Consider the following 72,089-nt stretch of genomic DNA (forward strand, 5'->3'; position numbering starts at 1 on the left):
AGTGACTGGGTGAGTGTTTAATGCCCTGTGATGGACTGGTGCCCTGTCCAGGGTATGTTAATGTCTAGTGATTCTGGGTAGGCTCTGGACCCACTGTGACCCTGAACTGAATAAGCGGTTACAGATAATGAATGAATGAATTAATATATTAAAAGGGTAACTGTGGAAACTCCCTGCTTGACATGGGCGCCTATGTAATGCATTGGACTGAAACCTATGTGCATGTGTGAATAAGCACTTCAGTTTATAGTCAGCTGCCGACGCAACTAGAGCTGCTCCCATTGTGTGAATGTAAAGATAAATGTCAGTTGTGATGCTGCATGTGTTTATGACGATGTGAGTACAGTGCTGATTGTTCATAATTAATAACGACTTTGGAGATAAATCAGGCCAGTTGTCTGTAGGGTTGTCAAGTTTGGAAGAAGTTCTGTTAAATTCCATATCATTCCATTACTTTTTTAGTCTTAACTCCTCCTTAATGCCACGTAAAAATGTGTGTAAAAAGTTTGGGATGTGCTTCTATTGATAAACAGTATGTGTCAAAATGTTTTTAGGAGGCTTGGCATGACATATTATATAAACAGGGAATGCAACTTGTTTAACTGGAATCAACAAACACTGTTTGGAAATTCTTGATTGAAACACTGCAGTTGGAAGAACAGATTTTTATAATGAAAGATAAAGATGATGTCTTCCAAAGTACATGGGAGCCATGAGATTATATATTGTCATGCTGACACAACATGAAAATGACTTACTTCAACAATGCCAAAAGAGTTCATGAAGACACCTCCAAAGACGTCCAAAGTAGACACTCTCTCAGGTGGAATACGGTGCTTGAATGTACAGAACTCGTGTCCATTCACAATAACCTGAAGAATAAAAATCCAAAGGTATCCATAATCTATAACATTTGACTTACATTCATGATCTACTTATTTCATATCTTCTAATACTGTACCGCATAATCCTCAGGTTTAATGACCATGAACATATCAAAGGCTCCTCCTTTGACAAATGGCACATCCCAAGTCTCTTCTTTACTTTCCCACTGTCCATTTCTGCAGCTGTTGCGGGTAACTAAGGGATTTGGCGCAACCCAGGGGCTGAAGTGAAATGCAATATCATCCTCCTGCCTTAGCAGTTTTTAGATTTCTTGTAAATCTGTAAATTGAAAAAAAAAAAATGAATATATATATATAAAAAATACAGGTGCTGGTCATAAAATAAGAATAGCATGATTGATTTATAGTTGATTTATTCAGTAATTCAATTCAAAAAGTGAAACTTGTAAATTATACTCATTCATTACACACAAACAGTTATATTTCAAGTGTTTATTTCTTAACTGTTTATTTCTTTATTAACTTGATGATTATAATAGCAACTAATGAAAACCCCAAATTTAGTATCTTAGAAAATTAGAATATTGTGAAAAGGTTCAATATTGAAGACACCTGGTGCCACACTCTAATAAGCTTATTAAATCAGCGTTTCTAAAACCCAGCGTTTCTAAAAATCCTCTTTTTGTTTTGGTCTTAAGTAATATTCTAATTTTCTGAGATACTGAATTTGGAGTTTTCATTAGTTGTCAGTTACAATCATCAAATTTAAAGAAATAAACATTTGAAACATATCAGTCTGTGTAATGAATGAGCATAATATACAAGTTTCACTTTTTGAATGGAATTACTAAAATAAATCAACTTTTTCATGATATTATAATTTTATGACTAGCACCTGTATATATATATATATATATATATATATAATGGCAAGCCAAACAGGAAATATATAATGAACTTTGATATATATAGAATGAACACTGATATATATAGAATGAACACTGATATATATAGAATGAACGCTGATATATATAGAATGAAAGTTGATATATATAGAATGAACGCTGATATATATAGAATGAACACTGATATATATAGAATGAACGCTGATATATATAGAATGAAAGCTGATATATATATAGAACGAAAGTTGATATATATATATAGAATGAAAACTGATGTATATAGAATGAATAGAAATAATTTAATGTAGAAATAATTAATATAAAAATATTTAATGAACTTTGATATATATAGAAAGAACGCTGATATATATAGAATGAACTTTGATATATATATAGAATAAAAGATGATATATATAGAATGAACTTTGAGATATATATAGAATGAACGCTGATAAATATAGAATGAACTTTGATATATATAGAATGAACGCTGATATATATATAGAATGAACTTTGATATATATAATGAATGCTGTATATATAGAATTAACTTTGAGATATATAGAATGAACGCTGATATATATAGAATGAACACTGATAAATATAGAATGAACGCTGATATATATATAGAATGAAAGCTGATATATATAGAATGAACGCTGATATATATATAGAGAGAATGAATGCTGATACAGTGTGGAGAAGCCCCAAAGAAGCATACCACCCAGACTGTTGCATGCCCAGAGTGAAGCCTGGGGTTGGATCAGTGATGGTTTGGGCTGCCATATCATGGCATTCCCTTGGCCCAATACTTGTGCTAGATGGTGCGTCACTGCCAAGGACTTCCGAACCATTCTGGAGGACCATGTGCATCCAAGGGTTCAAACATCGTATTCTGAAGACGGTGCCGTGTATCAGGACGACAATGCACCAATACACACAGCAAGACTGGTGAAAGATTGGTTTGATGAACATGAAAGTGAAGTTGAACATCTCCCATGGCCTGCACAGTCACCAGATCTATATATTATTGAGCCACTTTGGGGTGTTTTGGAGGAGCGAGTCAGGAAACGTTTTCCTCCACCAGCATCACGTAGAGACCTGGCCACTATCCTGCAAGAAGAATGGCTTAAAATCCCTCTGACCACTGTGCAGGACTTGTATATGTCATTCCCAAGACGAACTGATGCTGTATTGGCCACAAAAGGAGGCCCTACACCATACTAATAAATTATTGTTGTCTGAAACCAGGTGTTTTAGTTTCATTGTCCAACCCCTGTATGTCAGCTTTCATTCTATATATATCAGCTTTCATTCTATATATATCAGCGTTCATTCTATATATATCAAAGTTCATTCTACATATATCAAAGTTCATTATATATATATATATATATCAGCAGTCATTCTATCAGCGGTCATTCAATCAGCGGCGATTGCTCCAAGACTGCAAGGGAAGCTCAGCTTCCCCTAAAATGTAAAAAAATAAGTGATCAAATATATACTGTTGTGTGTACGTATCATTGAATAAATATGCACTACAAGGCGCTCAACTTATGTTCAGAATCAGCTTCTTATCACTGGTAAAGACGCGGCTTTCCCCTCAATCATTCCCGTAGCTTCAGTGTTTTAAACAGTGAGGACGCTGAGCGTCCACAGAGTTCAATAGCGAAGCAGCGAAGTGCAGCGAAACGAGACGAGTCATTGGATAAATGCTGGGCTTTGTCCCATCCATCGGACGCACAGCGTCTCTGGGGGTCTATGGGGCAGTGGGCTGGCCTCGGCTGGCCCGGTTGCTCAGCTTCTGCATGATGATTGGATGATATGTCTGAGGCTGAATCCCTTTTTGATTGAAATGAGCGAAATGAGCGAATCAGCGATCCTTTGGTGTAAAGATGCATGGGAGCACAGGCGGACACACTTCACATGGGCAAAGGCCGTTTAAGCAGCCTAGCTCTGCTGGCCATTGAGAGGACACTAGTCAAGTCCCTGGAAAAGACGCTTTGTTGGTACGACAGGGTCACAGATCATTTTCTTAAAAAGGAACGGAGGGTAGAATTTACTTATAAATAAACTGACACATTTTATGATGCAGGCCGAAATTGAGCTTCCCCTCCTTGAAAGACCAGCATCCGCCACTGCATTCTATATATATCAAAGTTCATTCTATATATATCAGCTTTCATTCTATATATATCAGGGTTCATTCTATATATATCAAAGTTCATTCTATATATATCAGTGTTCATTCTATATATATCAGCGTTCAAAGTTCATTCTATATATATATCAGCGTTCATTCTATATATATCAGTGTTCATTAAATATTTCCTGTTTGGCTTGCCATACTTAAATAAAAATAAATAAATAAAAAAAAAATCAACGCAACATTTTGCGACAGTCTTTTTGAGTTGTTTCGACTTCTGGTAAAATTACATTGATCCAACATAGTATTTTGAGTACAGTGAGATACTTTGACAGACATAGTTAAAACTCAATAAATGTCACCATCAACAGACATTCAACAGTATGTTTACTTTTATTCCATACTGTGATCACATCTCACATCTTTCACATATTTGAAACAGTAAAACAATACAAGAGAACATTCATAAAAACAGTAATAGAAACTTAACTCCTCTCTCCTCAATTTCCCTCTCCCTGTGTTTAACTTGTTACACCTTAAGCTCTCAAAGTGAGTAAATTAACTAAATTACAAAAGCACCTGAGGGTTATAAAAGTGTTCTTAGCGGTTGTACCACTGTCTCTTACAGATTTAAGGAAAGCTAACTGGATAATTCTGCCTATATCCACCAAACACAGACCATCAACACAACAGAAAAACAGGCAAACCCAAACACACCAATAAAATAAACCACTTATTTGGGTCATGAAACTGGTTATAACCCTCACCCTGGTAGCTTTTTTGTGCCTTATCCATAATAAGACGTGCCTGGAGCAAACTGAAGCAGCCCTCTCCGGTAAAATTCATCTTGTCCGAGTGGACGGGAGAAAGCAAATGAATGAGAAAATGGCGTTGTCCAATACAAATAACTGAGTTGCCAGAAATAGATTTTTGCTTTTTGGTATTTAATGGAATATCCTGAGTTTGGGTTAGTCAGGGAATTGTCTTGAAACAACACTTATATTATTTATGTTACCAAAACTCAATAAAACACCTAATGAAAAAAAAAAAACTCTACAAAAATCTTTCAATTAAACTTTTTATCTTAAAGCAGTGCATATATTTAAGTATTGGCTAAAGGCCACCAGAATGACATTTTAGAACAGTCAATTGACACCCCATGAAAAAGTCATTTTGAACATTTTTAAACATATGGCCATCTGAGCTTCATTTGAACTGTACTGTACTGTACTGATGAAGCTTGGGTAACTATATAGAAAACAAACAAACAAACATGGAATAATATATAATAATATATAGAATAAACTTAAATATAATGAAAAAAAAATTATATATATATATATATATATATATATATATATATATACACACACACACACTATCTCATAAAAGTAAATATTTTATTATAAAAAGTAGTCCGTCTACAGTTTGTATAACAGTGTGAATTTACTGTGGTCTCGATATACCTCAACACACAGCCATTAATGTCTAAACCTCTGGCAACAAAAGTGAGTACAAGTTATACAAGCTGTAGACTGACTAATTTACATTGTATAAAAGTGTCATATCTTCAGTGTTGTCCCATTAAAAGATATAATAACATATTTACAATAAAGTGAGGGGTGTACTCACTTTTGTGAGATACTGTATATAATATGGAATGAACTGATATACGTGTTCTGTTAGTTCAGAGGTTTTGAGGAAATTTAAGGAGGGGATCATGTAAGTCCATTAAAAACGAAAAAAAAATACAGTCACTATGTATTGTAATCCTTATGATGCACAAGATTAAATAGCTCAGCTGGTCAAGTTCAGTAGAGTAAAGTAGCTTCAAAAAGGGGTCAACTTCATGTTAATGTTGTCTACCTAAAGGTGAGGGGAAAAAAGGAAAAAAATATCCAGCTTTACTTTCTTTTTATTATGCTATTCATGTAAATCAATGTAACCAACTATATATTTGTGCAGAATCAAAAAAGAAACTTAAGTTAACCATATGAATTATTAAAGGCACAGTCAAAAAGCCACACAGCATATCCATTTTCAGGACAAAACCTTGTATACAGAAATTATAAGAAGAGAAGAAACACTTAATTATTTGAATGGGTGTTAATTGGGCATTATTTTTCCACTTTCTATTGGTCCATTCATCTTAAATTTTCCCACACACAAAGAATTGGCATTTTTAAATGATGAAACTGCACTTGAAATTGTTCAAAATGAAGTGAAAATAAACAAGGTTTTGTCTCAACATCCTCGTGTTTTCTAATGGTAGGATTCCACTTGCACTTTTTCTCACTGGTTCCATACTTCTCCATATGTTTCTCCTCACCACACAGACATTTATCTTATTTAAGTAATGTAATCAATCTTATGGGCACAAACCAGAAGTAGGGGCTTTTACTTATTTATTTTTTATTTTTTATATAAACTCCGCATTGATTCTGGGCTGAATGTTTGCATGCACACAACAAACATTCATTCATTCATTCATTATCTGTAACCGCTTATCCAATTCAGGGTCGCCTGAATCCAGAGCCTACCTGGAATAATTGGGCGCATAATAAAGGGGCACCAGTCCTTCACAGGGCAACACAGACACACACACATTCATACCTACGGACACTTTTGAGTCACCAATCCACCTACCAACATGTGTTTTTGGACTGTGGGAGGAAACCGGAGCACCCGGAGGAAACCCACGCGGACACGGGGAGAACACACCAACTCCTCACAGACAGTCACCCGGAGCTGGAATCGAACCCACAACCTCCAGGTCCCTGGAGCTGTGTGACTGCGACACTACCTGCTGCACCACCGTGCATCCACAAAACAAACAGGAAATGGCAAAATCGAAATACAGAGTTTAACTGCAACTTGTGAGGGAAGGCCTACACTTTCTTCTTCAGATTTCAATATTTGCAAAGTTCCACTTACAGCAGCACAGAAGAAAGAGGTAAAAGTTTTACTTTGCGTGAAAAAAATGCAATCTACCCCATCACTGTGGATGGGAAGTGGACTAAAAGTAATCACATCCAGTTAGAGATGTAAGCCTTAATATGAAGTACCCTAAATTCTTACTAATCTTTTTCAATACTTACTGCCTGCCTTGAGGAGATTAATATTTGGATGAAACACAATTTTCTTCAGTTGAATGGTACAAAAACTGAAGTGATGTTGATTGGCACCCAACATCAGATCCAGTCATCCCCCATAACCAGTATTATACTGTCGGGTCACACTACTCCTCTGACCTCAACAGTTACTAATCTTGGCATAATATTGGTTCCCAAGCTCGCTTTTGAAGCTCATATCATACATCTCTGTAAAATCACTTTTTATCACCTCAGAAACATCCCTCACCACTTCAGAAGCTGAGAAGTTGGTTCACGCTTTTGTTGCCTCCAGGCTGGAATACTGTAATGCACTTCTTATTGGGATTCTGAACAAGAATCTTCAGTGACTACAGCATGTTCAAACAGTGCTGCACGGACCCTGTTCAGAGTACGGAAACACAAACACCCATCCTCTGTGCACTTCGCTGGCTTCCTGTCTCTGCTACGATTGAATATAAGATTTCTCTCCTAACCTATCAGTGCATTTATGGAAATGCCCAACCCTATCCTAAGGAACTCATAACACCACAAACATCATCACAATCCTTTCATTCTGTGAACTCGAATCACCTCTCCCATCCGTGAAATAAACTCAGCACCACTGTTGAGGTGCACACCAGGTAGTGATGTCAAATGGTTGAAATGGTAGTGGAGCTTCGCTCTGGAGCATAAAGTATTATGGCAAGCCGTTTTAACATTAAATCTTGCGACTGGATTTACATTACAGATACCTGCAAATCATTTATGACTAGACACAATTCAAAATTAAGATATCTCTAATTATCTTTTGACTAGGCGAAATAATTTGAGATATCTCTATTACATTTTGACTAGTGTCAATAATGTCAAATTTACTATTGAGTTCAATGGAAGGTCCAATTCAAGATCTCTGAAATTAATTATTGACTTACATTTCAGATACATATACAATTACATTATGACTAGTCAAAAAGTAAATTAGAGATATCTTGCACATTTGTACATTTGTACAATTGTACTAGATATGTTGAATGAAATTAATGACTAGTCAAAACTATGGCAAGCCATTTTAGCGTTCTGCCATTTTAGAATTCAATTTGCACATGTGGAAATTCAATTGTTACTAGTAAAAAAGCTATTTTTACTAGTAAGAATTTACATCTTACTAGTAAGATTTCTGTGGCCAATAGTGAAAATTTTATTTAATATATCAGGAATTTTATATTTACTAGTAAAAATTAAATTATTGATATCAGAAATAAAACTTTCAACTTTTCTCATTCATTTTATTGGGGGAAACGTTTTTACTAGTAAAAAATCAATTATTGATATCCAAAATTATTTTTCACTAGTGGCAATTTAATTCTTGACATTAAATATTTAATTTTTTACTAGTGAAAATGTAATTCTTAATATCACAAAATAAATCTTTACTAGTAAGAATTCAATTTCCACTAGTAAAAATTCAATTTATACTAGTAAAAATTTTATTTGTACTAGCATTAGTTAATTTTGTATTAGTAAGAATTAAATTTTTACAAGCAAAAATGCCAACTATAATTTTTACTAGTGAAAATTATTTGTTTACTAGTAATAATTTAAATTCCACAGGTAAAATCTATATTATTAAATGTGAAATGTATGGCAAGACGTTTTAGATTTTAATAATTTTGTCTTGATATCAAGAATTCAATTTGCATATGTGAAAATTCAGTTGTTAATAGTAAAAATGCTAAAACGGCTTGCAATACAAAACTAAGTTAGAGATATCCGAAATTGTATTTTTGACTTGTCAGAATTCCTTTTAAGATATCTTCAAATAAATTACAGATATCTTGCATTTATTCACCTTTTGTATTTCTGATATCTTACATGATAATTCTGACTAGTCAGAATGTGATTGTAGATATCTTCATTTATTATCCGTACTAGTCAAAAAGTAACTGACTTACAGAGCACATTTTCGCACCATGTAAAATTTTGGGTGTTGGTCTGCATATTACAGTGGATTTTGGTTTTACATTTACAATAAAGTTACTTACAACTATTGATAGTCATGGGTTGCTTTTTTAAGCTTGATTTTTAGGCTTGCTTCTTCTATAGAGATAATGTCCAAGAAAATAAGCCAAATGTACATGGTATGTTCATATGTTGCCATCTATTGGCGACAGAATGCAATTAAATGCAATGCATTTAATGTGGAACAGAAAATTTCCCCCAATCCCTGACATGTAAATAAACATTTGAACATTTCTCATTGATGGAGCATCTGCTAGTGTTTCAGAAAATAAGCCCAAAATCAGTTAAAATGAAAACACCTGGCAACCAAGGCAACACATGGGGTGACTCAATGACTAGAATTCAGATATCTGAATGTTTTTTGACTATTTGGTTTCGAATTTGAGATATTTTTAATACTAATTTAGCTGAAGACACCACACACTGATAGTGCTGAAATATGTTTACATCGTAATAACATCAGCCAATGCTCCTTCAATGATAAATGTTCATAAATTTATTTATATGTCAGGGATTGGGGGAAATACAGAAAAAATCTACAATGCTGAAGTTGGCTTCTTATACAGAGTTGCTGTTCTACCTTAAATGGTGCATTAATTACATTCTGTCGCCAATAGAAGGCAACATGTGAAAATGACTTCAATACCGTGCAAATATTACATGTTTGGCTTATTTTCCATGGGCATTAATTCTATGAAGCAAGCCCAAAATGCAACTACATTTTAGGAACAATCTCAAAAAAGCAACCCACGGCTACAAATATTTGTAAGTGATGTTACTGAAAATGTGAAACCAAAATCCCCTATTATATGCATTTTATGCATAGTATTCCTTTAACCCATGTTAATCTTTTAACTTATAATGGGTTTAAATGTGTTAAAAGCTTAACATAAAATTGACTACTTTCCGTTTGAGTCACACATTCATTGGTTCAGCAGTAGAGGGCATATATGATCAGTAGTAAATGAAACATTTACAAACTCACGTTAACCATTTCCTATTTTTTAGTTTTCAGTCTTTGGGAAAGCTGTAAAGACTGATATCAGTCTTTCCAGTGCCCTTCAATAAAAAAGCCTTTGCATGTCTGAAAAAAAGGCTGAGCCCATATTTCGAATAAACGTGTTGTTTTTCAACTAAATTAGATATTTTGTGTGTTTTTAATGACATGTCTTAATTTAGGGTAATTCTATCATATTAAGGCTGATAGGTTTTACAAGCCGGGGTGCCTTTTACCATACTGAGGGCTGCAAAAATATGAATACATACACACAAGCTGATCAGTGATAACAAAATTACATAACAGGTATAAACTTGACATCACAGTTACTTACTTCAACAATGCTGCACATGTTCATGAAAACATCTCCATTTATGTAAAGATATGACACTTTCTCCAATGGTATACGGTGCTTGTACGTACAGAACACGTGTCCATTCACAATTACCTTGAGAAATAAAACCAAAATATTTTGTGTAATTTTACATTTTACTTGCATATCAAAGTCATTTTCATGTGTTCTAATACTTTACCCTATATCCATCGTTTTCAGGGACAATAAACAAATCAAAGGCTCCTCCTTTGACAAATGGCGCTTCATAAACCTCTTCTGGACCCCACGATCTATTTATTAAGCTGTTGCAGACTACACTGTGGTTCCAAAACCGAGGATTAAAGTGGAATGCAAAATTATCATATTCAGCTGGCCCACATTTCAGATTTATGGCAAATCTGTAAATGTAAAGAAAAAAATATGTTTAAAAAAGCATTTGTATAGGTTTTAAATGCTGAATTGGGAAAAAAAAAACTTCTGCAGTGCATTACATATTGTTTTCATTGGTCACCATCATGAGCTCATACCTATCACAGACTGAAGGAACAACACCTTGGAAGTACAAAGCCTGTCTAACCGATAGTCCTCCAGTGATTGGACCATTATAGGTTTTGCTCTGTGTTGATCATAAGCACAATATGTAGAAGTAAAAAATAGATGTCAAAATAATATTAACAAGCAATATTAATTGTCTAATTTAAGACAATTTTATATAAAAAACTTGTTTATATTAATACAAGGAACCTTAATCCGCTTTTGGAATGGTGCTACTCACAGGGCTGCAGACTGGTTTTAACTCTTGTGACGGGATGTTTGAATCTTTATGACGTGACATTCCTGAGTGAAGTTCCTTACCGAAAGTGGATGTTTTCCATTGCTGAGAAGAAAACAAATATGCATCATTTTAATGAAATCATATACATCTGAGCTATAGCAGGGATCACATTGAGACCACATTCCACATTCTGGACCAGACCTGAAACCTTGAAGTCATATTAAAAAAGCCAGCAATTTCACTTCAAGACCTAATGTGTTTATTGAAATTTGTTACACAAGGCTAGCACTGGCTAAGGTTATATTTTTATACATAAATACATAAATATACATACACACACACACACACTATATTGCCTTAAGTATTCACTCACCCATCAAAATAATTTAATTCAGGTGTTCCAATCACTTCCATGGCCACAGGCCATACCAATACTAGAGAAGTATCTCTTTACTTCGTCATTTAAAATGGTAAAATTACCCATATAATTAGTACCGGTACCTTAAGGAGGAGTGATTTAGAATAAGAGCGGTATTTCCAATGAGTGCCACATTGGGGTAGTGTGCACCCGCAGCGCTTTGCTAGTTTTAGACATTACAGATATCTGCAATTCATTTATGTCTAGACCAGGGGTCGGCAACCTTTACCACACAAAGAGCCATTTGGACCCGTTTCACACAGTAAAAAAAACACTGGGAGCCACAAAACCCTTTTGAAATTTTACATGAAATAACACTGCATATAACAGGTTTTTTTTGCCTTTGTGCTATGTATAAACAAACTATACTGTGTTACATTTATGAAATTAATCAACGACTGCAGAAAAATGAAATAACATTTCTGCATGCAACAAAACAATTTTAACTCTTTTAAAAAAAAAGACGTTGTGTTGACGGTTAAGTAAAATACTCAACGTCCATTTGAGTCCCTGTAGTAATGGGGAAAAAAGGCCGAACTTAAATTATCCACTGGCAGCAAACAAAAATGCTGTCCTCTCTCTGCGTGCCGTCATCCTTTTACTGGCGCCGTGCAGTCAGCTGTCAAAAAGTTCAAGAAACCGCACACTGGCGGGTGTCGCACGTTGGAAATTGTGACGTGTATTAAGAGCGACAAAATATTTTAAATATTAAAATATTTTAGATGTTACAAGATCTCCATAATCTTCATAGAATTACATTTTGAAAATGAACGACCTAAAATAAAATAAAATTTAATTAAATACTCAGTAATTATTTTCAAAAGCTGAGCTGCTTCAGAGGGTTCAAAGAGCCGCATGAGGCTCTGGAGCCGCGGGTTGCCGACCCCTGGACTAGACACTTCTAAACTAAGATATCTCTAATCATATTTTGACTAGGTGAAAAAACTATTTGAGATATCTTAAATGAAATTTTGACTAGTGTACATGACGTCAAATTTACTATTGAGTTCAATGGAAGCTCCATTTCAGTCTGAAATTAATTATTGACTATCTTAAACTTACATTTCAGATATCTACAATAAAATTATGACTAGTCAAAAAGCTTGATACAAAAATTTTTTGATATCAAAAATTCTATTTTTACATGTGATATTTTAATTTTTAATTCAAATTTTTACCAGTAAAAATGTTTCCGCCATTAAAATGAATGTGGAAAATCTTGAATTATTACTAGCAAGAAATACATTTTTTGTATCAGATATCAAAAATTAAAATTTCACTAGTAATAATTTCATTTTTGATATCAGATATTTTGATATTTGATATTTTATATTTACTAGTGAAAGTTTAATTTCTGATATCAAGAATAAAATTTTTACTAGTAAATATTAAATTGAAATCTTGACAATTGAAATCTTACTAGTAAGATTTAAATCCTTACTAGTAAACATAGCTGATTACTAGTAACAATTAAATTTTCACATGTAAATTGAATTCTCGTTATCAAGAAAAAAATATTTAAAGCTTTATGGCTTGCCATAAAGATATCTGTAATTTATTTTAAGATATCTTAAAAGGAATTCTATCTAGTCAAACATCAAATTTGGGATATCTCTAACTTAGTTTTAACTAGTCATTAGTTTTATTCAAGAGATCTAGAATTTAATTTCAGATATCTCCAATTTAGTTTCATTCATTCATTCATTACCTGTAAGCGTTGATCCAATTCAGGGTCGTGGTGGGTCCAGAGAATACCTGGAATCATTGGGCGCAAGGCGGGAATACACCCTGGAGGGGGCGCCAGTCCTTCACAGGGCAACACAGACACACACACACATTCACTCACACCTACGGACACTTTTGAGTCGCCAATCCACCTACCAACGTGTGGTTTTGGACTGTGGGAGGAAACCGGAGCAATTTAGTTTCAGATATCTTAAATTTTAATTAAAGATTTTTGAACTCAATTGGTAATTGAGTATGACAATTGTACCATTGAACTCAATGGTAAAGATTACGTAATTGACACTAGTCAAAATATAATTAGAGATATCTTAATATAGAATTGTGTCTAGTCATAAATGAATTGCATATATCTGTTATGTAAATCCAATGTAAATTGTTTCCTTTTACATTCTAAAAATGTTCTATGGCAGTCACTCACAAAAATTCTGGATGCCTTCTTCTTTACTCCTCAAATTACCTACCCAAATAAACCCATGCTGCACACATGGACTTTTCCACAAACAACGCCACAGCTGCGTATAAGATATGTGATGGATACGCAGCCCCAGTAACGGACCATGTACAGCTCACATCACTACAACATAGCGTCCATATAACCAAAATATAGAGCCCATATGACTAAAACATAGAGCCCATATCACTAAAACGTAGCCGCTGTGTAAACAAGGGGTGTGTATATTGACCCCAACCAATAGTATGGAAGAATCTTATCATCTAAACGTCTTAAGACTTTCAAAAGTGCTGTTTAACAGGGCATTTTCTGTACAGGATTTTTGTGCTAACTCAGCGCATTTTGCCGTCTTAAGACGTTCAAAAAGAACGTGTTAACATTGATGTCAATTTAGGCATTAAGACCCAAAAGGCGTTTCATATATTCAAACAGCCTTAGGTTTTTGCCATGGCATTGTTTCAGTATTGGTATTGAGATATTTAGGCAGGTATCGTATCGAAAGTCATAATTTTGGAATTGTGACAACACTACCTAGGCATGAGACCTAGACTGCTTTCACAAATATATGTGAAAGAATGGTTTGCTCCCAGGAGCTCAGTGAAGTGGTAATGTAGGATGTCACCAGTGCAACAAGTCCATTTGTGAAATTTCCTCACTACTACATATTCCACAGTCTACTGTCTTGTGATTGGGAACAACAGCAACTCAGATACAAAGTGGTAGGCCAGGCCTTCTCTCCAACACCAGCATCTGACCTCACAAATGCAAGTCTGGAAGAATGGTCAAAAATTCCCATTAACATACTCCTAAATCATGTGGAAAGCCTTCCAAGAAGAGTTGAGCTGTTATAGCTGCAAAGAATAGGCCAACGTCATATTAAATCCTACGGATTAAGAGTAAGATATCACTCAAGTTCATAAGTGTGCAACAGCAGATGAGCAAATACTTTTGGCAATATAGTGTATTGTGTTATAAAGCATCTATAACATTGACTTACTGCAACAATACCAGTGGTGTTCATGCAGACATCGCCTTCGATGTAAATTGTAATCACATTAGATATTGGCATGCTGTGATCAAAAAGTCCAAATTTTCGCCCGTTCACATAAACCTGGAAATAAAATAAAGTTAATTCTGCAAGTTTAGTTGTTTAAAAAATGTTATTCCACATAGTCTGTTAATAATTATACCTCATAGCAGTTTGGTCTAATGACAAAGAAGATATCAAATGCTGATCCTTTTGGTGTAGGACACCAGCGAAAGACTTCTTCTTTCTCCCAGTGTCCATTCCTTTGACTTTTAAAGATAGTGTTCGCCGAATACATGCGTGGGTTGAAGTGAAAAGCAATGTCATCGCCATCCTTCTGTCCAGTTTTCAGATTGATGCTAAACCTAAATTAATTTGGTGTTTAAAATAAATGTTAATGCTTATTGTATGCCAATAAAATATCAAAGTGTTTTGTATGTTTATTGTGTGATCAAAAAATAAAGTACATACCTTGAGGCCTGTGGATGAACAACTCCTTGGAAGTACAAAGCCATTTCTGGTCTCAGCCCTCCTGGGATTGTGCCCACATAGGGAATGCTCTGTAAAGGTTATTTAGATATTTTCTAGATATAAAATAATGTTCACATTATAGAGAGTAATGGTACTGGATCCTCTACATGGTGATCACAAGTCACACATACTTTGACCATTTGTACTACAGACAAGCACCAAGCTGAGCTGTTATCTGTTTATCTGTATATTTGACTTTAAAATTATAATAATACTAATTAACTTTTTAAAAACTAACTTTTTTAAATGAAGCCACATTGTAAACAATTTAACTTACAATGTTGCTGAGTCGATCTGTAACTTCTCTCTGGATGGTTGACAGACTCCAGTATGAGGTGCCCAGGCTGGTTGTTATTTTATTACTTAGTTCCTTATAGAAGGATTGCATGGTCTCATTCTGTGGAGAACAAAATCAAGACAAATATTCTGTTATTTGGGCTGCATCCCAAGCCTACAATTTGTATACCTCTTACATGATGGAGTATAACTTTCTTACACTTTGATAACCAGCATGAGAAGAATTTGTTCCATGAAATCTCAATCTATTTGACAACATATATTCTTACTGAATTAATTAGTTTTATATTTCTCTTAAATTCAAAATAGTAGTTGATTATTATTATAGCGATTGCAATAATAATTATGCCAATAATCATTATTCAGAACTCTATGATAGGGAGAAGGGAATAATTACCCACTTACCAACGATTGGCCCACTGGAATATTAATCTTCCCTTGAAGGGAGAATTTGATAAAATCACTGGCTTCACTCACTCCCACATCACTGACTGCTCTGTACCGGACCCAGTACTCATTTGCTAGCTCTAGTCCAGTTAGTGTGAATTGTTCTTTTGCATCTGGAGTGTCTGTGGTTTCCCAGTCTTTATCATCAGCTCCCGATTGATCTGGCTCGTTCACTCTGTGTTCCACTCTGAATCGCACTGTCTCTCCAGTGGATGGTTTCTGCATCTTCAGGAGCACATTTGTGTTCTGAATTTCCACAATGGGGGCAGGAGGCTTGGACACAGGCTGAAACTTGCTGTCTAGCATTTTCCCACTTTTATGTAAAAGGATGGAAGCACCAGGATTGGAGGCGTCTGAGATGGAGGCAATGACAAATCTGGTTTTCTTTTCACTTTTATTGGCATCAGAAAAGCTTTTGAAGAGGAAAAGGTTGTCTTTCATCCTTTCAGATATTTCAGGATTGTTGAACCAACCAGGCATGTCTTGGTCAATTGATTCTGGAACTGCTGTCAGTATTTCAAAATCTTCTACCTTCAGAAACTCAGTTACTGCCGACAGATAAGAGTCTTCTTTTGTCAGAGAGGTGAAGGAGAAGCAAACTACCTTGTCCACCATGGGATCAAAGAGGATTTTATTGAACTGGGCTAAGGATGGAATTACTGGGACACCACTTAGTTCCTTGGTGTAGGACTTCAGCAGATCTAGTTCACTCTGCATGTTCTCTAAAAATTGCTGCATTCTGTCAGCTGTAAAAGGGGACTCATCATGGACCTCAAGGAGTTTAAATAGTACCTGATCAGTCTCTTCACCACCCCGAATAGCAGGAATGAGCCTTTGTAATGTGTTCTGTAACATCAGCTTGTACCCAACAAGCAATTTTTGAAATGTCTTCAGCTTTACAAGTAGATGTTGGAAATAATTTGTCATTGGGTCTTTAACTAAGTCACTGCATTGCATCTCTGCATTTTCCAGGTCTTCCAGCAAACCCTCTATTTTAGATACCAGCATTGAGCTGATGTTTCTCTCTATTTTCACTGACTGTTGGTCTAAATTTGCAAGAGGATAAAGCCAAACTTTCACTGGCACAGCATCATTCTCCCTCTGCTTTAGCAATGATGGCAGTGTCTTAAAAAGCTGCACAGCTTCCATGTATGTTGTAGGGTGCGTATCAATATTATAGTCACCATAAAATGTACAGTTGATGTTTTCAGCCAGTTCTTTTTCTTTCTCGTTCATTTTTATAGCTCCATCTCCTTCAACAGTAAGGCATTTGAGCTTCTTGACCATAACATGTAGCTTTCCATCAACATCTTGTTTGTTCTCATTCTCTGAGGCTGTTTTGTCAAACACCATAAAAGCATGGCCTCCATAAAGTATCGCTGTTACAACATGAGTGGCAGTCCTCTCTTCAAAGACGTCAGGGTATGTGATTTTGCCCAGTTGAGTCATAGTAAGTTGGTCAAATCTAGTTGTTTGGCTGTACTGCAGAGTGACCCGGGACTGTCGGGGTGAGGACTTTTTGTCATTCAAGTACCTGGCTGACCCTGAAACCTCCACTAAACCACCCAGAAAGCTGGCTTTGAGTGAGGCGCTCAGATCTAAAAGACTGGTCTTTTCACTAAGAGTCTCAGAGGCAGAGAACCTTAGATCCGTCTTGTGTAGGTTGTGCGAATCCACATCCTTATTTAATGATGTTTTATCCCATAGAGTCACACCTGAAATGAATTAGAGACTGCAACTGATGACTGATTTAAAGAGAGGATATGTGTATAAACTGTAAACAGGGATTTTAAATGTTTTAAGCTTGCACTTTTAAATAGAGAACAATACGTATATTTAGAAACTAATTTCAAATGAACAACAAAAAAAATCCTATATATATATATATATAGGATTTTTTTTGTTGTTCATTTGAAATTGTAAATGTAGAAATACAATTAATACATAAGTATAAATAAACCTTAATATCAATAAATTAAGAACCATGTGTATAGAAATGAATCGGGTAACATTACATTATCCCATCTCCACATTTAAAACTAATTCAGTCTGGATAAGGCTTAACGATATATGTTTGGTTTTATGGTTGAATATGTAAAATCATGAAGCTATACCTGGAATAAAGAAATCCCTGCGACAGTCGTACAGCATACCAAGACGCATGTACCTTCCAAGGGCTGCCATTTCAATAGTACCGTACTCCATAACTGTTCAGAAAAACATAAGAAAGAACTGTTAGTCAGTCCAGATATAACATTTTCAGCTTAATCCATTTCACTATCCGTGGTACTCTGCTATTAAAAATATATAAGAACACGAAGAATTTCTATGTAGTGTTTTTCAAGCACTGTAATAATTATGTGACAGAGGATTTAGTATTTATTTCTGATTGTATACGATTTTATGACTAACACTACACTACATTCCTCAATTACACTGCAAATTACACCCCCCCCCCCACTCTCTGCTTTTACTTCACTCCCCCTCCAGTGCCTTTACTCCACTCCACCTCCCACTCCTCTTTGCTTTTACTTTACTCCCTCCACTCCTCTCTACTTTTACGCCACTCCCCCTCCCACTCCTCTCTGCTTTTACTCCACTCCCCCTCCCACTCCTCTCTGCTTTTACTCCACTCCCCCTTCCACTCCTCTCTGCTTTTACTCCACTCCCCCTCCCACTCCTCTCTGCTTTTACTCCACTCCCCCTCCCACTCCTCTCTGCTTTTACTCCACTCCCCCTCCCACTCCTCTCTGCTTTTACTCCACTCCCCCTTCCACTCCTCTCTACTTTTACGCCACTCCCCCTCCCACTCCTCTCTGCTTTTACTCCACTCCCCCTCCCACTCCTCTCTGCTTTTACTCCACTCCCCCTCCCACTCCTCTCTGCTTTTACTCCACTCCCCCTTCCACTCCTCTCTGCTTTTACTCCACTCCCCCTCCCACTCCTCTCTGCTTTTACTCCACTCCCCCTCCCACTCCTCTCTGCTTTTACTCCACTCCCCCTTCCACTCCTCTCTGCTTTTACTCCACTCCCCCTCCCACTCCTCTCTGCTTTTACTCCACTCCCCCTCCCACTCCTCTCTGCTTTTACTCCACTCCCCCTTCCACTCCTCTCTACTTTTACGCCACTCCCCCTCCCACTCCTCTCTGCTTTTACTCCACTCCCCTTCCCACTCCTCTCTGCTTTTACTCCACTCCCCCTCCCACTCCTCTCTGCTTTTACTCCACTCCCCCTCCCACTCCTCTCTTCTCCCCTACTCCTCTCTGCTTTTTGTCTACTCCCCCTCCCACTCCTCTCTCTCCCCACTCCCACTCCTCTCTTCCCCCCCACTCCTCTCTGCTTTTAGTCTACTCCCCCTCCCACTCCTCTCTGTTGTTGTTTTAGGAACAACATATCGGAGGGCCGTGACACTGCGACCTTTCCCAGTATAGGAAAAAAATTAAATCAGTTCCAGAAAAATCCCCTCTGACTTGTCAGTTAAGCCTCTGTTTCCATACAAATGTGTGCACAAGACAATGAAATCTTTTTAGGGATTTTTCATAGAAAACAACACCCTAGGCGTACGCCTTTTCACACACCATCTAATATAGTGTCCATCATAAACATATTACAATCTGGGGTCATTCAGACCCTTCTAGGGGGTGTCCAATAGCCATATATGACCTTTGAATGGGAATATATTGGGAGTGGGATGTCCAGAAATTGGGTTTGAGGGGGTCTGCCGACTTCGCGGCGTCGACTGCCAGCTAGTCTCGGACCCCTGAACAACATATCGAAAGGCCAGGTCACTGTGACCTTGCCTAGTATGGAAAAAAAAATCAGGAAATTTATTCCTGAAAAATGTTCTATCTGCTTTTACTCCACTCCCCCCCTCCCACTCTTTTTCTGCTTTTACTCCTCCCCCCACTCCTCCCTCTCCCCGTCCCACTCCTCTCCACTTAACTCCGCCCCCCCAACTCCTTTTTGCTTTTCCTCCCACCCCTCCCTGTTTGCATGCTAGATAATAGGTCATGTTTTTCTGGCCCTGGGTCCGGAAATGGGGAAGAAATTTAACGTCTCTATACAAAATGGCTTTCTCTCAGATTAACTTTTCACTCTGCTTCACTGGCTCAGGCACAGCTGAGAAAGGAACAGTCACCTTCTTGCTCAAACATAACATTCCACATTAAAAGATGCAGATTTTCTGAATGAACACAAACAGGAGAGTTTGATTTGCTTTTAATTTAGGATCTGAGGTTTCTAATGGTATGCGGAGCTCACAAGAATTATAAAGTTGATTATATAACTTATGTTCGGGTCCAAAGAGTTAGTAGTTACTAGTAGTTAGTAGTTAAGCCTGTTTTGAATCTTGGCAGTGATGTGGCAATAAAACAATAACAGCACCAGTTGCTTCACTCTGTTTGCAGCAACAATAAATAAATAAATAAAAACAGGTAGCCCTACAGTACCTGAAATAAAGGTGTGATATCTCACTCGTGTCTGGGTCCTTCTCTCTTCCTCTCTGTCTCGTTCACCCTGGTTAAGTTGAGCTCTCAGGTCCTGCCATGTTGACTAAACTCTCTCATCTTCGGAAAAAAGGAAGTGGTCTCTCAAGTAGAGACTTGTGAACATATGTTATAAAACATTACACAACCAGGAAGGCGCTGTGTCCTCTTTGTTTTTCTGCACTCCACCCACTTCTCTCTGTTTTACTCTACTCCCCCTCCTACTCCTCTCTGTTTTACTCCACTCCCCCCCACTCCTCACTGCTTTTAGTCCACTCCCCCTCCCACTCCTCTCTGCTTTTACTCCTCTCCCCCCACTCCTCTCTGTTTTACTCCACTCCCCCCACCCCTCCCTGCTTTTACTCCACTCCCCTTCCCATTCCTCTCTCTCCCCTCACCTCTCTGCTTTTACTCCACTCCCACTCCTCTCTCTCCCCCCTCCCACTCCTGTCTTTTCCCCCTTCCACTCCTCTCTGCTTTTACTCCACTCCCCCTCCCACTACTCTCTGCTTTTACTTCACTCCCCCCCACTCCTCTCTGCTTTACTCCACTCCCCCTCCTACTCCCCTCTCTCCCCCCTCCCACTCCTCTCTCTACCCCCTCCCACTCCTCTCTCCCCCCCACTTCTCTCCGCTTTTACTCCACTCCCCTTCCCATTCCTCTCTCTCCCCTCACCTCTCTGCTTTTACTTCACTCCCACTCCTCTCTCTCCCCCCTCCCACTCCTGTCTTTTCCCCCTTCCACTCCTCTCTGCTTTTACTCTACTCCCGCTCCCACTACTCTCTGCTTTTACTTCACTCCCCCCACTCCTCTCTGCTTTACTCCACTCCCCCTCCTACTCCCCTCTCTCCCCCCTCCCACTCCTCTCTCTACCCCCTCCCACTCCTTACTCCCCCCACTCCTCTCCGCTTTTACTCTACTGTCCCTCCCACCCCCTCTGCTTTTACTCAACTCCCCCTCCCACTCCTCTCTGCTTTTACTCCACTTCGCCTCCCCCTCCTCTCCCCCCATTTATCTCTGATTTACTCCACTCCCCCTCCCACTCCACCCCCACCCACTCCTCTCTGCTTTTACTCCACTCCCCCTCCCACTCCTCTCTCTCCCCCCTCCCACTCCTCTCAGCTTTTACTCTACTCCCCCTCCCACCCCTCTCTGCTTTTACTCCACTCCCTCTCCCACTCCTCTCTCTCCCCCCTCCCACTTCTCTCTTTCCTCCCTCCTACTCCTCTCTGCTTTTACTCTACTCCCGCTCTGACCCTTTTCTGCTTTTACTCCACTCCCCCTCCCACTCCCCCCCACACTCCTCTCTGCTTTTACTCCACTCCCCCTCCCACTCCCCCCCACACTCCTCTCTGCTTTTACTTCACTTCCCCTCCCACTCCACTCCTCTTGGCTTTTCCACCCCTCCCTGTTTGCATGCAAGACAATAGGTCAACTTTTTTTGGCCCTGGCTCTGAACATGGGGAAGAAACTTAATGTCTCGATCCAAAATGGCCTTCTCTCTTTTCACCCTGCTTCACTGGCTCAGGTACAGCAGAGAAAGTGCATGTGGAGGCATTTGAACAGTGCAGGGGCCGCTGAATGTTGCAAAGCATGAAAAGCGTAATGACTGTTCTATTCCTGCTCTATAGGCGGGTAAAATTGACTTATATTTCCTGTTACCATTTCATTACTTAATGTGGAACTGGCTCCAAACTTGGGAGACTATACCAGAAATAACACCAATACTAAACAACTTGAGTTACAAATGAGTATCTATAGTAATGCAGACATAATAAACTCTGTTTGCAGCAAAAATAAATAAATAAATAAATAAATAAATAAAAACAGGTAGCCCTACAGTACCTGAAATAAAGGTGTGATATCTCACTCGTGTCTGGGTCCTTCTCTCTTCCTCTCCGTCTCGTTCACCCTGGTTAAGTTGAGCTCTCAGGTCCTGCCATGTTGACTAAACTCTCTCTTCTTCGGAAAAAAGGAAGTGGTCTCTCAAGTAGAGACTTGTGAACATATGTTATAAAACATTACACAACCAGGAAGGCGCTGTGTCCTCTTTGTTTTTCTGCACTCCACCCACTTCTCTCTGTTTTACTCTACTCCCCCTCCCACTCCTCTCTGTTTTATTCCACTCCCTCCACTCCTCACTGCTTTTACTCCACTCTCCCTCCCACTCCTCTCTGTTTTACTCCACTCCTCCATCCACTCCTCTCTGCTTTTACTCTACTCCCCCTCCCACTCCTCTGTTTTACTCCACTCCCCCTCCCACTCCTCTCTGCTTTTACTCCACTCCTCCACCCACTCCTCTCTCCCCCCCCCCCACTCCTCTCTTCCCCCCTCCCACTCCTCTCAACTTTTAGTCTACTCCCCCTCCTACTCCTCTCTGCTTTTACTCCACTCCCCCTCCCACTCCTCTCTGATTTTACTCCACTCCCCCTCCCACTCCTCTCTGCTTTTACTCCACTCCTCCACCCACTCCTCTCTTCCCCCCTCCCACTCCTCTCAACTTTTAGTCTACTCCCCCTCCCACCACTCTCTGCTTTTACTCCACTCCCCCTTCCACTCCTCTCTGATTTTACTCCACTCCCGCTCCCACTCCTCTCTGATTTTACTCCACTCCCGCTCCCACTCCTCTCTGATTTTACTCCACTCCCCCTTCCACTCCTCTCTGATTTTACTCCACTCCCCCTTCCACTCCTCTCTGATTTTACTCCACTCCCGCTCCCACTCCTCTCTGCTTTTACTCCACTCCCCCTTCCACTCCTCTCTGATTTTACTCCACTCCCGCTCCCACTCCTCTCTGATTTTACTCCACTCCCGCTCCCACTCCTCTCTGATTTTACTCCACTCCCGCTCCCACTCCTCTCTCTCGCCCCACCTCTCTGCTTTTACTCCACTCCCACTCCTCTCTCTCTCCCCCTCGCACACTTCTCTTCCCCCCTTCCACTCCTCTCTGCTTTTACTCTACACCCCCCCACCCCTTTCTGTTTTACTCCACTCCCACTCCTCTCTTTCCCCCTCCCACTCCTGTCTTTCCCCCCTTCCACTCCTATCTGCTTTTACTCCACTCCCCCTCCCACTCCTCTCTGCTTTTACTCTACTCCCCCTCACACTCCTCTCTGAATTTACTCCAGTCCTACTCCTCTCTCTCTCCTCCTCCCACTCCTCTCTTTCCCCCCTTCCACTCCTCTCTGCTTTTACTCTACTCCCCCTCCCACCCTTTTCTGCTTTTACTCCACTCCCCCTCCCACTCCTCTCTGCTTTTACTCCTTTCCCCCAAATCCTCTCTGCTTGTACTCCACTCACCTGCCCACTCATCTCTGCTTTTACTCCACTTGGTCCCCCCCACACTCTTCCCTGCTTTACTCCACTCCTCCCCACAGTCCTCTCTGCTTTTACTTCACTTCCCCTCCCACTCCACTCCTCTTGGCTTTTCCACCCCTCCCTGTTTGCACGCAAGACAATAGGTCAACTTATTTTGGCCCTGGCTCTGGACGTGGGGAAGAAACTTAATGTCTCGATCCAAAATGGCCTTCTCTCTTTTCACCCTGCCTCACTGGCCCAGGTACAGCTGAGAAAGTGCATGTGGAGGCATTTGAATAGCACAGGGGCCACTGAATGTTGCAAAGCATGAAAAGCGTGATGACTGTTCTATTCCTGCTCCATAGGTGGGTAAAATTGACTTATATTTCCTGTTACCATTTCATTACTTAATGTGGAACTGGCTCCAAACTTGGGAGACTATACCAGAAATAACACAATACTAAACAACTTGAGTTACAAATGAGTATCTACAGTAATGCAAACATAATAAAAAAATAAGACATATTCCATTACAACCACACAGTCACCTTCTTGCTCAAACATAACATTCCACATTAAAAGATGCAGATTTTCTGAATGAACACAAACAGGAGAGTTTGATTTGCTTTCAGTTCAGGATCTGAGGTTTCTAACGGTATGCGGAGCTCACAGACGCATTCAAGCATTCAAGAATTATAAATCTGATTATATAAGTTATGTTTGTGTCCAAAGAGTTAGTAGTTATTAGTAGTTAGTAGTTAAGCCTGTTTTGAATCTTGGCAGTGACGTGGCAATAAACAATAACAGCACCAGTTGCTTCACTCTGTTTGCAGCATAAATAAATAAATAAATAAAAACAGGTAGCCCTACAGTACCTGAAATAAAGGTGTGATATCTCACTCTTGTCCAGGTCCCTCTCTCTTCCTCTTCCTCTCTGTTTCGTTCAAGCGTTAAGTTGAGCTCTCAGGTCCTGTCACGTTGACTAAACTCTCTCTTCTTCAGAAAGAAAGTGGTCTCTCAAGTAGAGAATTGTGAACATATGTAATAACATGTTACACAATCAGGCAGGCACCATGTGCACATTCCTGTGCCATTTTCTACTATTGTAGGTAACAGTATACAGACCGGGGGCATATCAGTCGAACACAGAAAATTGGTCCCTGAGGTTGATATTTGATACTCAGAATTCTCTGAAACTTGGCACAGATCTGCACAAATATAAAAGAAGTGTTTTAGTCAACATATGTGTTGGGTAGTGGATCATTCTCAGCATTGCATTAACAGTGACGTAGTGTTGATTTGTTAAGTGTGTGCTCTGCTGATGAAAGTGGATCAGACACTGCAGTGCTGCTGGAGTTTTTAAACCCAGAATAGTCCCAAAATATCCAATCAATAGTGACCTGTAGGCAAAATCATGTGGGCACAGACTAGTGTGCAGAAACAGATGAGCTACTGCTGTGCCTGATTCAAAATTTAGAGAGAAAACATTGTCTTTTCTGTAATCTCCTTGAAATAACACCAAATATAGTTCACAAGCCGCAAACTTTTCTCCACATAATCACCTCAGAGACGATTCTCACAGACTCTGAACACATGATGTCAGACTGCAGTACTGTTAAACTATGTTCAGCACTGTGAACTTAAAATGACAAATTAGTACAAATGATGAAAAATGGTTAACTTTTTTTTGTAAAGAAAAAAAAATTATATAGAACACTGAACACTCTAATAAGTTTTTGCATAATTTAAGGGTTCTTTGCATTGTGAAATAGTTCTTCATATTGGTGGAGGATATGCTGCAGCTGGTTAAATGAAATTGTTCTATATATCACCAAACAAAAGCTTCATGTACCATACCAAACTATCTACAGCCCATTCTCTATAACTCTGAAGAATGATGAGAAGGGTTCCTCAGATTTTCAGGATTTTTTATAATACGTTTTTAGTGTCTAAAGAACCTTTGAAGATCTATTTTTGTGTTATGAAAATCCACTAAAATGTAACATTTTAAAGTATTCAAAGCACACTATTAAATAATGCATCAGATTTGTTTAAGAGAGTAAAATATTTCTGGCCACAGCCCCCTTTCTCAGCCTTTTATTATCTTCAAAATAATTAGAAAAGTATTTTTTTTTTTGCATTAATTTTTGTGTACACCAACAGATGCTCTTCGCATAATAAAGCTGAAGATTCCTTTATCAATCATGGGACATAGATGAAGAGTACACCACAACCGCTTCACAGGACATGTGGGGCTTACTTACAGTGACAACAGCCAATGGTTAGCATGCACATACTGATACACTGTCTAGTCATTGTAAATTGTGTCTCTCTCTTGGGAATTTGTAAGAACTTGAGGGGGATGGAACAGAGAGCAGGAGAGGGTACTTGTTGGTATATTTCTGAAGCACTGCTTTTTATTCTTTTCTTTTCCTTTTGAATAAACCTTTATGTGAGTGGATCTGTCTGACTATTCTTGCACCAAAAATACAAATTTCCATGCTGTGTTTAACTGGAACAAACTGCCAGGAGGTCTTTAAAAGAAATATTTGAAATGTGCCACGAAAAAAAAAACTTTAAACCCAGGTTAAAAATTATTTTATTCTTTGTGTCTTTGATTAACATCTAAATATTGTTCTATACTCTCACTGCACTTTTATCTTTATTTTATTACCCTTTTACCATATTTAACTAAGCTTTACACTTAAAGCAATGTTCATGATTTCATGATATTGTGACCTTTTGTTAGCTCTTTTTCTGTTGCTTGAAACCATTCTAATGCGTTTACAAAGTCTCAGTGTTTTTTAAAATGGTAAAAATACAAACACTGTGTTCCAAAGCCTAGGCTGTAGCTGAGGTAGGACGTGTCTATAGGACGTGTCTTCTGCAGGACTGTCCTATAAAGACTCCTTAGTAACTTGATCACACAAATGGAATGGTGTATGGAGGCTGCGCCATGACGTCACCGGAAAGATCTTACCTGTCTTGAAGCATTAACATGACTTAAGTTAAAATGTGTTGTATTTGCTTATTAATATTTTCATGCAAGACAATACTAATTACATACTTTTATCTACAAAACACTCAAACCTTATTTTTAAACCTTTACATTTCAACTGGGATTAAAAATAACATACTTCTAATTATATGCTTTCTGTGGTGCTGTAATATGCCAATTAGCTTTTTGATTAAATAAGGTATAGAGACAAATGGTTTGTCTTATTTTATACTGTACAAGTTAAACAAATTCTGAATGTCTGTTTTTCGCTGTGTCATTTTTATTTTCTCCCAGATGCAGTATGTGCACAGGGAATTGAAGATAACTGAGGGTTATGAAGGATACGCCTGTTGCGTCCTTCATCATTCTGAACGTAGGCTGCATTTCTCGTGGAACAGCCTTCTGTGACGTAGAGGCAGAGAAATGAAGCCGAGCTCGGTCACAGCCTAGGCTTTGGAACACAGCTAAAGTGTATTTGCCTGGTATACTAGACTTTCTCAGAGAGGCAAATAAATGGCATCCGGTGGATTTTAGACAGCGAAGAGACCTCCAAACGTTGAAAAACATGAACCAAGATGAGAAAATTGCTGTATTCCTGCTCCATAGGTGGGTAATATTGACTTATTTTTGATATTTTGGATCGCTTAATGTGTAAATGTCTCCAAACTCGGGAGAAGTCTAACTGCATTAACAAAGGGCTACAAAACTAAACAACTCATGTTACAAGTTAATAATTCAAACACATCTCCTGTTCCACTTAAAAACATGCAGAGCCTCTGAATGTAAACAAACCAGAGAGAACTGCGTTTCTCCTTTAATACCAAAGTCTATACATGGGTTGTTTTGGAGTGGATGCCATATTGGGGACAGATTTCATTGCATAGGGTCGTGTGTCCTATAAAAATTGAAGGCAAATCAAAATGAAAATGTTTTTCTTGGTTAATGATTACTGATCTGTACATTTGTAAAATATCAGCAGTTTATTATTAGGTCATGTTGATTGTGCTGTTTTAATACAATTGAAATGCTGGACATCGCCTTTTGTAGGAAAAGATGTGTAGTGCTCTGCTTGAATTCAGAAACTGAGGAGCGGCTGAGAGCCACACCCAACACAGAAGAGAAAGAGAGAGAAAGAGAGAGAGAGAAAGAAAAAGAGGATGAAAGAAAGGAAGTAAAAAAACAGTGAATAGACAGGCAGCAGTAATTGTGGAGAAAACAAGAGTGAGAGGGAGAGAGAGAGACAGAGGGAGAGCTGGGTGGAGGTCATAGCAACACAGAGATGGTGACACGCACCAAGGACACACTCACCCTAACAGACAGCAGTTCTTCTGAATATTCATGAACACAGCGTCACTGCAGAACATGACAAAACACTCCCTTGTGGATTCCAACACATTCCCTCTTTATTATGAAAAGTAACGAGCACATTGAGTGTATACTAGAGATAAAAATAAGCTTACACATTGTACAGGATTCCTTTATTATTAATTTATTTTATTATAACTTTATTATAACATCAATAAACATGTCATGGCATTCTATTATCTCCAAAGTACTGCATCCTCCCAACACATTTGTATGACTTAAGGGCCCAATGCTGGGTGGTTCATGGCCCCCTAACCGACACATGGCATTGAGCATGGTGACCTTAAGCTCATATATTTTCAATAATGTTCAATGTATGTATGTTATTGCATTTTTTATGTTTTACTGTTGTATATTAATGTCTGTAGAAAAGTGTTTCATCTTTTTCTGCACAGAAAACAGGCAAGTGATAATCATGAGTTCATTGGACTACACTGCCACCTACTGGCAATAATGCAGCTTCAAATATCTCGTTTGAAAACGTGTGAACCCCCTCCACCTCCCCAGTGGTTGCACATAACGAGAGGAGCTGGATGCATATCGTCGCTGTCCAGTCAAAAACATGCATCTCCAAAATAGCAACTTGACAAAAGCACAGCAAAAAATGAAAACTAAGCAAGTAAAATGTACTTAAATCTAGTCTAAATATCTAGTGTTATTCATTTGGAAATTGTCATAAGAATATAATACGATTATTCAAATTATATCTAATTTATTTCTACCTGTTTTAAATCATTTTATCTACAGAAATTGTCCCATTCCATTGGCAGATATTTTTTCTTAAAAGAAGCAAAAATATGGTCACTACCATATTTATTTTCTCTGTGGTATAATTTTGGGTGATAAATGTAGCTGTTTCCAGTTTTGCAGGGGACATACCACCCCCCCATCCCCCACAGTTCCTACACCAATGTTACATAACTTAAATTAAATTAAAAGGATATATTTATTTACTCAAACCATCCATATAATTTATGTCATAAGAACCATCCAACAGTTATATATTATTAACGTCAGTGGAATATTTAAAAGAAGAGTTCTATTACTATTACTTCATTCTATTACTTGTCCATTAAAAAAGGAAAAAATAAAAATACAGTGAGTATGTACTGTAATCTTTATGATCAAGTAAAGAACTATTAACAGACAGAAAAAAGTAAGCATTATCTGGTCAAGTTCAGTAGAGTGACGTATCTTCAAAAAAAGGCCAACTTCATGTTAACGTTCTCTACCTGGTGGTGAAAAAAAGGAAAAGAAAATCCATCTTTATTTTTTTTTATTATGCTCTTTATACTACATTGTATATCGTCATTGTCAGTATCTTGTATAAAGGAAATGTTAACTTTAAAAGAGAAGAAATACCTCATTATTTGAATAGATGTTAGATCCAAAAACCTGAATCATAACTGAGAAATTAAATTTTGAAACGGAGAGGACTATTACTAATATTGAGAGCTTTAAAAACAGGTTTATAAAGAGAATATTACTGTATTTATGCGTTTAATTTGTATTTGCACTGCGCTGGAAACAAGAGAAGAGTCACTGAGAAGTTGCTCAGCACAAATACAAAATAAACAATTAAATATGAAAATATTCTCTTTATAAACCTGTTTTTAAACCTCTCAATATTATTAATTATAGTCCTCTCCTTTTATAAAATATAAAATGTTTTGGTTATGGATTTAGCTTTTTGCTTCTCAAAACTTTTTGTTCTACTTTGACACCATATAACTGGCATTTGCTAATTGTATGAAACTGTAACTGAAATGATAAAAAATAAAACTCAATGAAAAGATGCAAGGCTTGTCCACAACAATACATGTTTTCTAATAGTATGCTTCCACTTGCACATTTTCAAATCTGATTCCATTTTACTGCATAGTTCACCACATAGACATTTCACTTATTAAAGCTATAGAAGCAATCCATAGACTGTTTAAAATAGAGCGATTGCTGTTTCTTATTTTTATTTTAATTTTTTTTACATCACATATTAAAATAATCAGGTCCCTGGCTCTGTGGGTGATTTAGCTACTGAAAATGTCTCCATTTTACACTCAGCCCTTGCCTCATGCTGATAGAATTCTGCTCTCCACTGACACGCCATAAATTCCATACACCAGTCATGTCACTACAGGTCATAGGTCTGGTTTCAATTCAACAAGAGACAACTTAAGAAATGTTGGTCCAGAATCTCAATGTGATCAGCATACACATATGTATGATCACTTCAGATTAGCATACACTGGAATGATACCAGAATTTTCTGGCAGTTTCCTGCAGTGCAGTAATATACCAATCTTATCTCACAATATACAGTGGGCTGAAGGCATCTGAAACATTGACTTACTGCAACAATACCAGTGGTGTTTATGCATACATGTCCTTCAATGTTAAGTGTAGTAATTTTCTCTACTGGCATGCGGTGTTTAAAAAATCCAAATTTCTGCCCATTCACATAAACCTGGAAATAAGGTAAAGGTATTTCAGCAGCTAATTTATTTACTTGTTTAGAATTTTTTTTCACATACTCTGTTAATCATTATACCTCATAGCCATCTGTGCTGATTACAAAGAAGATATCAAATGCTGATCCTTTGGGTGTAGGACACCACTGATAGAATTCACCACACTCCCAATATCCATTCCTGCGACTGTCAAATACAGCGTTCTTCGAATGCATTCGTGGGTTGAAGAGAAAAGCAATATCATCCCCATCATCCTGCCCTGTTTTTAGATTTATGTTAAACCTGTGTAGAAGGTATATTCAGTTTTATAATAAAATACCAATATTATTTTACACCTTTTTTATTCCAATAACATGTCAGGGTATTTTATGGTCAATATATTAGGATACTTACATAGAGGCATATGGATGAACAACTCCTTGGAAGTACAGAGCCATTCCTGGTTTCAGCTCTCCAGGGAGTGTGCCCACATAGGGAGTACTCTGTGAATGATATCAGCATTTCTCAACATAAAATAAAGTTTACATTACAGAGAGCAATTGCACTGGATCCTCTACATGGTGATTATTTAAAGTCATAAATGCTTTGGCAATTTGTAATGCAGACCAGCTCCAAAACCAAGTTCAAACTAGAGATACATGTGTGAGCCACAAGGTAATGGAAGTATCTATGTATCTGATTATCTGAAATTAGTTTAAGTTTAGGAACTTTAGTTATAATAATACTAATGAACATTTGTTATTGTTAAACTCTTTAATAATAACTTACTAGCTGGCTGACTTGATTTGTTACTTCTGTCTGGATGGTTGAAAGACTCCACCGTGAGGCGCCCAGGCTGGTTGTTATTTTATTCCTTAGTTCCTTACAGAGTGAAAACATGGTCCCATTCTGTGAAGAACAAAATCAAGACTCTTCTATTTTTGCTGTATCCCAAGCATAAATTTCTTATTCCTCTGATGGAGTATAACTTTCTTACACTTTGATACCCATCCTGAGAAGAATTTGTTACATGAAATGACAAACCCAAACGAATTTGGAAACCGATATTCTTACTGAAATAAATATTTTAAAATTGTACTTGATTCTCATAATAGTGAGTGCAACAATTATTATACCAATAATCATTATTCAGAACTCTATGATAGGGAGAAGGGAATAACTACCCACTTACCCACGATTGGCCCACTGGAACATTGATCTTCTCTTTAAGGGAGAAGTTGATAAAGTCACTGGCTTCACTCACTCCCACATCACTGACTGCTCTGTACCGGACCCAGTACTGATTTGTCAGCTGTAGTCCAGTTAGTGTGAAATTTTATTTTGCATCTGGAGTGTCTATGGTCTCCCAGCCTTCGTAGTCAGCTCCCGATTGATCTGGCTCTGTCACTCTGTGTTCCACTCTGAATCGCACTGTCTCTCCAGTGGAGGGTTTCTGTAGCTTCAGGACTACATTTCTGTTCTGTATTTTCATGCTGGGAGCAGGAGGCTTGGACACAGGATGAAACGTGCTGTCCACCTTTTTCCCTTGTCTATATAGGTAAATAGAAGTGCCAGGATTTGAGGAGTCTGGGATGGAAGCAATGACAAATCGGGTTTTCTACTCATCCTTATTAGACTCTGAAAAGCTTTTGAAGAGGAAAAGGTTGTCTTTCATCCTTTCAGATATTTCAGGATTGTTGAACCAACCAAGCATGTCTTGGTCAATTGATTCTGGAACTGCTGTCAGTATTTCAAAATCTTCTACCTTCAGAAACTCAGTTACTGCTGACAGATAAGGGTCTTCTTTTGTCAGAGAGGTGAAGGAGAAGCAAACTACCTTGTCCACCATGGGATCAAAGAGGATTTTATTGAACTTGGCTAAGGATGGAATTACTGGGACACCACTTAGTTCCTTGGTGTAGGACTTCAGCAGATCTAGTTCACTCTGCATGTTCTCTAAAAATTGCTGCATTCTGTCAGCTGTAAAAGGGGACTCATCATGGACTTTAAGAAGTTTAAAAAATACCTGCTCAGTCTCTTCACCGCCCCGAATAGCAGGAATGAGCCTTTGTAATGTTTTCTGTAACATCGGCTTGTACCCATCAAACAATTTTTGAAATGTCTTCAGCTTTACACGTAGATGTTGGAAATCATTTGTCATTGGGTCTTTAACTAAGTCACTGCACTGCATCTCTGCGTTTTCCAGGTCTTCCAACAAACCCTCTATTTTAGATACCAGCATTGAGCTGATGTTTCTCTCTATTTTCGCTGCTTGTTTGTCTAAATTTGCAAGAGGATAGAGCCAAACTTTCACTGGCACAGCATCATTCTCCCTCTGCTTTAGCAATGATGGCAGTGTCTTAAAAAGCTGCACAGCTTCCATGTATGTTGTAGGGTGCGTATCAATATCATAGTCACCATAAAATGTACAGTTGATGTTTTCAGCCAGTTCTTTTTCTTTCTCATTCATTTTTAGTGCTGCTTCTCCTTCAACAGTAAGACATTTGAGCTTCTTGACCATAACATGTAGCTTTCCATCAACATCTTCTTTGTTTTCATTATTGGAGGCTGTTTTGACAAACACCATAAAAGCATGACCTCCATAAAGTATCGCTGTTACAACATGAGTGGCAGTCTTCTCATCAAAGATGTCAGGGTATGTGATGTTGCCCAGTTGAGTCATAGTAAGCTGTTCAAATCTAGTTGTTTGGCTGTACTGCAGAGTGACCCGGGACTGTCGGGGTGAGGACTTTTTGTCATTCAAGTACCTGGCTGACCCTCCAACCTCCACTAAACCACCCAGAAAGCTGGCTTTGAGTGAGGCGCTCAGATCTAAAAGACTGGCCTTTTTACTAAGAGTCTCAGAGGCAGAGAACTTTAGATTTGTCTTGGGATGTCGGTGCAAATCCACATCTTCATTTAACCCTTTCAACTCGAACCCCTCATTTTGCGGGGTAGAAACACACCTTATATAATCAGCTTTGTAAGTCCTGAATGTCTGAATGCTTCTGTGAGCTCCGTATACCGTTAGAAAGCGCGGTGCTGTGAAGCCTCTGGGAGTAATCCAGTGTGAAAAACCACCTAAAATCACGGCGTTCCTTCAAAATTTTTGTCTTATGTCCTTGTCATGAAAGATTCTAATGATAGGCGCTAAAATCAGAAAAAAAAAAAACTGCTACAAAGGGACAAGAAAGACGCTGTTTACTTTCAGTTTCGTTTTGACTCACATAACGTCAACCCACTGTCTCTGGGCAGAAAAATATGAGTCATCAGCAAAAACATATTCCTATTATTGATTTATAGTTTTTCAAGGTTTTTTTTAGGTTTCACATCAAATAACACTGCATTAGATCAACAAATATAAACTAAAAAGCTTAAATAATTATTTATTGTGTGTTTTCTAAATAAACAAGTATTATTTCATCATTTTTTAAAAGGATTATAATAATAATAATAACTGTAAACATTATCAGCATCTGAGAAAACTGCCAAAGTACCAAATTTTTTTTTTATTTGTTGGGATATTGTCCATATTTGCCCTGAAATAAATTCCTGAAAGTCTGGGCCTGTTGTGACTGTTAGAACTTTATCAGTCATACATCCCAGAGCTTAGAATATGAAGAAAAATATGTCCGTCTGATGCTAAAAATTTATTTTATCACAGTAATATGACATGTAATAAATTAGCATCAAAAATGCTTATGTTTTCAACTAAAAGACACTTCACACTAACAATCTGTGTCAAAAACACATGTTGGTAGGTGGATTGATGACTCAAAAGTGTGAGTGTGTGAGTGAATGTGTGTGTGTGTGTGTGTGTGTTGCCCTGTGAAGGGCTGGCGCCCCCTCCAGGGTGTATTCCTGCCTTGCACCCAATGATTCCAGGTAGGCTCTGGACCCACCGCGACCCTGAACTGGATAAGCAGTTACAGATAATGAATGAATGAATATTTTTTATGTACAATGACAGATGCTCTTTGCATAATAAAGCTGAAGATTCCTTTATCATCATGAGACATAGATGAAGAGTACAATGACACCCTGACATCTGTTTCCTGTTCTTCAGCTTCACAGAACATGTGGGTCTTACTTACAGTGACAACAGCCAATGGTTAGCATGCACATACTGATACACTGTCCAGTCATTGTAAATTGTGTCTCTCTCTTGGGAATTTGTAAGAACTTAAGGGGGATGGAACAGAGAGCAGGAGGGTGTACTTTTTGGTATATTTCTGAAGCACTGCTTTTTATTCTTTTCTTTTACTTTTGAATAAACCTTTATGTGAGTGGATCTGTCTGACTATTCTTGCACCAAAAATACAAATTTCCATGCTGTGTTTAACTGGAACAAACTGCCAGGAGGTCTTTAAAAGAAATGTTTGAAATGTGCCACGAAAAAAAAACTTTAAACCCAGGTTAAAAATTATTTTATTCTTTGTGCCTTTGATTAACATCTAAATATTGTACTATACTCTCACTGCACTTTTATCTTTATTTTATTACCCGCTTTACCATATTTAACTAAGCTTTACACTTAAAGCGATGTTCATGATTTCATGATATTGTGACCTTTTGTTAGCTCTTATTCTGTTGCTTGAAACCATTCTAATGTGTTTAGAAATTCTCAGTGTTTTTTTAAAATGGATGAAAAACAAACGCTGTGCTCCAAAGCCTAGGCTGCAGCTGAGGTAGGACGTGTCTATAGGACGTGTCTTCTGCAGGACTGTCCTATAAAGACTCCTTAGTAACTTGATCACACAAATGGAATGGTGTTCGGAGGCTGCACCATGACGTCACCGGAAATATCTTATTTGTCTTGAAGCACTAACATGACTAAGTTAAAATGAGTTGTACTTGCTTATTAATATTTTCATGCAAGACAATACTAATTACATACTTCTATCTATAAACACCCAAACCTTATTTTTAAACCTTTACATTTCAACTGGGATTAAAAATAACATACTTCTAATTATATGCTTTCTGTGGTGCTATAATATGCCAATTAGCTTTTTGATTAAATAAGGTATAGAGACAAATAGGTTACTCATTTACTTATTTTACACTGTACAAGTTAAACAAATTCTGAAGGTCTGTTTTTCGCTGTGTCATTTCTATTTTCTCCAAGATGCCGTATGTGCACAGGGAATTGAAGATAACTGAGGGTCATGAAGGATACGCCTGTTGCGTCCTTCAAATCACTCTGAACGTAGGCTGCTTTTCTCGTGGAACAGCCTTCTGTGATGTAGAGGCAGAGAAATGCAGTCGAGCTCGGCCACAGCCTAGGCTGTGGAACACAGCTAAAGTTTATTTGCCTGGTATACTAGACTTGCTCATAGAGGCAAATAAATGGCATCTGGAGGATTTTAGACAACAAAGAGACGTCCAAACGTTGAAAAACATGAACCAAGATGAGAAAATTGCTGTATTCCTGCTCCATACCGTTCCACTTTAAAACACGCAGAGGCTCTAAATGTAAACAAACCAGAGAGAACTGCGTTTCTCCTTTAATACCAAAGTCTATTTATGGGTTGTTTTTGGAATGGATGCCATATTGGGGACATATTTCATTGCATAGGGTCGTGTGTCCTGTAAAAACTGAAGGCAAATCAAAATTAAAATGTCTTTCTTTGTTAATGATTACTGATCTGTACATTTGTAAAATATCAGCAGTTTATTATTAGGTCATGTTTATTGTACTGTTTTAATACAATTGAAATGCTGGACATCGTCTTTTCCTCAGTGTAGTTTTGGGTGCGTGGTCATCCATTTTGGTGTCATACCTATCGAGTCTCCCCAACTCTATATGAACCCTCAAGACAAAGTGGACTTCACTTCCCATGATTCCACTCTGTCCCAGGTTCCTGTCACATGCCCGCGGTCAGCCAGTCAGGAGTGGCTTCCTCGTTCATCATCCCCCGAGTTCTAATCCGTGTCACCTGGTTAACTCAGTTAGTGTGTGTATATTAGAACAGAGTGTTACTTGCTCTTTGCGAAGTATTGCCTTCGGTCGCGTTAGGAAATACTGAGCTCCTATCGTGTTTGTACTTACCGTGTTTTCGGTTGTTGTCTGGGCTATGTTATTGAGACTGTTTGTTCGTGTCCTCAGCTCTCCTGTGTATTGTGTTCTGCCTCATCAAAATTCATTCTTCCCCATGTCAATAAAATCCCGTTTTCATCTGCAAGCGTCTGCCACGTTCCGGTTTCGTTACATTTGGCTGGAAACCATCACAGCAATCTGGCAACTCTGGAGCCATTTAGTGATGTAATGTATGGTTCAAGTACGAGTCAACCACAGTCAAATCCAAAAAAAAATGACCTAAAGGATCACTCAGTGAATTGACATTCCTGATAGCTTTACGTAGGTTTTGGGCACAATAGTAGTGTAATAATGTGGGGTGTGTAGGAGGAGCAAGGGAAGGAAGTATATGCAGGAGACTTTATTAACAATAAACAAAATGTAACCAGACAGGCTAGCTAACACTACACAAGGCTAAACACTGAGCAAGGAATCTAAACATTATCAAGGACTATACAGAACAAAGGGACTAAACACAGCGTGAGACTAAGGAACAACGACAACAAGCACAGAACGTAAACATACAATGACCCACCAACAGGAAACACTGACAAGGACTATATAAAGACAACACCAACAAGAAACACCTGGGCACTAATTAAGACACATGGCACTAGAAACACAAGGGAAGGGTATCACATGACCAGGGAACAAGCAGGAAGCAGACACATGGCAGGGTGAACAGTCACATGACAAGGGGAGCACAAACAAGAAACAATGCAGAACACAAAAATAAGCACATTACAAGTAGCCTCCATACATATTATGAACATGTGTCTTACTCAATAAGTTACACTTAAATGGTTTATAATATTCATTATAACAACAATGTGAAGGATTATTTATAGTGCCATCTACTTACCCACTATATATTTTGAAGGACTAGAAGATAAGCTTGTTAAGGGCTAGATATGGGAGATCAGTTCTCAGAACAGTAGTGAGAGTCTAATGCCCTGTCCCCTGTCTGTTATTTTTAAACAGAGATTTTCCTCGCTTGATTTTTGAAAACACCCCTGTCCAGATGAATACGAAAATGGCTGCATTATCATGCCACAGCACCTCTTTAAGAGACAACGATGCATGAGAGAAACTGAGGTTTAATCCCGAATCAATTCATACTCCCTATGTAGTGTGAAGGAGTTATTAGAAACAGCTGAAAGGTCTAGTCAGTGGTTGTGGATAAGGAGAGCACAGATTACTTGGGGAAATGCACTGTAGAGGTACTATTGGGATTGTTGGTGATGTAGCATGTAAAGTTCACATGGAACTGGTGACACTGAGAATGCATTAATGGTGCCAGTGGGGCTAGGTACTTAGGGCTTTAAGGCCTTAGTCACCAGGGAGGCCAGTGTGGATTTATGGTTGTTGATGGTAAAGGGTAAGGTAGGACTGTAAAACTGTCTTGGAGGGGGGTGGGTCTGGGGCAAAAGACTATACTGTTAAACCTTCTGGAGATGTTGTGGGCTTAATTCAGTGAAACACCAACGAGAGGAGGTGCCTGCCTGATGACCCCTGTGAAGAGTTAGTGATACAGTGGCTGGTTTGGGTACTCATGGGCTGGACTCAGTGAGTAACCGTAGATGTTAAGGGTAGCCGGTTGCTGATCGGATCATAAATGGCCACAGCAACCTTAGTGCTGAGGTGTAGGATTCAACAGGAATTTTAGTGGCTGCAGGTAGGAAGAGTGTGTGGTGGGCCCTATGTGAAGCTCTAATGGACTGGCATAGGATATTTTACATCTTATCTTGTTTATGATTATAATTATTTTCTTTAATGAGGAGGGGCTCCTCCTCCTTTGTATCTGGTATTTTCCTTGGGTCTTGTGTTCAGCTTTGGTCTCAAATGGTTCTGTCCTCCCCTTGTCCTTATGTGTATGTGTTTGTGTATGTCCACAACGGTTTAAGGTTGTTTTCTCTTTGTTCCTGTTTTTTTCCATGTGTTCTATTTTTTATTTCCATTGTCCTACTCATGTTTATTTTCTGTTTATGCTTTTTTTTCTTGTACTAATGTGAGTACTAGAGTGTATGTCTGTCTCCTTCCTCCTTCAACCCTGACACTAATTCTCTCAATAGGGAATGAGGAGTTATTTGAATTTCAGCCAGAAAGAGGCACACTGTGTGATGTCAGCGTTACTGAAAAAAAATAAATCTGTTTTTCCCATCCAAACGAGAACACTGACAAGGGCATTTTAAAAAATCACAACCACTGACAAGTGAATTAAATGAAACAGTTACAGCCTCATCTGACATGAGGTGGGATACTAGACAGCAAGGAAATTACTCGTGATACCGATATGTTGGAGATGGAAAAATCAGTAAAAGATGAGTATCTGAGCAACTTTGACGAGAGCCAAACTGCGACAGTCATATTGCTTTGGTCAGAGCATCTTGAAAACTTCATTGTAGGTGTGGAAGTGGAATTCAGAGTGTACTTACATTACTGAAATAGAGACTTTGAAAAATAACTTGAGAAATAAAGAGAGACTTCTAATCATTTGCAAACATTAGAGTTCTTCCTTTTTCATTCATTTAAATTGTAAATTTCAGAGTCTGTTCACATCTGTGATCTCATCAAATTTTATTGAATAAACCTTTTTACATTCAGAGAGCATTGGTTTCAAGCACATATCAGAAGCATGTATCATTAAACTCTAAAGCTAAATGTTTCCTTTCCAGTCAAATATTAATACTGCATAACATTATTATGCAGATTAATTTTAAGCTAGCATCAGTAAGAAATCTGAGTTATCAGAATCACACGTGTCTCAAATTACCCCTAAAAAGTACTTCAGTCCTTCAGATACATTTGCTTACATTTTTCAGTTTACAGTTTTATTTATGACTTTGCTGCAAATAAGTTGAGGTTACAATACTTTTAAATGGTGAATGATATATATATGTATACATGTATACATATATATATATATATGACAGCTGACAACTTACCCACATAATCCAGTCAGAATATAAACACTCAGTAAAAACAGCTACCAGTTTACAGGATTACTATCTGAAACTTTGTTATTGTTAAGTGAAATGTTTCAAAAGCATGTAAAACCATGATGATAATCCTGTCCAACTCTCTGCAGAACTTTAACAGATGAAAATCAAAGCATATTCATATTATATTAGCTATAGTAACTAGAAGAACACTAACGTTTAACATTCGTAACAAGTGAACCTTTAACTCTCTATACATATAAAATATAACTGAGTGTACAGAAAACATTTTTAAAGGTTTATGTTCTATAAATCAGTCTAACCCACACCCCTTCATAAAGGACAGTGCATGTACCAGAACAGAAATTCCTCATTTACTTATGGACTACTGTCCTAAAAGCAGTGGTACCTGGCCAGTTTAACCAAAGCACAAGGACTTTTTAAATCCAATCATCTATATCATTTTTATCATCAGAACCTTCCAACAGTAATTATCTCTGAAAAGAGGAATATATAAGGAAGGCTTAATGTATGTCAATAAGAACAAAAAATACAGTAACTATGTGCTGTAATATTTATGATGAAATAAGTAATTACTTATGAAGACAGAAAAAAATATTATCTGGTCAAGTTCAGTAGAAATTGAAATATCTTCAAAAACCAGGCAACTTAATGTCTACCTGAAAAACAGGAAAATTAAATCCACTTTTACTTTCATTTTATTATATTAATTATGTAATATGTATATATCATAGCTGTTCAAGTAAAAACATGTATCCCCAAAACAGCAACTTTACAGGAGAAGGGAAAAACCTTCTTAACTTTCAACAGAAGTCAGTGTAAAAATTATTATTTTATTTTATTTAGTAATTTTGGAGCATCTCTATTGGCTTAAAATTTTTGGGTTAGGCTCATGTGGAGTGATCCATTAAAGGATGGGAGATCCCAATTGTCTTGATGAGCTCAGCACAGGAGCAAACAATAATGCATTTACACTGAGTGAAATACCACTGTGGATGGGAAGTGTGGATATTAAAGGCTGCAAATGTTTAACTGCAGCAATAACTGTGAATACGTATAAACAAGATGACTAATGACAATATGATAACGAATATGACAACAGGTGTAACAAGAAAAAGTTCAAGAGAACGTGTAGCATAATAGATGATGTAATGTTATTTATATAGTATTTATAAACATACCATAAAAATCACTTACTTCAGCAAAGCCGTACACGTTCATGAAAACATCTCCATTTATGTTAAGAAATGACACCTTCTCCAATGGTATACGGTGCTTGAATGTACAGAATACGTGTCCATTCACAACTACCTACAGCAATAAAACCAACGTTCTTAATGTAATATTTTACCTTTTACATGCATGTCAATTTCATTCTCATGTGTTCTAATACTTTACCACATAGCCGTTGTGTTCAGGGACAATAAACAAATCAAAGGCTCCTCCTTTGACAAATGGCCCCTCAGAAATCTCTTCTGGACCCCACGCTCCATTTCTGAAGCTGTTGCGGACTACAGAGGAGTTTGAAAGTCGAGGATTAAAGTGGAATGCAATATCATCAGCATCTTCTGGACCACATTTCAGATTTATGGCAAATCTGTAAATGTACAGAACCGGTATTTTAAAATAGGTTAGTACATTTTTTAATTGATCAGTGGAAAAAACATCAATACAATTCATAATATTTAATCTACTCTGTATTTCAACCCTGAATTGGATAAGCGGTTACAGATAATGAATGAATGAATGAATGAATGTATTTCACTGGCCACAATCATGAGATCATACCTATGACAATCTGAAGGAACAACACCTTGGAAGTACAAAATTCGTCCAGTTTGCAGTTCTCCAGTGATTCCAGCATTATAGGGTTTGCACTGTGATGTTCATAAGCACAGTATGTAGACATAATAATGGATGCCAAAAATAAAACCAGCATTAACTGTACGAACCACAATTTTTATATTAATACAATGTTCTTAAACCAGTTTTGAAATGCTGTTACTCACAGGGCTGCAGATTGGAGATGTCATTTCTGACTGGATGTTTGAGTGTTTACACCGTGAGGTTCCTGAACTAAGTTCCTTATCAAAAGTGGATGCATTCCACTTCTGCAATAAATATGAACATTTGATACATAATTTTATACATAAAATGGTACGCACATGGAACGATCACTAGATTACGAACACCTAGGAATATCTACTGTTTATGAATATAATTGTCTGTTTTATCAGCTCTACTGACCACACAGGACAGTAGACTGTGTTTATGAAATCCAGCAGCACTGTCTGATCCACAAGGTACCTGCACAACACACACTAACACACCACCACCACATCAAAGTCACTGCAACACTCCACCACCCAGATCATACCTCCCCTTTAGTGATCCTGTATGGGTCCTGACCACTGGAGAACAGGGTTAAATTTGGATAAGAATGCATGTAGAAAAACAGACGGACTACAGTATGAAATTGTACAACTACACAGTGCTCCTGTGGTCAGTGGAGTTGGGAGAAATAACAATGAGTGTAGAAACGAAGCAGGTGTTCCTAATTCACTCATTGTTCCGTGTGTGGCTAACAAGCTTTTTGTATCTATTTTGGACTTTGGACCACCCCTTTTCATGAAGACATTAGGTCGTGAAGTCACTGGTCTTTGAGAGTGTAAACTAACTAAGGTTGCTGGTCTGGTTTCTGTTCAGATCCACTACAGCTCAGCATGCAGTGGAATGACACCAGAATTTTCTGGCAGCCTGGATTTTAAACCAAAAAGCCTTTGTTTTGGAGTCTGAGATCACACTGTGTCATGGACTTTGACTGAAATTTCAGCTACAGCTTTATCTTTATAATATATGTTACATATATATTTATTTAGAGTTCCATACAGTAAAAAACCACTGTTATATCACGATAAATAGTTTCCGTAAGGCATCTGAAACACTGACTTACTTCAATAATACCAGTCATGTCCATGGAGACATCACCTTCAATGTTAATTGTAGTCACATTTACAAGTGGCATGCGGTGTTCAAAAAATCCAAATTTTTGCCCATTCACATAGACCTGGAAATAAAATATAGTTAATAGAGCAAGTTGTTTAGCTGTTTAAAAAAAAAAAAACGTTTCCACATATTCTGCCAAAAATTATACCTCATAGCAGTTTGAGCTGATGACAAAGAAGATATCAAATGCTGATCCTTTTGGTGTAGGACACCAGTGAAAGGATTCTTCTTTCTTCCAGTGTCCATTCCTGCGACTGTTAAAGACAGTGCTTGACGAAAACATGCGTGGGTTGAAATGAAAAGCAATGTCATCATCTTCATTCTGCCCAGTTTTGAGATTTATGTTAAACCTGTGTAGGAGGTAAATTCATTTGGTGTTGAACATAAAAGTAAATACTTATTTTAAGCCCATAACATATCAGTGTATTTAGTATGTTTATTGTGTAGTCAGTATATAAGCATATATACCTGGAGGCATCTGGATGAACAACTCCTTGGAAGTACAAAGCCATTCCTGGTTTCAGATCTCCATGGATTTTGCCCACATAGGGAATGTTCTGTGAATAATATTAAACATTTTTCCAGACATAAAATAATGTTTACCTTACAGAGAGTAATGGCACTGGATTGTTAGGCCTCATTGTAAACAATGTAACTTACAATGTTGCTGACTTGATTTGTAACCTCTCTCTGGATGGTTGACAGACTCCAGCATGAGGTGCCGAGGCTGGTTGTTATTTTATTCCTTAGTTTCTTATAGAGGTAATACATGGTCCAATGCTGTGGAGAACAAAATCAAGACACAAATGCTACTATATTTACTGCATCCCAAGCTTAGAATTCTAATTGCTCTTAGGTGATGGAGTATAACTTTTTTACATTTTTAATTCCCATCATGAGAAGTATCTCTTCCTTGAAATGTCATCAACCCAAACTGATTTGGGATCAGAAGTACTTAATCTTTCACTTAAATCAAAATAATACTTTATACTTATATTAGTTACTGCAAAAATAATTATGTCTAAAATGTATTCATTCATTCCTCCATGGTCTGTAACTGCTTATAAAGCTCATTGGAGTCACAGCGCTCATCATAATGCTGAGTAGCCTCACGAGTGATATGTAGAAACACATGCAATTAGTCTGAGTTTCCTGCAGCATTCAAACTGAACTTTGTTTTTTCCACGACCCGCTCTCATAATTTTTGGAAAGATATTTATTTGTTTATTATACAGAAAAATTAGAGTAACTATTTGTTTTGTTTTGAATATATGGTGTTTAGTTTCACATACCAAGGCAGATAAATATTATATAATCCATATTTATTATTCATTCATTCATTCAGTCATTATCTGTAACCGTCTTTATTATATAAACCCTTAAAAATGTGTATAGCCTTTTCTTGTTTTTTGAATACTATGGCTGTAATTCACTTCCTCTTATTGTTAAAATTTTGTTATAATTGTTATAAATAATGTTCCTGTTTAGTAGTAATGTTAAATATAAAATAAAAAAAACAAGTTTATTCTTATTACTTCAAAAAATACTTTCACACTTTTTTCACTGGTACAATTTACTTTCAATGATCTTAAAACGACTTATATGCTTTTGAAGGGCGGCATGGTCGCAGTCACACAGCTTGTGGGTTCGATTCCCGCTCCGGGTGACTGTCTGTGAGGAGTTGGTGTGTCCGCATGGGTTTCATCCGGGTGCTCCGGTTTCCTCCAACAGTCCAAAAACACAGGTAGGTAGGTGGATTGGTGACTCAAAAGTGTCTGTAGGTGTGAGTGAATGTGTGTGTCTGTGTTGCCCTGTGAAGGACTGGCGCCCCCTCCAGGGTGTATTCCCGCCTTGCGCCCTATGATTCCAGGTAGGCTCTGGACCCCCTGTGTCCCTGAACTGGATAAGGGTTACAGATAATGAATGAATGAATGAATATATGCTTTTGAAATATATGAAATATTATTTGGTTAGTTCATCAAATATTAGTTTCAAAATCTGCCAGCGTTCAAAATTAAACTTAGAATTAAATACTCTGATATTTCAGGAGTCAACTCTGAATCTCGACTCCTTTCACTCAAATCAAAAGAAGCGACTTCTATCCCTTAGAATGTGGCAAACAGTCGACACCCTGTTGGGCAACTCTAATCGTAATTATTTATTTATTGTTTTCTTTTGTGTTTGTTTGTTCATTCACTGTTTTGGCAGATTTGTCTTCCATAGAAAATACCGTATGATGTATTACCATTCAAAAGCTTTACTTTCACTCACATTACTTCACTGTGTATATAATTAATAATTTCTAAAATCATATTACAAATATGCACGCAAATTTTATGTAAATACATTTACACAGATAACAAATGTCCTTCACCTCAATGTACAATAATTAACTGTTTTGTGTTCCACCTCACTTAACATAAATTTTACTTTAAATTACAGCCATTTAAATATTTGAAAATTTGTAATTTAAGCAATGCATGTATCTATTTGCCATCTCATGAAAACACCCTTTTTAAAGAGTCATTCACTCAACATTCTGGAATATATTCATCCATACTGAAAATATCTGGAAGTCACATAATCACTAGAAATATGTATCATATGAGAAGTAAAGAAAAAAAACATACCTTGACTTGGATAGAGATTCCTGAAAGCTTCTCTGTAGTTCTCTATATATGACAAAAAAGTTTGGTAAGTAATACTTACGTAGTGAAATAAAAGTAAAGTCATGCAGGTTGTTCTGTCTTGTGATGAGACGTCTGAAACAATCATCACCAGACAATGCTTTATATAGGAATCGCTGCACACCAGAGGCAAGCAAAATGATTAAAGCTTTTTATTGGCTACACAGTAAAAATTTACCAAATATGGATTCTGTGTCATGATGCAAAGGCATGAACCCTTCAGGTGTGAACCTAAAGAGGAAGTTCACTTCACGTATTTCACGTATATACTTCACACCGTCTGTTTTTTAATCACATATTAATGCACATAGACTAATGTGCTCAATGTGAAATAATTGAACAGAAGAATGGAATGCTTCCAGGAGCAATAAAATACAAGAAATATATCCAGGTGGAGATCTGGGCTTCAGCTGAATCCAACAGATGCAGACACTCCTCTGTAATGGAGAGAGGGGAACTCTTGCTAAAAAATGAATGTAATGAATAATACTTGAAAATCATTTAAAATGAAATCATTTATTCCATAGAAAAAATAACTGATGAACAGATGCTAAGTGAACACTGCTGAAAAACCAAATTGAACTATTTTTAGATTAAACACTGCAGTATTTAGACGTCTTGTTCTTGATTATATGACTTAATTTATCAGATATCTGTTATAATAAGCGCCAAATTAGGTGCATCTGAAGAACATTTTTCAGCACCTGTGATTTAGGTTATGGCATGGCTTGATAGTAACTTTCTTGGTCTGTGGGTGCTGGCATTTGTATTACATCTGACTTTGATTGAGGGAGTAATATCACAGAAAACATCAGTGTTGTATCCCCATGAATGGCTTTATCCAACTTCAGCTTAGACAAGAAGGCCATCATGTTAGGCGACAATACATGTAATATAGCGGGATTAGCTATAATTAATCATTATTAATTCATTATTATGTTAATGATTATGCTGATGGATTCTTGCCTCTAAAATTGAGTTTGACCAGAAAGTGAGAGTTCCATACAAGAATAGTGCACACACAAATAAATAACCAAGGAATATTGAATATTGATTATACATTCATATAATGAAATGGACTACAGCGATACATAAGGGAGGAGGGAGATCAATACATAAGGGAATTCTTCTATGAGAAGTACCATAAATTCTAAAGGGGAGTTATAGTTTACATTTAACACCAACCTCTGAGTGATGAAATGAAGCAGTGAACTTACTTTCCGGGGAGATGAGTTGGTTTTGAAGTTGAGCTTCATGTAGCCGTGGGCCTTGTTGCAACGAAGCAGAGTTCATCCGCTGTTCCTCTTCATCCCAGCTCTTTGCTTAGGTACACAGCTTTAGTAGGTGACCACCTTGAGGGGGCAGATGACTTCCTCTGGAGGTCTGAAACATTGCTGCCATCTTGAGAGTCACAATGTTGGATCAAGGGAAAGGTTTTTCAATGGGAAGAAAGTCTTGTTGCATATCAAAGAAGACTATAATCAAATGTGCAATATCTCTTTTGGTTCAAAAGTTATCACAAAAAGTTAAAAACTTCTGTTGTTCCGTTACAGGTAACTGAAGATGGAAGTGATAAAAGAGCAGTGGAAAAAAAACAACTAGATTCAACTTAAATTTAAACAAGAAGCTTCTGAATATGTAACTGCGTCAGTCTCTCCTTGTTTCTCAGTCACATTCTTTTTTCCCTCATGAACAAGAATTTTGTTAGTTGAAACATGGTCCTTGTAATTTATCAGTTGACATTATTTTGGCCATAAATGACACAAAACCTTATAATAACATAATAATATAATTAAGTCCTTTTAACACAGAGACAGTGCACAAAAAAATGCACGTCTAATAAATACATGTGTATTAATGGTGTCCTTCACACAGAGTCAGAAACTGACAGACTGCAATGCTGCATTTGATTTTGAGTTAGAACCTGTTCTATTTCCTGTGTTTAGGTCTTTTCAAATTGAGTATGATTTTTTCACAGGTAAAAAACAGATTCTGTTTTTAACACAGTGGAACATTCACTGTCTCAACGCTCTGGAATCACGGAAAGATGCTGGAAGAGGAAGAATAAATGTATTTGTTGAGTAGAAACAATGATGAATCTATTATTTTATTTTAAAAATAAATGCACACACTGAATCCCCCCAGTTCTCAGAACAACACGGGAAGTTCAGCAGTGTTTCTGTCAGTAAAATTACATCCTGTGATGTCAGGGTGTTGACACAGAAAACCTGTGAAAAGGCCTTTAAGGTGTGTATAAAATCATTTCCTGCCCTCCATCTGCAGTTCACATGTTGACAATACATTATCTGCAAACCTATTTATCTGTCTGTTGCTGGGTTCTCTTGTCTGGTTAGTGGATGTTTTTTGCAGACCATGAACCTATTAACCCTTTTATTTTCACCCCTTGTCTGATTTTCTTTCTCCTGTCTCTCACATGCCTCGAGATGTCCCTTTCCTGCTGCTCTCCTGGTGTTGCCCTGATCCAGCCCCTGACTATGGACTATCCAGTTCAGGGTCACGGTGGGTCCAGAGCCTACCTGGAATCACTGGGCGCAAGGCGGGAATACACCCTGGAGGGGGCACCAGTCCTTCACAGGGTAACATGCACACTCACACTCACACATTCACTCACACACTCACACCTATGGACACCAATCCACCTACCAATGTGTGTTAGGTCACACACTGCTTCAATTAAAAACTTGAAATTCTCAGGAGACTCAGTCATAGAGAAACTGGTCTGTTGGGTTTGCATTTGTCAAATAAAACTCAAAACTTTTTCCAGACATATTTTTCATTCTTCTGTTTTCTTAAAAATATTTAATATTGTGTCTCTTCTCGTGACATGAGTGTTTTGTCACACTCCTAGATTTTAAGATTTGCAAATGATTGCACTGTTTTTATTTACATTAATTTATGTTTTACACAGTGTCCCAGAATTTTTCTTATTGTGGTTGTACAAGCACAGAGTGGGGCTTGAATCCACAACCCCAGGTTGCTAGTTGCTAGTTTCATTAGAAGTATTTTGTATTTACCAGTTCAGAGGCAGAGGATTTCATAAGACAACATATTGGCGGGTGACTGTGTCATGTGTGGTAGGAGTGGTTGGATATAACAGATGGCATGAGCGAGACGACCCAAAATAGCTGCTGAAACGGAGGCTAAACTCTTTAACCAGCAGGGTGCCTCGTGGACCATACTATCTTTTGTTATTAACTAGCCGTTCTGGTTTTGCTAGTCGTTAAGTGGAAATTCGTTTAGTGGAAACTTATCATTTCCACTTTCTTTTTTTTTTTTTTTTTTTTTTTTTTTTGTGTAGTTGTTTTTGTTTTCAACAGATTTGACTAATGTATAAAATGACACACTTCATGATCCAGGAAATATTAAAAGCATTGAAACGGGTGGAAATCTTTAACAACAAAACAGGGCAAATTATATATAACAATATATGTAAATGGTATTGAACATTATGGTTAACAATTGTATTAGGCTGGTGACTTGGAATTGCAATGGATGTGGAAGCTTAATGAAAAGGAAAAAAATTCGGACATATCTTAAACAAATGCAGACAGATATTGCATTTTTGCTGGAGACTCATTTGATAGCGAGAGAGGCAGATAAATTTAAGAGAAATTGGGTGGGACAGGTTTTCCATAGTTCATTTACATCTAAACAAACTGGAGTAATAATTCTTAGAAACAAAAATATAAATTTGGTTTTGATAAAGGAAATCAAGGACAATATGGGAAGAAGTTTATGTATTGAATTATATATAAATGGTTTTTAACTGGTCCTGTGTAATGTGTATGCACAAAATAAGACAGAACCTAATTGTTTTTATGACGTAAATAAGATGTTGGGAGAGGTCAATGGAAATATTATACTGGCAGGTGATTTTAATCAAGTAATGGATGCCATTTTGGACAAAAGCCGTATGATAGGACCAATACTGCCCAAAGATACGGTTGCAATCCATAAAATAACACGTGACTGGGGTTTAGTATATATTTGGAAAATAATAAATCCAAAAGCAAGGAATTGCACTTTTTTCTCTAATTTCCATAAATCATTTTCCAGACATGATTACTTCTTAATATCTAATTCCATGACTGATCAGATTGCAGACTGTAGAATTGGGGTAATTTCTTTATCAGACCATGCACCAGTGCACATGGATGTAAATTTATTCATGGAACAAGAGTGTAAAGGTAGGTGGCGGATGAACACATCCATTTTAATTGATAAAGTACTTGCTTTGACACTGGAGGAAGATCTAAATTCATTTTTAGGATCAATATAGGAAGTACCAATATTTCAACAGTCTGGGAATCCTGAAAGGCATATGTTAGGGGGAAGATTATAGCCCACCTCACCAGAAAAAAAAGAAACCATTATTAAAACACAGCAACTTGAGACAGAAATGTCCAAATTAGAAAATGATCTCGCAAAAAATTGTTCAAATAAAATATTCAAAGAACTGTGTTATCTAAAATTCCAGCTAAATGAAATTTATAATAGGAAAGTGTAATGTGCCCTATTTAGTTTGAAAACAAATTATTTTGAAAGTGGGGAAAAAGCTGGGAGACTTTTATCTAGACAATTAAAGAAACGAGACACATCCAATATAATACCAGCTATTGAAACACCAAAAGGTCTGGTTTACTCCTCAAAAGAAATAAATGAAATTTTCTATCAGTTTTACTCAAATTTATACAGTCCCACCTCTAATGCCATGCCTGAGGAAATATATATTTACAAAAAATAGACCTTCCAAACTTAACATTGGAACAGACAGAGCTCCTAGATGCCCCAATAACACAAGAGGAAGTACGCAGGGCTATTTTATCAATGAAAACGGGGAAGTGGCCGAGAATAGATGGGATATTATATAGAATATTATAAAGCCTATATAAATATGGTTACACCAGGTTTGACAGAGGTTTTCTTAGAAACACTAGAAAAGGGCTCACTCTCACCAACTTTTAAAGAAGCACTAATATTGGTAATACATAAAAAAGATAAGTCTCTTACTAATCCTACTAACTATAGACCCATCAGTTTAATAAATGTAGATTCAAAAATTTTGACCAAGATTTTAGCAACGCGATTGAAGGAGATCTTACCATCTATAATTCATTCAGACCAAGAAATCTTCATCAAGAATCGTTCCTCAACAAACAAATTGAGAAGATTTCATTAAACAGATCTGCTGAAATCCCAATTGCTGCTATTTCTTTGGATGCAGAAAAAGCATTTGAATGGGGAGAGTGGGATTTTTTGATTGGAGCCCTAAACAGATTTGGTATTGGCCCAGTTACAAAATGGATAAAATTTCTATATGCTCAGCCCAAAGCAGCAGTAATGACTAATGGCAGAATTTCCTCATTCTTTAATTTAGGTAGAGGGACCCGCCAAGGTTGTCCCCTAAGTCCTCTTTTATTTGTATTAGCTTTAGATCTGCTTGCTACAAAAATTAGAATGGATAATAAAATTAAGGGCATTTATAGAGGAGAAAAACAGCATAAATTGCTTTTATATGCGGACGATATACTGTTGCTTGTAAGAGAGCCACAAGAAATGTTAGCAGTTTTAATGGACGTTATACAGAGATACTCCAATTTATCGGGTTACAAAATTAACTGGTCCAAATCAGAAGGAATGCCAATATCAAAAGTCTGTCACCCTGGTATAATTAAAAGTTTCAACTGTAGATGGTTACAGAAAGGGATGAAGTATCTGGGAATAAAATTGAGTGGAGTCTGGGAGGATTTAATAGAATTAAACTATGAACCAATATTACAAAAATGAATCTAGAAGGTTGGTCAAGAGTGAATCTCTCCTTATGGGGCAAAGTAAATATCATAAAAATGGTGGTGGCTCCTCAATTCAATTATATTTCTATGATGATTCCTTTAACTATACCTCCAAACGTTTATAAAATATACGCTACCATTGTCAAAGAATTTTTATGGGACAAGAAAAAAACAAGAATTAATATAAGGGAATTACAAGATTCCAGAGAGGATGGGGGCATGGGTTTACCAGATGTGAAGCTATATAGTGTTGCTTTTGAGATTAGTAAACTGACCAAACATTGGAATTATATAGAAGAGAAATTTTCATGGGTTGCAATTGAACGAGAATTGGCACAACCATTTCAACCTCTAGAGATTTTATCACAGCCTATACATGAGAGATCCCCCTAATCCTATTATTGCCCATTCCAAAGAAGTGTGGAATATTGTACACAAAATGTTTAAGTATACTCAGACGTATGCTTCCCTATGGAATAATCTAGAATTTAAGATTGGGAATAGGACAATATATTGGAAAAACTGGCTTAATGCAGGGTTATGAACAATAGAGGATATATTTAATGATGGAACATTTATGTCTTATGGTGAAATAATGGAAAAATACAATCCAGAAGGCAGAGGAAATTTCTGGAAATATTTACAATTACGGAGCTCTGTGACATCAAAATGTAAAATTGTAACCACACAGTATCTACTGAATTATTTAAAGTTATCCGAAGAACATCATAAAGCATCAAAAAGTTTTTTACAGACTATGCACAACCTGCTTGTGACGGAGATGCTTCCCTACCAGATGTGCTGAACCATTTCTACGCACGGTTTGAGGCACAGAACAACGTAACGGCGAGAAAGTCCATCCCTTCTCCCAGCGACCAGGTGCTGTCTTTTACTGCAGCCGACGTGAGGAAAACTCTATGCAGAGTCGACCTGCGGAAAGCTGCTGGACCAGACAACATTCCTGGCAGAGTGCTCAGAGAATGTGCAGACCAGCTTGCTGATGTCTTCACTGATATCTTCAACATCTCTCTGAGCAGCGCCGTTGTTCCAACATGCTTCAAGAACACCATCATCCCTGTGCCTAAGAATTCTTCTGTGTCCTGCCTCAATGACTATCGTCCCGTTGCACTCACACCTGTCATCACAAAGTGCTTCGAGAGGCTCGTCATGAGGCATATCAAAACCTTACTTCCCCCCACACTGGACCCTCTACAGTTCACGTATCGTCCTAACCGTTCAACGGACGATGCCATATCCACCACGCTCCACCTGACACTCACCCACCTGGATAAGAAGGACACATATGCCCGAATTCTGTTCATAGACTTCAGCTCAGCATTCAACACCATCATTCCTCAGAACCTGATCGGGAAGCTGAATATACTGGGCCTTAACACTTCTCTCTGCAACTGGATCCTGGACTTCCTGACTGGGAGACCTCAGTCAGTCCGGATTGGTAGGAACACCTCCAGCACCATCACACTGAACACTGGAGCCCCCCAGGGCTGCATGCTCAGTCCACTGCTGTTCACACTGCTGACCCATGACTGTGCAGCAATGCACAGCTCAAATCATATCATCAAGTTTGCTGATGACACGGCTGTGGTGGGTCTCATCAGTAAGAACGACGAGTAAGCATACAGAGAGGAGGTGCAGCGGCTAACTGACTGGTGTGAAGTCAACAACCTGTCTCTGAACGTGGACAAAACCAAAGAAATGGTTGTAGACTTCAGAAAAACAAGGGGTGAGCACTCGCCACTGAACATCGACAACTCTGCTGTGGAGATTGTCAAGAATACCAAATTCCTTGGTGTTCACCTAGCGGATGATCTCACCTGATCCACTAACACCAGTAACATCAGAAAGAAAGCCCAGCAACACCTCTACTTCCTGCGAAGGCTGAAGAAGGTTAATCTCCCCCCTCCTATCCTCACCACTTTTTGCAGAGGAGTCATCGAGAGCATCATGACCAGCTGCATCACTGTCTGGTTTGGGAACTGCACTGTGGCATATCGCAAGTCCCTCCAGCAGACCGTGAGGACAGCTGAGAAGATTATCGGTGTGTCTCTTCCCTCCATCACAGACATTTACACCACTCGCTGCACCCACAAAGCACTCAGCATTGTGGGAGATCACACACACCCTTCACACACACTCTTCAACCTACTGCCATCTGGAAAAAGGTATCGAAGCATTTGAGCCCTCACATCCAGACTCCGTAACAGCTTCTTCCCACATGCTATCAGACTCCTAAACACCTAGAGACTGACACTGGACTGAAGAAGCGCACCCACACACACACACAACTTCACAAAACACTGGTTTGTTGGACTGAAAATGATATACGGAAAACGAGTGTACTGTTTACACATATCCTGTGTACATCATGGTTACATCCAGATACCGTTTACAGCACAAATACACTTTAAATTGCAGTGTCTCTCCCCCTCAGCCCCCCCACACAACCCCTCACCCGACCCGTATGTTATTGTATTGTATGGATATTGTTTTGTATTTTCTTAAACATGTCTTTTGCACTTTAATGTGTATGCACTGTTTCATGTTTGCACTAGTTGAACTTTAATGTTGTGTATTGTTTTATGTTTTATGTCTTTTGCACTTTAATGTGTGTGCACTGTTTTATGTTTGCACTAGTTGCACTTTAATGTTGTGTATTGTTTTATGTAGCACCTTGGTCCTGGAGGAACACTATTTTGTTTCACTATGTACTGTAAACACTGTATACTGCTGAAATAACAGTAAACTTCTTGAACTTGAACTTGAACTTACAACAAAAGTGAGAATTAGTAATGAAAAGAGTTTAAAAATACTTTGGCAGAAATATTTGGGGTGCAAAATTGATAGTGAAACCTGGTCAAAGATTTTATCAAGTTAAGGAAGATATATTAGGGAGGCCAGAGGTAAATTTACCCAATATAAAATATTGCATAGATCTTACTGGACACCTTGCCGATTGAATAAACTGTCATGTTTTTTCCACTCCATTTGGGAATGTGTTTTATTACAATCATTTTGGAAGGGAGTATTGAAGATTTTGGGTAATTGGATGGGAAAAATTCTACCAGTATGTCCACAATTGTGTCTCTTAGGCTATAGAGATGTGGTAAGAGACATAAATAAGGTTGAATTTGAGATATTGATTACAGGATTAGTTACAACATGAATAATAATACTTAACACTGGAAATCAAATAAATTACCAGAGCCAAAGGAATGGTTAAATTTAATGACAGAAACTGCTGCCCATGAAAATATGTTAGCCAGAATATCAGGAAATTGTATAACAAGAAATGAGGCTTGGCAAAATCTATGGGAGGAAATAAAAATTGAGGGGTAGTGTAACTGGCAGTACCCTCATCCATGCCCAGCATCTTCACTCCCTGTTACACTTAACTAAATGTCTGTAATGAATGAACATATTCAGAAATATGCGTCTTGTTCTTTCACTCATTTGTAAATATGTATATCTATATATTTTATTATTATTATTTTTTGGATATATATATATATATATATATATGTTTATAGCCTGATGAAGTGTGTAATAAAAAGTTTTTTAAAAAAATGAGTATTTTGTACTTTAGTATATTTACCTTTTTTTTAATTATTATTTTGCAAAAAAATCTTTTATTTTATTATTATTAATATCTGTTTGCCACAGCTCCTGAAGATACAGCATGTTCTTTTTAAACATTTATATGTTTTGGTAATATTATACTCAAACAATCATGCCAATAATGCTATGTTGAATTTGAAAAAAGAATTTGAATTTAAGAGACAGAGAGACAGAGAGAGAGAGAGAGAGAGAGAGAGAGAGAGAGAGAGAGAGAGAGAGAGAGAGAGAGAGAGAGAACATCCTGATAGGTCTCACTTTGTGCTAAGTTGACCTGTCAGTTTTCACTGTGGGTGAGTTTCAAAATATTTTGTTTTTCTCATTGTCCATTAGTTCAGTTTTGTGTCCTCAGACTAAACCTAATAAGTGTAAAGTGTATAAATGTAATAGCCAATTGTATTTATATTTTAAAAATTCATATTGCTTTTTCAGAATTTTAAAAGCACACAAACCTAGGTTGTGATACTTGAAATATTGTGTGCACGGTCATACATTTTTAAAAGATTTTATCATCTCAGTTTTCTGTTTCTTTAATTATGTCTCAATAATAATTCAGTTAATGTGACTTTTTTTTAATCCCACAGTAGTGCACTGAAATTATCAAGGAGATCCAACAATTGACCCTTCTGTCCCAAGCTTGCTTCTCTTACTTTAGGCCAGGGCTGCTCCCATTAACTTTGTTATATATTACACTCTCTGTCCAGCTTACCCAAATAATCTGTTGCAATCTTTTTAGGGTTCAACCGGGGAATTGTTTGGATCTGACATGCGTTTGAACATTAAATATCTTGTCTTTGTAGTGTTTTCAATTGAATATAGGTTGAAAAGGACTTGTAAATCGTCGTATTCTGTTTTTATTTATGTTTTACACAACATCCCAAAGGGGCAGCATGGTGGTGCAGCAGATAGCGTTGCAGTCACACAGCTCCAGGGACCTGGAGATTGTAGGTTCAAGTCCCGCTTCAGGTTACTGTCTGTGAGGAGTTTGGTGTGTTCTCCCTGTGTCCACGTGTGTTTCCTCCGGGTGCTCCGGTTTCGTCCCACGGTCCAAAAACACACGTTGGTCGGGGGATTGGTGATTCAAAAGTGTCCATAGGTGTGTGAGTGTGTGTGTGCCCTGTGAAGTCCTGGCGCCCCCTCCAGGGTGTGTTCCTGCCTTACGCCCAATGATTCCGGGTAGGCTCCGGACCCACCGCGACCCTAAACTGGATAAGTGGTTACAGACAATGAATGAATGAATAAATTAATGAACAACAATTCATTGGAATTGGGGCTATAGAGCCATTTGTACTGAATTATGGTGAAAATGAAGAGCTTAATCTAATCCAATTTTAAAGTGCTAGAGAATATTTGTCTTAGAAATAACTCTTAAATATATAAATCTGATGAACAGATATGAGTTTGCATGTGTTTAATCTGTATTTACATGTGTTTTAAAAGGGGTGGAGGGGGCTTTAAGAAGATTTTAAGAATTAGATTCTGATTGGTCCTCAATGAGACGTGGTTCTGGGTTCCTTCTGCAGCTTATATCCAGGCAGGAGATACCAAGGGCAATCAAACACTTCTGTACCTCAACAAAAAATTAAAAGGAGATGATGCTGTAAACTTACAGTTCTCATTGTTTACTGTGTTTTACAACCTTAATAAAATAATCACTTCATTGGCCAGTTATGGATACCACATTCAACTGATAATTATCAGATACCTAACATCTTTCAACACAGCAAATTATGTATTTGTCAGTAGACTTGAACTTACTTAGACTTGCTCTTCTATGAAGACAGATAAAGTGATTAGCATGTTGGCTAAAGAGTGCTACGGTGTAGGTAAATGTAATGTAAAATGCAAACTCACCAGATAGACAATGAAACAGAAGTAGGCAACGGAGAGGAGACCAGTGATGATGTTGACGGCTAAAATGTTGAGCTGAGTCACAGTGTAACAATTAAGGATAAAAATACAGATTAGACATGATTACAATTGTAATTCCAGTCCATTAAAATGATGCTCCTTAACTTCATTTACATAATTAACATGTATACAGTTACTTTCAATTTTTTAATCAAGTTTTTGAGTTCAGTTTACATGATAACTCTGATTCATAATTTTACATTAAACTCTGGAATTGATACTCACAGCCCATTAGCAAAATCATTCATAATCGATAGTAGGCTGGTGAAAGTCAGAATTGGGATTAAAGCAAATGGTAGTTATTTGTGAAGAAGAAAAGGAGAAAAAAACAAAGTAAGTTTAAGATTGCAGACACAGAAATCAGGAACCAAACTTCATTTCTTTAGCAACCCGTTAAAAAAGAAAAAGAAAAACTCACTTTTTTTTATTATGTCCTGGATTAACAAGAAACAGGAAGAACATATTTAACAGGAAAGTAACAAAGACCTCAATTACTATACCTAAATTACTAAATCTCAGGAGTGTTTATTCTTTAATGCATTCACCATTCACCAGTGCATTCCTTTAGTATGACTTCATTAGACTTCATTCTCTCAAATCTTTCACTGGTTGCATTGTCTCAGAGAAAACCGCAGGGATAATCTCCCACAGCTCAAAAGTTCAATTTTAGGAGTTGGTGGTATTTTTTGCTTCTCACAGTCCAAGTGTTTCCAAATAAATTTAATATTGTTGTGGTCTGAACCACTATGGAATTGGTTTCTGTATAACAGAATATTTTGCTTCACAATTATGCATCTGAATATAATTACTCTTGAATTGAAGAACACATTTTCACTGTTATTATTCAAAGTTAATAAATTCAGATAAAAAAATTAAAGCTGAAAAAATTCAAACAATATATTTCGAAGTTGCTCAAATTTGGTAGACGAAATTCAGATGGGAAAATTAAATGGTGCACTAGTTGCATTCTGTCGACGCTAGATGGCAAAATACAAACACAACATTTATTTAACACGTTAGCTTCCTCTTTATTATCTCTTTATTTTCAAAGTGTCTCAAAAATCTGAAAGTCTCATTGAAGGCACAATATAACAGACTATTAATATCCTGAAGATGAAGAAATTTTACTGTGGAATTTTTTTTTTGTAATGGCCCTGTGAACATCCATCCATCTGTCCATTATCTGTAACCGCTTTTTCCAATTTAGGGTCGCGGGGGGGTCCAGAGCCTACCTGGAATCATCGGGCGCAAGGCGGGAATACACCCTGGAGGGGACGCCAGTCCTTCACAGGGCAACACAGACACACACACATTCACTCACACACACTTTCGAGTCGCCAATCCACCTGCAACGTGTGTTTTTGGACTGTGGGAGGAAACCGGAGCACCCGGAGGAAACCCACGCGGAGAGAACACAGGGAGAACACACCAACTCCTCACAGACAGTCACCCGGAGCTGGAATCGAACCCACAACCTCCAGGCCCCTAGAGCTGTGTGACTGCGACACTACCTGCTGCGCCACCGTGCCGCCCACACCTGTGAACATAGCATGTGATATGACAGAATATGTGGAAACATGAACTTAGTATATGTATATGGCATTTTTATTTTTTATTTTTTATTTTACTTTTGTTTGCAATTTGATTTTTTTTTTTTTTTGGCACAAACCTGATTCACCATTATTTTTTCTCATATTGTGAGCGCTGTTTGCCTCCAATACTAAAAAATATCCCACTCCACATGAAATATCATGAGAGTGCCTACTTTTTTGGGAGATTGTGTACACTCCACATGTTCAACACGCATTTAATTTTTAGACTACATCCTGTAAACTGAGGGTAATTTTTCTCCATCAACAATCAACTTCTCTCTTAAATCTCAATATACATCTCCACATATATAGCATTTCTCACATATGCAAGTCACCAATGCTGTGAGCGTTGATTTAACCCCATACCATTTCAGATTTTGTTTTTGCACCTTTGGAGCTAGTGTCTGAATGGTCCCTTTTGTGTTGGCATGGAGAACATAATGTACTTTTTTCTCAAATGCAAGCTAAAACATTTCTGCATAGAAGAAAAAAAGGCTAGCATCTTTGGGTCCCACAGAAGAGCTTCTGCAGCAAAAACTGCTGAAAGGTTAATGCCAGCTCTGAAAGAAAGATGTCAGAACACAAAGCACAGCCTGGTAAAGCTCACATTGGGCTGTGTACCCATATAGACCCTTTCAACTTGGGTGCTCATGACTCTGACACTGGTTCAGTTGTTCTTCCTTGGACCATTTGTGATTCGTACTAGCTACTGCATCTCTGGAAAACACTAAGGTTTTGGAGTTCCTTTGACCCAAACATTGTAACCATCACAGTTTGGCTCTTTTCAAACCTGCTCAGATCCTTAAATTTGTCCTTTTGTCCTGCTTCCAACATTAGTGTCAAGAATGAACTTTCTCCCTTGCTACTAAATATGTCACAGCTCTTGAGAAATGTCATTATAAGAAGATCTTAAATTTGATTCATTTTACCTGTCTGGGGCTTACTTCCATTACCACATCAGGGCCATGACAATATAACTTGAGAAAGAAAGAAATATTATTTGTGGATCCCACTGCAACTCTTAACTTGTATATTTTTTAAAGGGAAAATATCAGTCAAGTTTTCTGCTGATAACATGCAACTTTATTCAAAAATTCAATGCAACAAAATTTTTTGAACATAGAATGCAGTGGCATCAAGCACACATCATTTAAAGCTAAAATAAAATATTCACGACTCTCAACTAGATAATTCATACAGACAATGAATGAAAGAATGAATCTCTGACTATCACTGACACACACACACATACACACACACACACACCTGTGGTATATATCAAAAAGCAATCTTTTTATTTACGTTGTTCTAGCATTTGATTTAATGATCGATATCAGGATGGAAAGAATATTTCAAGAAATACACGTTTTTAAAGACAAATAACCTACACCGTTTAATATATGAAAATAAAACATCTTGTAAATAAAAAAATCTTCAAAAAAGTAAAAAACTTCTAAGATAAATGAGTGATCAAACACTGCTGAGCAAAGCTTACAATATAGGACATTCCTAACAAAGTAATTATTTCTTGATATTAATTAATAATAAATGGAAGTATACTAATGCAAACAATTCTTAACAACCTTTAAATGCACTTAACTTTAGGTGAAATTACAGGAAACCTTTATTTAAATTTGTTAATAATGTGTGTATTTTCATATATGTATTAGCCTGTATGTATTAAATGTGTTTATAATGTATGCATTAGCCTACACACACTCTTTAAGAGAGAAAAGTGTACTTCTCAGAACAGATATTCCTCATTAGCTTATGGACAGCTGTCCTAAAATGCTATGTGGTGCCTGGCCAATGTAACTAATGTGATAGGAATTATTAACTCAAATAATCTAAATAATTTGTATTATCAGGAAACAGCTTTAAAAATCTTACAGTTTATTGCAGTAGTGATAAGTTCAGAAAAGAGGTTCATGTAAATCAATTAAAAGAGGAAGCTCATGGTCACTATGCATTCTGATCTTTATGGTGCTTAAGTTCAAGTAACTGCTCATATTGAATAAAAAAACAAAAACAAAAAAAACAAAGGAAGCTTCTTAAAAACAAATCAAAAGAAAAATGTTAGTGGATTTCATAAGTATCTTGAGACATGGGCAGGAATGACCACCTTCATGTTGATGTCTACCTGGTGAAAAAAAAAGAGAAAATAAGAGAAAGAATTCTTACTTTGACTTCAGCTCTCTGTACTTGTTATTAAGCTTTTGAAGCAAATCAGAGTAACTTATGATAAGTTTGGGTTGAGCCAAAAAGGAAATTGTTCTCCCTGTGTCTGCGTAGGTGTATGAATTTCCTCCCACAATCCAGAAACCCATGATGGTAGATGAATTTTCTGTGCAACAGTCCATAGTTGTGAGTGTTTGAATGAATGTGTGAATGTGTGATGCCCTGTGATGGACTGGTGCCCAGCCCAGGTTGTGTTCCTTCCTTGCACCCACTGATTCTGGGTAGGCTCTGGACTCACCACATTAGATAAGTGGATAAGTGGTTACAGAGAATGAATGAATGAATGCATTAATATTTGTATACTTACTATTGCATGAACCACTGAAATTTATCTCTCTAAACATTAAACTGAATGGATATTAATATTAATATAAAATATTAATGTGAATAGATAGATCAGCAACAGTTTTTTCAGCAAATATTCACACCAGTAAGAATCATTCCACAAGGCTGTCAATCAGCAAGCTTATTTTGCATGTGTTGTATTTCAAAATGGCAATTTAAAGCCTTCTTAACTTAGATGTTCATTGAAAATTGAAAATTTTTTTCTTGAAGTAATTCTGTACTGGTTCTATTTCTCACTACATTGTGTAGTGGAGTATAGACCAAATACCAGATCGAAATGAAGAAATGAAAAGTTTTGAATTAAACTTTTCCAGTCTGAATAGGACCTTTCGTCTGTGACAACATCCAACATTCCACAGGATTGTTTGTGCCCGCGGGGTTGCAAAGCCCCACACACACGCACACACATAAGCTAAAACATCAAAGAACCCTTTAAAGTAACACATGGCCCCAACACCCCCCTTCTCTCTTTTAACTAACAGGAACTGTCGAGATAACCAATTTTTATAATGCTTTTAAGAGACAGGGACCTCAAACAAAAGGAAGGGTTATAATCCCGCTTGGGACAAAGTGGCACCTCAATGTCTCGTTATCTTCCACGGGAATCAACAGATGTTAAGAAGGGGTGACCTCGAATTGAACCCCATTGACTCATCTAAGCGACAACCTACACATGGATCAACAGCGACCCCAAATGGACACTGGCGAAACTACGCCTCGCTCGGAGTCGCCGAAACCATAGCGGAAAATAGTCGAACTCTGAATTATTCGTGTATAAATAAATGTATTAATGTCACTTTCTGTACCCTCAGATGAATGCCTACCTCCTAATGAAATGTTGTATATTGTGGATTGTTTCTATCATGAAGAGAAATCCTACCTCTGAATAGGAGAAAACGAATTAATATTCTTTCCCAGCATAGCATCATAAATGGGACGTAAAGATGGAACCTTATGTAAGTGTTTGATATTAATAGTCCAGTGTACCCATTGTTATATGTTGATAACAGGTATAAGAATTTCGATACGCAAAATTCATATTCCTTCTCTGTGAACCAATGACTCAAACCCCCTTCTACTCTCTCCCCCTCGCGAGAGTCACGTGAGACTGAATTTGTGTCCAATCAGAAAGAGGACGCCTCCCGTTAGGGCGTGACCGCGCCAGCCTTGAAAACACAGAGCAGCAACGCAGAACAAGTAGTATCCGGCAGAGGTTCAGACAGAGTATCCGACAGAGTGTTCAGTTCAGTTCAGTTCAGCAGCCAAGAAGAGAAGAGTTCAGCCGACGAGAAGAAACAGTTCACGGAGAAGAAAAGACAACAATAACGGCGAGAACATCCGAGAAACTTTGAAACTACAAAGAAACGCTTTCTTCTCCACGCCGACAACGAAACAAAGGAAAACCTCAGAGACTTCATTGAAAGCTTACGAGAGACGTCTCGAAATTAGCTAAGAGTATGAAGTTTTACTAATACGTCGAGTAATTTGAATATCCTTCTTTTCTTTTAATCTTGTTTATGTTTTATTACCCATCGAAGTGTGATCTCACGAGTGATCAAAGCGGGTGAAACTTATTTGTGGCCAGAATAAGATATCAACCTTTTGATTAGTCGATAGCAGATATATTAACGTTATAAGCTGATTCCTGAAGACATTACTCCTGGAAAACTGAACAACGAGACTAGCTAATACTCTGAAAAAGCCGCTCCATTCCGGTGGAAACCAGCCACGCCTGTGAAAATCCAAAGAAGGGAAATCTCGATCGACGCAGCTCAGCTTGGAATCGAAAGTTTTCAACTCAACCGGAAAGAGATCCTCCATAAGCGGGCCTGTCTCTCACCACGTGGGAACGACGAGAACACCCCAGGACACGGAGATTAAACAGCAGGACGCGACGGCTCGGTGAAACGGCGAACGAGTAAGCTAGCGTATTTAACACCTTTTCCAGGAGCTAATGTCTAAATAAACCCTCTTTATAATTTACCATTTATTAACCTTAGTTAGCAACAATTTAATCACAAGACAGTATTGCCTAGCCCACCTTAAGGTCAAAATCGGTTGTCCCTGCTGTGATACCGTGAGATTATAAGGCTACGCTATGTTAATTAAATATCTTCTCTTTATTAATAAAACTCTCATTATTTGAAATCACAGTGTTTGCGATTTGTTCATTATTTTCCTGAAAATCCTGAAGTACTCATTTAGCATGATTATTATTCATTCTCAAACTAATTATTAATGTTTTAATTGCTTAAGCCAATTATAAATCTTAATTAATTTCATTTCCACCTCTTAATTAATTTCCCTTTTCCACCTCTAGCGATAAATATAGTGGTTGTATTTGTAGTAAGTGTCAGCTAGTTAGCTCTCTGGTGGATAAAGTGGACCAGCTAGAAGTGCGCATCCGGAGCTTATTATTGTTGAGGGATAAACAGCGAGATTCAGTGTTAGCAACTCCGGGTGCCTTAGGGAGAGTTAGCACCCCCACGACTCCGGCGTTAGAGCCCTCACAGCGGGGTGAATGGGTGACGTCTCGGCGTCATAGCCGGAAAGCTAAGGCTGATGCTAACGCTGAGGCCAAAGCTAGCCCACCGGGACAGCACGCTCCTCCGATTCGCGTGTCAAACAGGTTTGCCCTGCTCAGCGAAGCACCCGCTGAGGAGCCTGTTAAGAGTGCTCTGGTTATAGGAGACTCTATTGTTCGGCACGTGAAATTAGCTACTCCTTTAGGGGCGCCGGCAGTAACAGTTAGCTGTTTATCGGGAGCCAGAGCGCCGGATATTAGTGGCAACCTTAGACTGTTAGCTAATAGGAGATATTCGAGGATAGTCATTCATGTAGGGGCCAATGATATTCGTCTGCGGCAGTCTGAGGTAACTAAGGGTAATATTAGAGAGGTGATTAAACTGGCCCAGACGATGTCCGATGCCGTAATCTGCTCTGGCCCCATACCAATGCGGCGTGGCGACGAAGCTTACAGCAGACTTTGGGCGTTAAACTGCTGGATGTCCAAGTGGTGTTCCGAAAATCAAGTGGGCTTTATAGACAATTGGTTACGTTTTGAGGGCAAGCCTGGTCTTATAGGTAGGGATGCTATCCACCCCACGCGGGAGGGTGCTGCCTTACTTTCTTGCAGTATAGCACATAGTCTTTTAGTTAGTCAGCAGAGTAGTGTAGATAGCTGCTGACAATCCAGAGCCGGGACCAGGCCGCAGACAGACAGGCTAAACCGACCGTCTGCGAACTGTCTTGAGACGTCACCCAGGTTCAACTGTATTGAGACTGTGTCTTTCCCCCGAACTAAATGTAAAAGTAGAAAAACAAAATCAGCCTGTTTCAGCAACCTAATCAATATTAAATCATACACAACACCTAGCAGCAACACCTCAGAACTAAAATTTGGGTTACTCAACATAAGATCACTAAACTCAAAAGCACTCATCGTAAATGATATTATAATTGATCATAAATTCAATGTTTTCTGTCTCACGGAAACGTGGGTTAAACCAAATGAATATTTAGCACTAAATGAAGCCACCCCCCTAGGCTATAATTATGCACATAGCCCAAGAATATCAGGCAAAGGAGGTGGAGTATGTGTAATTTACCAAAATACCCTAGAAATTAGTCTTAAACAATGCGACACCTTCTCTTCTTTTGAGGTTCTCTCCACTATTATTACAAATCCGGTCACAAAAAAGGACGCATTTTTATTATGCAACATTTACAGACCACCAGGGCCTTACTTAGAATTTCTGAAAGAATTCAGCGATTTTGCTACAAACCTAGCGGTGTGCAATCATAAAGTTATAATTGTAGGAGATTTCAATATCCATTTTGAGAAGGAAAGTGACCCACTAAAAAAGGCATTTACCTCAATCTTAGACTCTATTGGTATTACTCAAAATGTAACAGGGCCTACACACTACTGCAGCCACACTTTAGACTTAGTTCTGACACTAGGTCTTAACATTGACAAAATTAATATCTTACCGCAATCCGCAGCAATCTCCGATCATTACTTAATTTCATATGAGCTACGTTTTATCCATAGTATATGTAAGAACCCTCGCTATTCTACAAGGCGTATAATAAAACCATCTACCGCCCTACAATTTATAGAAAACCTACCAGAACTATCGACCCCAGTTCCAACTCCATCAGACCCAATGGACCTAGATGTACTAACTGATTACCTAGAAAATACCTGTCGATCTACTTTAGAAAAGGTAGCACCACTTAAACATAAAAGTATAAGACAGAAAAAGCTCGCACCATGGTATAACGATAAGACCCGTACTTTAAAACAAACATTACGAAAACTAGAGCGGAAATGGCGATCAACCAAGCTTGAAGTGTTCCATTCTGCCTGGAAGGACAGCCTTATAGAGTATAGAAATGCCCTCACTAAAGCTCGCTCAGCATATCTGGCCTCGCTGATCTCCCATAATAAAAATAATCCGAGAGCACTGTTTAGTGTGTTTTCTAGAATTACAAAAAATCAAGCAGGTTCTGAACAACTAATTCCAGCAACTCTCACCAGTAAAGGTTTTATGGACTTTTTTAATAATAAAATTGAGAATATTAGACAACAAACTCTAGCCACAGGATCAAATCCATCCTGGCTGCCACCTGATGTGAATGAAATAAAACATAATATAACTGTAAAAGAAAGACTTGAAACCTTTTACCCACTCCCACAAATAGAACTAGAGAAGATTATCACCTCCGCAAACTGTACAACTTGCACACTTGATGCAATTCCCACAAAGTTGCTCAAAGAAGTACTACCAGCTATTATTGATCCTCTTTTAACTATAGTAAACTCATCGCTTAGTCTGGGCCATGTACCCAAAGCTTTTAAACTAGCAGTTATTAAACCTATGATCAAGAAACCAAATCTTGATGCTAGTACACTGTCTAATTACAGGCCTATTTCTAATTTGCCATTTCTGTCTAAGATCTTAGAAAAAGCTGTGGCCCAACAACTTAGTTCATATCTACATAAGAATCATATATATGAAAATTTCCAATCTGGATTCAGGCAACATCATAGTACAGAGACAGCTCTAGTCAAGATAACAAATGATCTTCTTCTTGCCTCTGATCAACGCCACGTATCCCTGTTGGTGCTTCTTGACCTAAGCGCAGCCTTCGATACAATAGACCACAATATTCTCATAGAAAGGTTAGAAAACATGGTTGGAATCACAGGGACAGCCCTATTATGGTTCAAATCTTACTTAACGGAACGTTATCAATTCGTAAAAGTAAACAATCTAAATTCAAATTATTCTAAAGTAAGATTTGGAATTCCACAAGGCTCTATTTTAGGACCATTATTATTTACATTATACATGTTACCGCTAGGCACAGTTATAAGAAACCATGACATTAACTTTCACTGTTACGCAGACGACACACAATTGTATATTTCAGCCAAGCCCGATGACAAACACAGATTAAAGAAAATAGAGGACTGTGTAAAAGACGTGAAATGCTGGATGTTGCGTAACTTCCTCCTTCTAAACAGCAACAAAACAGAGGTCCTGCTTTTGGGTCCAAAAGTGACAAGAAATAAATTATCAGACTTAATTTTAAATCTAGCTAACTTTCCAGTTAAACCTGGTTCAGCAGCAAAAAATCTTGGTGTCATAATTGACCCGGATTTATCATTTGATCAACACATAGGTAGTATCACTAGGACAGCTTTTTTACATCTTCGCAATATTGCTAAGATTAGAAATGCCTTATCCCTCCAGGACGCAGAAACATTAGTACATGCCTTTATTACTTCAAGGCTTGACTACTGTAACGCACTACTGTCAGGATGCACCAGCAGCAATTTAAGAAAACTTCAACTAGTTCAAAATGCTGCAGCTAGGGTCCTCACTAAAACTAGAAAATTTGAACATATCAGCCCAGTTTTATCATCACTTCATTGGCTGCCTGTTAAATTCCGCATTGACTACAAAATTTTGTTATTAACATATAAAGCTCTACATGGGCTTGCTCCTGAATATCTTCAAGATACAATTTCCTATTATGAGCCCCCACGTTCACTCAGATCACAGAATACTGGATTTTTAAATGTTCCCAGAATTCAGAAGGCCTCAGCTGGGGGAAGAGCCTTTTCTTATAAAGCCCCCCAACTCTGGAATGATCTTCCAGAAAATGTTCGGGACTCAGACACAGTCGCAATCTTCAAATGTAGGCTAAAAACTCATTTGTTTAGTTTATCATTTGGTAGCTAATGCTCCCCCATAGATAAAGGCGGCAGATCCGGGGGGTCCATGGACACAGGGAATTATAGTATACTGAGACGCTGGTGCTGTCGTCCCGCCGCTTCTCGCGATCACTCAGGTTTGTTGACGGTGGAGCGGAGGGATGCCAGTGTTTCAGGATGCTCCCGTGTCTGTGTGTCCTCCTGGTTCTCTCCTTTTAGTTAATGCTGTCATAGTCAGATCTGCCGGAGTCATTAGCCACACTCTGGAAATTTTCATATTTTCTACTTTACAAACACAAAACAGTTCAAAACTAATTCCATCCCTTTACATCTTTCCGAGTAAACGACTGCCCACCTGTCTGATGGATGACTGTCGAGATCCTCCTCCACGCTTCAGACCAGCTGCCCACGCTCCAGCAACCACCAAGTGCCTTGAAGCTGTCCCTACACTGAAGTTCTCATGGACTACTAACTATCATCACCAGTAGATTGACCAGAGGAGGATGGGTCACCCCTTGTGAGCCTTGGTTCCTCCCAAGGTTTCTTCCTCAGCTGGGGGAGTTTTTCCTTGCCACTGTCGCCCCTGGCTTGCTCACTTGAGGGTTTTACATTTGTCTTTACATTTCATGTCAAATCTTGTCTTACTGGAATTCTGTGAAGCTGCTTTGTGACAACATCAGTTGTGAAAAGCGCTATATAAATAAATTTGATTTGATTTGATTTGATTAAGTCAAATATCAGAGATTGGAGGAGTTTGAATAAGGTCAAGGCTATAAAACAAATTATAAAATATATATATATATATTCACAGAGGTATCACGGTGTATGACCAACATACACTACAATTGTGAAGTGTTCAAACAGTAAAGGGTAGCTTTTGCAAAATATTACAAACAGAAAACATTTGAACAATAAAACAAATTTTCAGTCAGACACAATTTGTACATTTTATGAAAGACGGTAAAAAACTGGGAATTATGATTTGCCATGCTGAAATACTGTGAAAATGACTTACTTCTATAATGCCAAATGTGTTCATGAAGACTCCTCCACTAACATTCAATGTAGACACACTCTCAGGTGGAATACGGTGCTTGAACGTGCAGAACTCCTGTCCATTCACAATAAAATGAAGAATAAAAATCTAAATTTATATACATTCACTTCTTACCTACAGTCTCAAACTAAATCTGATTTCATATCATATCATATTTCTAACACTGTACCTCATAATCCTCAGGTTTAATGATCATGAACATATCCTCCTTTGGCAAATGGCAGATCCCAAGTCTCCTCTCTATAGTCCCACTGTCCATTTCTGTAGCTGGGAGATAACGCTGGGAGATGTTCCAGCACAGGGGTTGAAGTGAAATGCAATATCATCCTCTTCCCTTAGCCCAGTTTTCAGATTTACTGTAAATCTGCAAATTACAACAATAAATTAATAACTCTATATACACATTCCAAAAATTTGGAAAGGGAATTAGAAAATTTGTAAAGTTGTGTAATGCTACAAAAAAATAAATTAGGTTTATTGGCAACAGGTCAGTGACAGAATTGGATTTAAAAAGAACATCTTAGAGAGACTCAGTCTTTCAGAAGTAAAGATGAGAAGGAGTTTACCCCTTTGTGAAAGTCTGCATGGGCAAGCAGTAAAATAATTCAAGGACAATGGGGATTTCATCATGTATGGCACATGATATCATTCAGAGAATGATATCATGCAAGGGACAAGGCTCAAAACCAGTTTTAACTGGCTGTGGTCTTCAGCTCCTCAGATCACACTGAACTAATGTTTATGTAGTGTTATATGGTTTTGGGAAACACTTTCCAAATCCATGGTCTATAAACACAGTTTGTCACTGCATCCACAAATGTAACTTAAAACTCATAAATGCAACAAAAACATATGTAAACAGGATCCAGAAACATCGCCACCTTCTTTGGGCCCAAGCTCATGTAAGTTGGACTAAGGTGTGGTGGAAAATCAAATCAAATCAAGGAAATAATGCATGCTGCATCCTCCAGGCTAAAAAGGAGAGGGACCATCCAGCTTGTTATAAGAGCACAGTTCAAAAGCCAGTATCCATGATGCTATGAGGGGGCATTAGTGCACATAGCATTGGTAACTTGCATATCTGTGAAGGCACGATTAATGCTAAATTATACATACAGGATTTGGAGCAACACGCTGCTATCCAGACTTTTATAGTTATTTCAGTATGATGAGGCCAAATCAATCATTCTGCATGGATTAAAACAGCATGGCTCCTTAATTAAAGTGTCTGGGAATTAAATTACTCCAGAGTTGTCTCCCACTGAAAATAACTGGTGCATTATGAAACAAACAAACAAACAAACAAAAAAAAACACTATAATTGAGATCCTGAGCTGCTCCTATAAAAAGCTAGAATCGGAAAACTGTTTACATTTAAAACTACAGTAACTGGTCTCCTCAGTTCCCAAAAATGGAGAGCTTCTGAACGTAAACAAACCAGAGTGAAATGTTTCCCTACAGTCATTGACATTCCCTTTAAATAAATATGTAAGAGAAAAAATAAATAAAATACACCCAACCAAACCCTATGGGGTTTGTGTGGTGTTGTTTGTGTGTGACCTTATGGTCAGTAACATACCCATTAGCTTCTAAAGACACAACACCCTGGAAGTATAAAGCCAGACCAGCTTTCAGCCCTCCAATGATTGGACCCGTATAGTTTTTAATCTGTGGGGAACATCAGGTGTAAATAATGTTAAATGTCTATTGCGTGAGGTTCCTGAGCTTGCTCCCTTACCAAAGGTGGATGTGCTCCAGTTCTGTGTAGGAAATAAATATAAAGTATGTGTATATAAATGAAATCTGTCATGATTTATTTACCCTAAAATGTATATTTTGGTAAATTATTTTGCAACTTCTATTCGGCTAAAATAAATTGTTTAGACATGGAAATAATTACCAACATCTTGAGGTTAAGGATATTAGGTACTAGGTACGAATATCAGAACATATTTAGAGGGAATACAATTTCAATACAAGGTTAAAGTTGTCAAAAAGCACTTCAACATAGATTGTGTTATCTAATTTTAATGTGACAATAAAACAGCCTAAACATTTGGCAGTGTCAGATATTATGATCCTAAATCTCAGTGTGACTACTTCTGCAACTCAAGTTTCCCACAACCCGGTTTTATCACCAGAAATTTTTATTGTGGCATCTGAACGTATGTGACATTACACAGCATGTCAAATTAATGTCAAAGTGGAATCAATCTGAGAAAACCTTGAACGACTTGCAGATGTAACTTATAACACTTTTTAACTCAATAGATCTAAAAAGAAAACAAAATCCTACATAAAGAAAAAAAAATACAAACACAACAAAGACTAACAACCTTCTTGTCTACGCACCAAACATGATAAAGAACAGACAAATGACTAAAGCAAACCCTGGAGTATAAATTTGCAACGCAGTGAAGAACACCTGTAGATGGGAAAGGTAATATGACTAGAAAAGGGATATATCTCTTAACACTAGAAACACATAGGACTAAAATATATAGCCAAACAAAAATAAAAAAGTTTGAAACAGGCTCGGACCAATGAAAAGACAAGGAACTACCATAGGATCCTGACAGTACCCCACCCTAAATTGCACTTCTATGGAACATTGAGAAACTCCTCCCTCAGAGGACCACAAAACCCCAAAAATCAATAAAACACCTAGAACACACCTAGAACTTTAAAACACAATATAAACCCATAAACAGAAGCTTAATACATAATACAAGAAAAGTGCAAAAACATAACTCTCGGTTATAAATAAGATGCATCAGAAACCTTAAGGAATTCCTCCCTGATAATAAAAATAATTAGTCCAGGAATAACTGCGCAATGCATCCCTGATGTATTCAGATGTATGTATTTCAATGTTGAAAGGGATCAGAATGTTAACTGGCCATTGTTTTAAAAATTTGGAATAGACTCAAATATAATAGACCATGAGAAACAGCCTCTGACTGGAAAGGTTTGGGTCTCTTTTTGTCTGATGTCTTTCTGGCCTCATAGCTTCCATCTCCTGGACCTGGCTGTGCACTCACTCACCACTTCCTCCTTGTCTGGCTGTTCCAGCCCCCTGGATGACTCATCAATCTGAGTTTGCTCATAATTCTCAGGTGTTTCAAGTCTACTCTACCTGCTCTACTCTAGCATTTGCTTCTGAACGATCCTCAACAAATAAACTGAACAGGACATTTAACATTTAGAGGCAACTTGTAGGATTTTAATCAGAAACCTTTCTTATTAAATTTTAAGGATGTTTCCTCACTATTTACTGCTTTCCAGTCAGTTTGCATGCTCAAAATCTGCCTGGGTTTATGAAGCCCAGTGTCTGTAAATGGATTTTTTAAAAATGCTCGGCTTTCTCTCGTTGCTTACATCAGGGAAATTGCATCTGGATGTTTTCAGACAAAAAATAGACCCCCAACCGTTGAGAAACACAAACCAAGATTAGGATTTTCCTCAATTCCTGCTCCATATGTGGGTAATATTGACTTATTATTGCTGTAGATGGAACTGACTCAGGAGAGCGCTAACTGCATGAAAGTAAACACAGACAGATAGTGAAACAATATGATTTACAAATGAGCTTCTGTTGTTATTCAAACAGTGAATAAAAACTTACAGACAAGTTCAACTTCAGCCATGTACAACTTACTTTTTCCCCTTAAAAATACCATTCCACCTTAAAAGACACAGACCTTCTGAACGTAAACAAACACGAGGACAGAGTAAAATCACAGATGTTGCCTTTAAAGCCATAGCAGGGAGGGTCGCCTTTGTAGCGTAGTAACAGTATTTGAATTAGTTATGTTTAATGGTGATTATCACTTATAATTATTATTATTATTATTACTGAATTTAGATAACAACAATATTAATAATTTATCAGAAATTGAAATACTGTTAATGCTAGAGGTG

General features: G+C 37.8%; 2 protein-coding genes, 1 long non-coding RNA gene and 1 pseudogene across 6 annotated transcripts in view; 1 reads left to right on the forward strand and 3 right to left on the reverse strand.

Annotated features, from left to right (window-relative positions):
• LOC136687706 (uncharacterized) overlaps positions 1-1,117 on the reverse strand; it is a 3,052-nt gene extending 1,935 nt beyond the window's left edge. The window contains exons 1-2 of the long non-coding RNA XR_010800510.1: positions 962-1,117; positions 759-872 (exon numbers count right to left, since the gene is read on the reverse strand). This is a non-coding gene — a long non-coding RNA (uncharacterized lncRNA). The remainder of the gene's footprint in view (positions 1-758; positions 873-961) is intronic.
• A 3,153-nt stretch (positions 1,118-4,270) lies between these two features.
• On the reverse strand, positions 4,271-22,537 carry LOC136686948 (cytolytic toxin-alpha-like). Of its 4 annotated transcripts, none has more exons than XM_066661069.1 (13): positions 22,360-22,536; positions 20,479-20,595; positions 18,145-18,237; positions 15,989-17,745; positions 15,564-15,683; positions 15,227-15,315; positions 14,919-15,120; positions 14,726-14,839; positions 11,114-11,215; positions 10,866-10,954; positions 10,538-10,736; positions 10,339-10,452; positions 4,271-5,762 (listed from the first exon to the last, which is right to left on the reverse strand). In XM_066661069.1, exons 3-13 carry the CDS (start codon positions 18,233-18,235, stop codon positions 5,727-5,729), a joined length of 2,913 nt encoding a protein of 970 aa, XP_066517166.1. In that variant the 5' UTR covers positions 18,236-18,237; positions 20,479-20,595; positions 22,360-22,536; the 3' UTR covers positions 4,271-5,726. The 4 variants fall into 4 exon arrangements, with proteins under 4 accessions (XP_066517166.1, XP_066517163.1, XP_066517167.1 ...); XM_066661066.1 differs by having other exon boundaries at positions 20,479-20,630; XM_066661070.1 differs by lacking the exon at positions 20,479-20,595 and having other exon boundaries at positions 22,360-22,537.
• LOC136677927 (uncharacterized) lies at positions 18,434-19,414 on the forward strand. The gene has a single exon (XM_066655648.1). The coding sequence runs from the start codon at positions 18,434-18,436 to the stop codon at positions 19,412-19,414; it is 981 nt and encodes a 326-aa protein (XP_066511745.1).
• Positions 22,538-23,022: 485 nt separating the features above from the next.
• LOC136677936 (cytolytic toxin-alpha-like) lies at positions 23,023-46,609 on the reverse strand (annotated as a pseudogene).
• Between the last annotated feature and the right edge of the window lie 25,480 nt (positions 46,610-72,089).

This window comes from Hoplias malabaricus, chromosome 2 (genome assembly GCF_029633855.1).
Source record: "Hoplias malabaricus isolate fHopMal1 chromosome 2, fHopMal1.hap1, whole genome shotgun sequence".
NCBI lineage: Eukaryota > Metazoa > Chordata > Actinopteri > Characiformes > Erythrinidae > Hoplias > Hoplias malabaricus.

What these genes read in the sequence shown, in the direction of transcription:
- LOC136686948 (XM_066661070.1), bottom strand. Translation starts at nt 18,235, where the DNA reads ATGGAGTACGGTACTATTGAAATGGCAGCCCTTGGAAGGTACATGCGT. An exon ending in CAGGGATTTCTTTATTCCAG is followed by an intron (nt 17,746 to 18,144) that starts GTATAGCTTCAT and finishes AATTCATTTCAG; the next exon opens with GTGTGACTCTATGGGATAAA. An exon ending in GTTCCTTCAGTCTGTGATAG is followed by an intron (nt 10,737 to 10,865) that starts GTATGAGCTCAT and finishes TTACATTTACAG; the next exon opens with ATTTGCCATAAATCTGAAAT.
- LOC136677927 (XM_066655648.1), top strand. Translation starts at nt 18,434, where the DNA reads ATGACTAACACTACACTACATTCCTCAATTACACTGCAAATTACACCC.